Source organism: Mixophyes fleayi, chromosome 9, assembly GCF_038048845.1.
Source record: "Mixophyes fleayi isolate aMixFle1 chromosome 9, aMixFle1.hap1, whole genome shotgun sequence".
Taxonomy (NCBI): Eukaryota; Metazoa; Chordata; class Amphibia; order Anura; family Limnodynastidae; genus Mixophyes; species Mixophyes fleayi.
This window is the reverse complement of record NC_134410.1, coordinates 104510352-104571299: the sequence shown is the minus strand read 5'-3', so window position 1 is coordinate 104571299 and position 60948 is coordinate 104510352. Positions and strand designations below refer to the sequence as shown.

The following is a 60948-nucleotide window of genomic DNA, read 5'->3' as shown; positions in this document are numbered from 1 at the left end:
TTGTTAATTAGTCACTTATTTTAATTTAAGTTACTTAAAAATTAGGTAAACAGAGTCAAACAAAATGAAAAAACTTGTCCACCTCAAATGATCAATAGTTTTATTATAAAGACACTGACGGATAAACCCATTGGTGCATTCTATAATTGGATATGGCTAAGGTTATTAAAGAATAGTATATAAAAAAACAATGTATAAAATTATATTAAATTAAATCACAAAAATTTAAGTAGGGTGCTATGTAATAGAAATAGTCTAATATAAATTTGAAATGAGTAAGAGCATTGGCTGCCTCAACGGGCTCTGTAATCACCTAGAATAATTCCTTATACAAGGAGAAAATTTAGAGGCGCTCACTGACTGCTGATGAGTCAGTGAGATCCTCTAAATCTCCTCCTTGTATTAAATAATAGAAAAATAAAAATAAAATTAATTAAGGAGAATGTAAATGAAAAAAAAAAAAGGAAAAATAACCTAAAAAGGTGTAAAATGCATTCACAGAATGAGAATTAACGTCTAGAGAGGTGAAGAGTTCATTAAAACACTGAGTGCCAACATGTTTAATTGTATATAGTAAGAATAAGTTTACATGAATATGAGATGGTAAATAGCAGGATACTCCATTCATTCAGACAAGTGAGTGGCAATCACAGCAAGAAACATGTATATTTGAGAAACCATCATCTCATACTTCAACGTTATGTGACCTTTAGAAAATTGTTGCAATAAAAAGTCAATTATAGAAATAGATTGTATCATGTTTCAAATGTAATTAATTTCCATGTACAGTTCCAGGTTTTAAAGACATATTCCTGCTAATGAAAGAATACACACAAAGTTTCCGCACTAAACTCACACAAACCGCAGCTGCAAGAACAAGGGGTGATTGCTATAATAAACACAAGGAAAATAGAGCAGCGCTGAAATGTGGTTACTGTGGAGTTTAAAAATCAATTAAACGATGGCCGGATACATGAAAAGCCAAACCAGGAGCAGCTACAATAAACAACCATTTATTTAGGTAAAATAGCAAAAAAAAACAACTTAAAACAAAATTGCCTTAATTACAATCAATAAAATGCAGATATAATAATATTATTTAGACCATCAACACCACATAATCAAATGATGTAGAATGAAACCATGATCAAGTTCTTGCAGATTTGAGATAAAACATACTCATTCCGGTCTCAATAGGGAAAAGAACAGTCCACACACTTAGGAGTAGTAGTATAATTCTCCTTAGAATGTTCAGTCAAACTTAATTAAAGTCAGATCTTCCTGATAATGTCCCTGTTGTTTCATTCTGAGCAACTGCTCAGTATAGCTATTTTTATTCTATATGTTAATTTCTTACTATCTGTCCTTATTGTCTGGGATTTGTACGTTAATGTTTGTTGAAGATGAATGTTTAAAATGTAGAAAATGGCATTTTATCCGTCTAGGAAACCTGCTATGCTGGAAGGGCGGCGGTCAGTACAGTATGTGTAGACACCACAACCAAATCATACCACAACCACACCATCATAGGTCATCCCACCTCACAGCACACTCATGATCGCTGATTGGCCGCTTCCAGTGCCAGATTTCACCTGTAAGCCCCAATGGGGCAGGAACTGATGTGAGTGAGTTCTCTGTAGAGCGCTGCGGAATCAGTGGCACTATATAAATAAACGGTGATGGGAAATTATGCTGGGCCAGTTATAGGTGACCATCCCGGCGGAGGGTCCTATACATCCACTGCTGAAACGTTGTATAGACGTGTCCCTATTGTTTAATTCTGACTAACTGCTCAGTATAGGTATTTTTATTCTATATATTAAATTCTTACTATCTGTCTGGGATTTATACGTTAATGCAGGGTTTCCCAAACCCAGTCCTCAGGGCTCCCTAACAGTGTAGGTTTTCCGGATCACATGTGACATAATTAGGACCACCTGTGAATCTGTTACAATGTATCAGTCAGTAATGAATACACCTGTGCTCCAGCAAGGAGATATGGAAAACCTGCACTGTTGGGGAGCCCTGAGGACTGGGTTTGGGAAACCCTGCGTTAATGTTTGTTGAAAGTGAATATTTAAAGTACAGAAAGTGACATTTTCTCCTGTCTAGATCCCTTGCTGTGCAGGTGGTTGTAGAGCATGAACTCCCCCGGGGAAGTTTCTTCAGTGTTTGCAGGTTTTTATTAAACAGAACCTGAGTTGTGTTTGCTGACAGTAATGACAGATGTCCCGGTTTATATCTCCTACTGCGATTGTCGTTATATATTGCACAAATTGTCTTATCACACGAGAGGTGTTGGTCGCTGATTAGTCGCAGCCAGATGTGTTACCTGGGACAGTAGGGCGGGGCTGGCTGCTGGCAGGTGCTATGTACGCTGACATCCAGCTCCATACACTACAGGCGGCTGTGTGGACATTGGTTGTATCGGCATCATGTACCGTCTGGTCTTGTGCGTCTGTGTCCTAGGCATGGGGCGAGCAGGTAATGTGTGACTGCAGACACCCGCCGGGTGTTACACTGATAGACGCTAGTTTAGGAAGGTGCCCAAGTAGTTGGCTGAGGGGTGATATCAGTCCCCGGTGTCCTGTACTCATAATCTGTATCTGATGGGTCCTAAGTCCCCTCCACTACTTCCTGCCTATGGCTCTGCAGCTGCAGCTTTAGCCCAGCAAAGCATGCTGGGACTTGTAGTACCACCACAAGTTACTAAAGCTTGGGGTAATGACATCTTTTTTGTCTAGAAAAGGAGTAATATAATTTATTTATTTTTGTTCAGCTGGTGCTCCGCCGCCTGTCACACAGAAGACCTACCCTGTATCTCCACGTACAGCTCTATGTATGGACCTGACTCCCGGAGACCTTGATGTTAACTGTACTGTTATCAACCAAAGCAGCCGATTTTACTGTAGATTAAAGAACGGTAATCTTACAAAATTGTATGAAAAAGAGGCTGAGATCAGTGGGAACTGTGTGATCCCGAACAATGTTCTGTTATCCGGATCTTGCAAGGTGACCAGAATCAATGACGAGGGGAACAGAACTAAAATGAATTACACCATAGAAGGTCAGAGTCATCTATTCTAAGGAATTTCATAAACTGTGCGCAGTATTCTGTTATCCTGGGAAACTTTTTTGACTCTATATTTATTTATATATATAATGGATATATGTGTGTGTGCTTAAAGGATTTATTTTTATCAACAGTATTACTTATAGCGTGTACATATTGGACCTCATTTAGAGTCGGACGCAAAGTCCGTTTAAGAAGTGTAGGAGTGGGAGTGTGCCGCAGCTTGGTAGGGTATTACGAGTGGCAAGAAACCCCATTTGCGTCCCACTCTTAATACCCTATCGAGCTGCGAGCAGTTCCTGCAGCTAGCTAACTGCTTACGCCACCTAATTCCTGCCGCACAGCTTTAGCCCTGTTTTGACGTGTGTTGCGTCTGCGCCTCACTGCGACTAGGATGTATTTACATGGTCACGCCTTCGCAAATCCGTGTTGCTCCCATTCTCTGGTAGTGAGTCGTAAGCTGTCGCAAGTGTTAATTGCGTCCAAGATGCAGGCGGATTTGGGGCTTTCTGCACAAGCGTGGTAGTGGTTTTTGGTTAGATGCGCCTAAAACGGACTTTGCGTCCGACTCTAAATGAGGTCCAATATGCATATTTAATCATTCACATCCCTCCCTGCTCCACAACTACAGCACCATTCCCTACAAGTTTATTTGTGTATAAATATATATATTTATATCACCGTTTCCAAGTGGGCATTTGAGAACAAAGAAAAAATGAAATAATATTTATATATATATATATATATATATATATATATATATTAGAATATTATTTACAATTTTTTCAACCAAAGGTCACAAAGTAAGTAACATCACAAAGTATATTTGAGACAAAAGAACAATACTTACAATTTCCACTTCCTAATTGCATGACAACATACAGACATGTGATCTAACTCGAAAGGGAAAGCATGGAGGGGGGGCAGGAAGACTGAGCATAAACAGGGAAGGTGGGATCGGGAACGGAGTAGGTGGGCCAGGTAAAGGATATAGGGTCAGAAAGTTGGGGGAGGGAACAGTATGAGCCTGGAGACAATATGGTAACTTGTAGCTCAGTCTGGAGAAGTTGTTTAGTGTTTCCGAGGAACTAATATCCATTCGTTATCCATCTCTAAGGGGGTCAGGAATGAGGTAGAAAGTAAGATTTATAGGTGGGAGTATCTGTGAACCAAAAGGCGGAGAATTTGGGAAATTTCTCTACCTCCGTAAGGTGACGTTATCCATGGACAGTAATAATCTATACTGCCAAACTGTTCCTTAATAGCAGGCGGTGAGGGGGATTTTCAGTGCACCCATCGGAATGAGTGCCATAGCGGTATTATTTAAATTTGAGGAGGGATTTCTTGTAATTAGAGAGGGTGAAGTAGGAAGAGAAAGAAGCCAAAATTGTGGATCTACTGCCACCTCTGTCCCTGTTATCTCCCTTGAAATACAAAAAACTTTTTGCCTATATGAAGTGAGTTTGGGACAATTTCACCACATACGGAAAACAGTCCCCGTAGCCGAATTGCATCTCCAGCGGGTGAGAATTCCTATAGTCATAGAAAAACTCCAATATACAGCACATGGCTAAATGTATTCTGAGTGCAAAACAATAACAAGTGGTGAAACTATGGCTACGTGCTCCCCTTATTTTTTTCTCATTATCCCTATAATATCCAAATTAAAAAAAAAAACATGAATCCTACCGATATGCTACCAAACAGAAAATAATATTCTGAATTTCAGTTGGCTAGGCTCAGTTAATTCTGTTGAAAGTGACTTGTAGAGAAAATATGAAAACATGTCGGAGAAACATGGTCCTGTGGGGGTTAATGAGTGTAAGTGTTTGTCTTCAAGGTAATCGAGGGGCGTCCAATTGGCCCCTCGGACTGTAGCAGCTTCATTACTTGGGACTACTTTAGCCTAGGAATACATTGTGTGTGTAATTGTATTTATTTTCCATGTACTGTGTTGGAGCATTGTCTGTATCATTGTGAGCTGAGCTGTGTGTAGGGAGTGTGGACAAACAATGTCCTGTGTCTTTTACATATTGCCCCAATACAATACATTTTAATAATGGGAAAGTTTGTTATTTTTCCTTGAAAAACCTATTTACTTTTTTGCTTCAGCTCATTAATACCAAACCCAACAAGTAGCTTCTGTGCAGCCGCTGAGTGATGTTACAGGACTGAGCTTCTGACACTGATCCCAGGACGTGTCTCTACCTTCTGACTGTTATGTGACAGATGACAGGGGGGACTATATGATTGTATGGAGGATCCTACATAGTGCAATCAGATGGTGACTTAATTCTTGTAAAATGTAATCTGTATTTTTAGTAATGTGTTTTTCTCTCCATCCTTCTGTTCTCTGTGCAGTGATAATGTCAACCCCACCTGTCATCATTACTACACCGTCTACCACAATCCCGGTATCTGCAGAAACCACAGCTCCTGCTCCTACAAGTAAGTACATTAATGGGCTACACACCTGCATTGCATGTAATTGTCAGGTACAATGGGTGTATTTGGATGTTATATTCCTGGTTCCTCTGAGCTATATTACGATGACATCCTCTTTATGGTTATAATTCTTAAAATATCAAAGCTTTCAGATGTCTCAAACTCTACTCCTGATGTAATGTTAATATAACAAGTACTCCAAAAAAACCAAACAAAGGTTTAGATTACTAAAAACTATCTACACACAGATCCCATCATTCAAACCTTTTAGTTGTTATCTAAATGTCTGCATCTTGTTTAGTGTGTGGGTCACACAAGAGCAATTACTATTAAATACAACTGGAAAACTTGTCTACAGTCATCCAAATTTCTGTCAAAGTTTGGAAAAAAAAGAAATATAAAACGCCATCTGGTAAAACTTGCAGGAAGGTATAAGTAAAGAAGTGAATCCTCAGATGGTGACCAACCCCCTTATTTTACATTTTGTTGACCGTTCAGCCTAGAATAGTGGAATCAGTGCGGTACTGTGTAGATAATGAGATGTAATTGATGGTAGATTATATGAAATCTGACCGACGGTTCTCCATGGCCGGGGTACAGACCTCTGCTTATATCCCATCTCTCTGCACCGTCCCCTATATACATCTAATACTAACGTATGACATATATGATGTGATTTATCCCACCTGCTCCCACTACATCAGATCTATACTAGTAACCTATTTTTCTGTATTAAGATCTTTGTGCTGAACTTATTGTTCTTAGGGAGCAGCAGGACGGGTATAATTGTTGCTGGTTGCTTGTTCCTGGGCCTGGTCCAGATTCTGGTCATGTTCCAGATGTACCATTCCTGTTACTTCAGAAGACTGCTCACAAAGGTGGGTATGGGTAATCACCTAGGACTAAGTAGGACTAGGTTCAGGGGGGTTATTTATGTAAATAGAGGAGATCATGTATGTAAATAGCATGTGGTGGCTGATTATGACTGGGGATAGATCCTCTAGCTGAGCATATAGATAACCACATCGCACAATAAATCTTCTAGGGCGCACATCTGCTTTACAGAACCACACAATAATAAATATATAACACATACATGAACGTATGTTCCATCTGCCTTTATAGCGGTATTGTTTCTTCTATATTCATCTTTTTACATGTCTACATGAAGCTGGGCAACTTCTGGGCAGGTATTTAATGCATGTAAACATCCCATGTAAATGGCAGGAGCACTGTGCTCAGGGCTGCCAACTCTGTAATGAAAAACAAGCCCAAACCAATACTAAAAAGCCCCAAAAAAAGCCCAACTTACAGGGGACCATCCTTTTCTATAACACTAATTTCTACACTGAATCTCCATTTACAGAATCTTTATAAACACAAGAGGACACATTTATACACTGATAGGGCAAATGAAAACGCAAATGCTGTAATTTAGGACACTGGTATGTCTATACCACATAGCCCCATGATATAACAGTATAAGCAGTCTTCTGACATGAGCAGCTTGCTGAATGGGAGGGGAGGGTGTTATATAGTGGGAGACGTATGTGGGGTTAGACGTGTGTGATTTCTACACTAAGTGGGATTTTCTCACAAAGTGGACGAAAATGCACAGTTAGACAACACAGTTGGACAAACATTGGACTACATTTGACTTGATTTAACTCCCAGCAATAAGCAGCATCTGCCACAGCCTATTTCTGCACTACTTGTCTATTTATATGGAAGACTGCTAAGAGGTAATTCTTAAAATACCCTTGCTTTTTGCTTTTACCCCCTTTTTTCACAATGTTTCACAAATTGCTTTTCGTAGTCTCATTTCATGGCATGATCTTTAGGACTGTGTCATCTTTCACCCCTCCACCAACACACAAATTTGTTCATATTGCACCTGCATTACTCCACTCACCTCTATTTAACACCCATGAACTGTTGTCCTATTTATTATCTCTAACAAGTACAGCCTCCACCTGTCGCCAGAAAATAAAAGGCCACACATCTTACAATCCCCTTGCCTATCTTTCGCTCACTCTGCTTCTATTAGCTGGTGATATATCACCTAATCCAGGTCCCCCACACTCCTCACACACACATACATCAGAACACTACCGTTCTATAGCAAACCTCAAACACATCACCTGTCTACCCTCTCTTCCAAAGTCCTTTAAATGTGCCCTTTGGAATGCACGATCTGTTTGTAACAAACTTACCTCCGTTCATGATCTCTTCCTCTCAAAAAACCTCAACCTTCTGGCAATAACAGAAACATGGCTCATGCAATCAGACACTGCCTCACCTGCAGCACTTTCACATGGTGGCCTCCATCTCACCCACACCTCCAGACCTGAAGGCAGACAAGGAGGTGGGGTTGGACTACTTCTCTCCCCACAGTGCACATACACAGTTCTACCAAATGTCCCATCACTCACGTTCACATCTTTTGAAGTACATGCTATTCGCATTTTTAATCCATTCTCCCTACGTGTTGCGGTGATCTATCGTCCCCCTGGAGCACACCAACAATTTATTGAGGATTTCTCTGCATGGCTCCCTCACTTCTTATCTTCAGACATCCCCACCATCATCATGGGTGACTTCAACATCCCCATTGATAACCCACCTTCCAAAGCTGCTTCCAAACTACTCTCTCTAACATCCTCACTTGACCTCTCCCAGTGGATTGAATCATCTACTCATAAGGATGGCCACTGCCTTGATCTTGTTTTCTCTAGACTATGCTCAGTTTCTAACTTTATTAATACACCCTTCCCCCTCTCGGATCATCACCTTATCAGCTACACTCTCACCCCCACTGCTCTAACCTCTCTACTGTCTAACTCAACCAAGCCTCCTCATACTCGTAGAAATCTGAATTCTATTAATCTTCAACAATTTTCCACCTCTCTCCAACACCTTCTCTCCCCTATCTCTACATTCTCATCCCCTGAGATGGCAGTACCTCATTTTCACCTAACCTTAGCAACGGCCCTTGATCAAGTGGCTCCAGCGACACTTCATACTACACGTCGACTTCGATGTCAACCGTGGCACACCAAAGCAACACGAAATCTTCAAAAACTGTCCCGTAAAGCAGAACGTCACTGGCGTAAATCTCGAAGCTCTAATGACTTCTTCACATATACTTCTGTCTACCACTCCTATCGAAATGCTCTGGACACTGCAAAACAAACATACTTTCAATCTCTTATCTATGCTCAGGCTTCTAACCCCAAACGCCTTTTCAATACATTTAATCATCTTCTCAATCCTCCCACCCCGAACCCTCCATCTACTATCAGTGCTCAGGATCTTGCTACCTACTTCAAGGACAAGATTGATAAGATCAGACTAGAAATGGTATCCTCTTCCTCAACAAGCCATCAGCTCATTTCCTTCCCACTACCCTCTGACACCCTCTCTTCATTTGACCCCACAAATGAAGAGGAAATTTCTACGCTCTTCTTATCTTCCTACTCTACCTCCTGTCCTCTTGATCCTATTCCCTCGCAAATTGGTAGATCCCTGTCTTCTGTGCTCATTTCACCTCTAACTCAAATCTGTAATCTCTCACTCTCTACTGGCATCTTTCCATCACTATACAAGCATGCAGTGATTACTCCTATTCTAAAAAAACAAAACTCCGACCCAAACTCTCTCTCAAATTACCGTCCCATCTCTCAGCTCCCTTGCCCCTCCAAGCTTCTAGAGAGACTTGCCTACACTCGCCTCACACGCTTTCTTTCCGCAAACAACCTGTTGGATCCTCTTCAGTCAGGCTTTCGTTCTCAACACTCCACAGAGACTGCGCTGACCAAGGTTGTTAATGATCTGATCACTGCTAAGACTGAACGCCATTACTCTCTCCTAATTCTCCTTGATCTCTCGGCTGCATTTGACACAGTTGACCACTCTCTTCTCATACAAACGCTGCAATCCCTAGGTCTTCAAGACACAGTTCTATCCTGGTTCTCATCTTACCTCTCTAATCGCTCTTTCACTGTTAATTTCTCTGGAGCCACATCTGCTCCGCTTCCCCTATCAGTTGGAGTACCACAAGGCTCGGTGCTAGGTCCTCTGCTGTTCTCTATCTATACCGCTTCTCTTGGAAATCTAATAAGTTCCTTTGGCTTTCAGTATCATCTCTATGCGGATGATACCCAAATCTATCTATCCTCTCCTGATATCTCGACATCTGTGTTGTCCCGTGTAACTGACTGTCTTTCTGCCATTTCATCTTGGATGTCCTCTCGTCAACTCAAACTTAATCTTTCTAAAACAGAGTTAATAATATTCCCACCCGCCAACAAGAGCATACCTGACATTTCTATCTCTGTTGATAACATGACCATAAATCCCACCCCACAAGCTCGCTGCCTAGGTGTAATCCTTGATTCACGCCTATCCTTTGTTCCCCACATTGACTCTATATCTAAATCATGTTACATACATCTAAAGAACATTTCCAGAATCCGCACATATCTCACACAAGACACTGCTAAAACCTTAATTCATGCACTAATCATCTCCCGCATTGACTATTGCAATTCCCTCCTTACTGGTCTTCCCAAAAACAGACTCAAACCCCTAAAATCTATTTTGCATGCTTCGGCAAGACTGATTTTCCTTGCAAATAGCTATTCCTCTGTTGAATCACTCTGTATGTCTCTACACTGGCTGCCTGTCTTCTACCGAATCCAATATAAAATACTTTTACTAACCTACAAGGCCATCAACAAAGCTGCACCAACATACATCTCCTCTCTTGTCTCAAAATATCTCCCAACTCGGCAACTCCGTTCTGCAAAAGATCTGCGTCTCTCATCCACCCTCATTACATCCTCCCATTCCCGGTTACAGGACTTTTTTCGGGGTGCACCCACTCTATGGAACTCTCTCCCTCGCACAATAAGACTCTCCTCTGTTCTACAAACTTTCAAGCGTTCTCTGAAAACCTACCTATTCAGACAAGCGTATAATATTCCTCAACCACCATCTTAACCTCACTACCTTTAGCCTGTTACACAATTTCACACAAGACAACTACCCCCGGACCAACATTATTGTGTGACAGGATCATTTAGCTTATGAGTCACCCTACCTTTGCAGTCTGGCTGGGCCAAGATGCAAAATGTATACTTAACCTCATGTGTCAATCTCCCATTGTCCCATAGATTGTAAGCTTGCGAGCAGGGCCTTCTCACCTCTTTGTCTGTTTTACCCAGTTTGTTTATTAGTTTATTACATTTGTCCCCAATTGTAAAGCGCTACGGAATATGTTGGCGCTATATAAATAACTGATGATGATGATGATGATATAGTGTTACCTGCTATAAGTGCAGCGATCGTGTGTCTGTCACAGCACTTATCTCAGTAGGTTGCTGTAGATCCGTCTTCCTGTGATTTATTCCTCGTCCTCTTCTGACTCAGCCCACCCACAAAGCGCCACTTCATTGGAGGAATTCGCTGCACAACCCGCCCACAAAAAAAACCCTGAATGCACCAATCACAAAATGGTAACAGAGGGGAAAAAAAACCCAAAAAACGATTATGCAGCCTGAACGTGGAGAACATGTCCAAGCCCAAAAACAAGCTACCCGAGGCAGTGAAAAAAACACTGCAACTTCACAAAAAAAGAAGCCCAATTCTGCTTGTTATAAGCGGCATGGGCAACTATGGCGCACGCTCACTGTGCTCCTGAGACCATGTGACATCGTCACACTGTAAGGCTGCTGGTTTCAGCTCAGAATGCTGATTGGCTCCAAAAGATCACATGGGATGAGTATCGTGGGGGGAATTCAAGGCATCTGTGAGACATTTCATGGTGGAGATTTGAATAAAAACACTGAGAAGAACAAGTTATAGTATAATCAGGAACGCTGCTACCTGGGATCCGGAGGGTGGAGGTTTCCCTGACGTCTGCATCACTTAAGCCACCAATCCCCTCCCACTACTAATGCCAGCTGCCCACTCCTGGTAACTGCCCATGTGACCGCACCACTGTGTGTATGTAATGGGGTTGACAGATGTCCAAATGTCCCCTCACTTTACTGATTAATTTAAACCATACATTGGGCTGTGTAAGGGATCCTTGAACAGTGGCAGGAAGTTGGACTGTGCTTCCATTATTTTTGTAGTGACTGGATGTCAGTGATTGTTGCAGTCTTGCACTGAATGTCATTGCATGATAGAAATATTTATTTTATTTACTTTTTCTGTTTTACTGCAAAACACAGACGAGCCAAGACAGAAACCGTGACCCTGGAGACCCCTCCCCATTCATCACAACATCTGTGTATTTCCGGTTTCTATTCAGTGGGGATCTGGAATACATACTTCTGTGGCCTTATCAGTGAACAATGTGAGATAAGATGTTACTGGACTGAAGTGTTGCGCTTTTTAAAAACCTAAAAAAAAGTCCCTTTTTTATTGGCATTAAGGAAAGGTTGCTTAAGCTATATTTATGTACACATAAAGAGACATTTTAAGGGATGTATGATCCCTTAAAATGATGTATGTGTAAATATTTTAATGGAGGAACATTATCTGTGAACCTGATCAGTACTGGAATACTGCAGACGACATGCTAGCAGCAGCCCTGTATGTCTGTCATGTATCATGTATGTATGTCACATATGTATGTCATGTATCAGGTATTTATTTGTTGCTGCCAAACATAATTTGTTTCAATAAATAATGTGGATACCAGCAGAAAAATGACTTGTTGGTTTTGTAGTTGGTTTTGTACGAGTAATGATGCCCCTTCCCAGGCAGCCAATTGATACCATCGGCATAGGTGGTGTGCGCCCCCAAGTGGTACAGTCCGTTCAGGTTGGCATGGTGGCAGCTGGTATACCACCAGCCACCCTTGTACAGGAGTTTGCATAGGTGTCATTGTCTTGGTCCTTTGTAGAGAACTTCGTATTGTTCAAGTCTGACATGGAATCCCCTATAAAACAACACAAACCATAGGAGATATGGGATACTTTTCTCAAACCACCAGCAAAGGGTTAAAGGAGGCATTGCACCCTCAGATGACTTTAATTATTGACTCGCATGCACCCCCTTGCGACTTTTACTAACTTTTACTTTATTGTTCTGACTTCCTTGTGTTTATCAGCAGTGTCTTTATTTTTATGACCCTTGACATGACACCCTGGATACAGTTGCACACAGCGAGCCCACGTTACGTTCTTGCGGTCAGTGACAGAAAGAATATAGTGTCTGAATATAGGCATGATGGCACAAACGAAGGAGAAATGGTTTAGCCTCTATATTTTGTGGCTTTTTTACAGTTGGCGTATTTGCGCTCCTAACAAGCATAGGAAAAGACGCACATAAAATGCAATTAAATTCAGACGCCTCCACATCTGTTATTTTTCCATTTCAAAGTCTGATGGGAATCGTAGTTTCTTGCAGTAGTCCTAATGGAAGTGTCAAACAATGCAAACAGATGGCCGCAACTTGATATAATATGTCTGCAACGCTAATGATTTAAATACTATCAGCTGGAGGGGTCAATACACGATCAGCCAATCAGAAACCGCTAGATATCACTGTAATGGTTGGCTTCAGGTATAGTTGTATTATTACAACTTTCTTTATGTCACATAATGCAGATATTCTCCTATAGCAGTTTATAGAAATTCGCCAAACCGTATCTCACCTGCGTCGCCCTCCTTGTATTCTCCAAGTAATAACTGGTATTTCTCGGTCTCATCCATGATTTTGAAGTGCGCGTACTTGGCAAACGTCTTTTTGTTTTCAAAGTCTTGTAGATCAATGCGCAGTTCCCACGTGCCTTTATGGGCAAGAAAAAGCTAGATTAAAAAATAGCGTGAGAGCTCCCCACGTACTTTAGAGATCCTATCAAGAATATGAAACCTTGGCTTCATTTTTAGTAGCAATCCCTACCCTGGCGGGCCATGGATGTGACTGAAAGGACCCAGATATTCTTTTAACGTTGTGAGAATTGAGACGTTGAGGTGTCAGTGAGATTGTTACATGGAGCAGAACCCATTGATAAGGAGAGTTTGTTTTAGTATGTAGACCTATCTCTTATTACCTGATGAAGTTATTTTATGGATATTATCGTTCCCCAGCCAAAATTCATTCATACGGCTTTCAAACCCTCTCTTGTAAGAGTCCCAGTCACGGAAGAAATCCACCGACCCGTCCCAGCGCCTCTGGAAGACCTACAGGAAGGAGAGAAGAGATATTTATAGACCACCTGCTCAGTGTGCTAGTTATTGGTGTAGTGATCTGATTACGTGAAGGCACACTCTACAACAATTTTGTATCCCCACATAAGAAATAAGTACCGTTTAATTAATGTCTAAAGGAACATGGCCTGTTGTTTAGGTAGGCCGAGGTGCTTGTTCCCTGTCTGTATTTGCACAGTGCAAACACTAGAAGGTGCAAAAATGGTCTTGGGGCTCCGGTCTTCCGGTCCTCTCCAAAAGAGGAAGGGTTCCTTTATACCATGATCCCAGGAGAGCAAGGCCGTACCTCCCAGCATTTAGGATCACAAAATCGTGACAAAATAGACCAGCCCCCATTTTACCTAAACTACACCCACAAATGCGCATATTTGGATAAAGCTCCACCTACTTTTGGTTACGCCCCATCCCTTTTGCAGCTCACGAATCGGGATGTACCACCAATATCGGGACTGTTGGGAGGTATACGTTTACCCAGGGGTTGGCTGAAAATTTTCCCCTCCTGGAAACCTATTGGCCACACCGATCCAGCTAGACTTAGGGAGAAGAACTCATTAGGTACAGACCCGCAGCCCAATGATTTCTTGAAGAATAGCATGAAAAATAGGAAATGTACACACTTAAAGTTAATATTAAATAAACAAGTACATCCACAGAGAGTCTGCAGCTGGAATAGAGGGGGGTAAATGTATCAAGCTGCGAGTTTCCAGCGGGTTTGAAAAGTGGAGATGTTGCCTATATCAACCAATCAGATCTTGGCTGTCTTCTTGTAGAATGTACTAAATAAATGATGACTAGAATCTGATTGTTTGCAATAGGCAACATCTCCACTTAGCAAAACTCGCAGTTTGGTAAGTGTGTTAGGGAATTTAGACTGTAAGCTCCAATGGGACAGGGACTGATGTGAGTGAGTTCTCTGTACAGGGTTGCGGAATTAGTGGCGCTATATAAATAACTGATGATGATACAAAGACTTGATGAATCAAACCCTATGTTCTTGCCCTTCCAAAAGGCCAGGGCACCTGTTACTCCCGTTCTGATGATAACATTCTATGAAAAGTAAATGTCATCTGTAAATTCTGTCTGTCCAAATTCCCAGGACTTACAATCCATCCTCCATCGTCAGTGTCCATATCACACAGGACCTTCATGGACTGGCTGCCATCCGGGTATATGGTGTACCAGTCACTCAGCGCTGTCCCTTGGTTCTGCAGCTCCTTACAGCTCCTTGCAGCTGACAGATAAAGACCAATAAAATAATTTCAACTCCAAGAGAAACATCTAACACACGTGACCGCTGAGAGTTTATAATTATTTTGGTATTGATTAGTTGCATTGACTATTTTAGTGAGTTTAGACAATGATTACTGGGGAAATTGTGTCTGGAAAGGGTGTGTGGTTTACAGGACAGCATAATAGCACCATCACTCCCGCCCATCCCTAACAGTCCCAGTTTTTGGTGCCCAAATTACATTTTGCAACGTTTCACGAGGTCAGCAGTCATTCATTGTTTATGTGAATAATCTGCTGCGTATATTCAGCACAGCTGTTATGTATTTATTTGAAGATACAGTTTAAGTAAACTATAGCTCATCACCCTCTCCCAACATGTCTGATTGATATTTTAGGACATGCCCCTAACACAATGCACCCTAAATAGCAGTATCGGGGATAAATGTATCAAGCTGCGAGTTATCTGTGGGTTTGAAAAAGTGATGTAGCATCAGATTCAAATTATAGCTAGAATCTGGTTGCTATAGGCAACATCTCCACTTTTTAAACCCGCTCGCAGGTCGGTGCATTTACCCTCCGGCCGCAGACTCTCTGTGGATATACTGTATATATTATTGATAAGATTCACCTCACTCACCATATAATGACTCTGTCCTGCCACTTTCTCCTTTCTCTCCTATGGGATAGAAACACAAATCTATTAGATTGAATTCCAAATAACACAATGTCCGTGATACAATATGTAGGTACAGTATTAGTATTTACCATTGGTTTTTACGTGGTTTAAATTTGTTGCATCTAGTATACGTATCCTTAAGTGTCATAAGGTACGTCTGCTCAATATAACTGAGAATAAGGTAAAAATAATCTACAAAACTAGTCTGACGGGGGATTTTTAAAACATTTAAATGCATAAGAAGTGGCTTAGCATAAACCTATTGTTAATGCATAAATAAATACTCTAGGGGGTATTTAGTAAATATGAACACAGGGGGTAATTGATAAACACTTCCCATCACCTGGGGTACATGTTAGTGTTTTATCTCAGTGGTGGAAATAAGTGTCAGTGGTTGCTGATTGATGTGAAGTTTAACTTTCTCACATTCACAGTGGAGGCCGCCATTTTTGTGGGCAAAATCAATGTTCAACCTATCAGTTCACTGGGAACGAGTCAGGTAGTTGAGGTCTGTGGCACAAAGTTTCCACCAGAGTATTGCTTTGCCAGCCAGCCCAGGAAGCCTCTGCACGGGCGTGACGCAGCATTGCTGGCTCACACATGCACAGTGGAACTGGAACTTGTCTTCCAGTTCAGCTTTCTTAAAAAAAAAAAAAAGTAAGTTAACTTATAAATAATTCTCTTGGACTCCAGTGGGTGGGGGATGTATTTAAATAATTAAAGCACCTTTTTCCCACAATTTCCCCTGCTGAGATGGCAATATCAATAAGAGGACGGTGGTGTTAGTTGTGCCAGTGCTGTCCATAGTAAATAGGTTTCCTAATGCTTTTGCGCCATCAGAAATTCATCAAAATTCTTTGCAGTGTGGTCTACTATTGACATTATTGGGAGAACTTTAGACTTTCCATTGATGAAGAATACAAGTCTCTTTGTGGCTGTCTGATAATTACAGCCTACACAAGCTGAAAGATCTTTGTAAAGGGCTTTAATGTTTTGTACCCAGAAGTAGGGGTTGGCTGGCAGACTATAGCCTGGGGGACAAGCACAGCACTGTCCCATAAGTTTGAGGACCATCCTTAAAGGGTGGTTTTCGGTACAATATTTATTTATCAATACAAAAAGAGTGTTTTTAGTGTTGCTTAACGCAGCAATACTTTATTATTATAAATAATAAATTTTGAATAATAAAAATAAATTATGCAACAAAAAACAAACCTCACTTCATATTGCATTTTATTTTATATGTTCTTTCTCCCTACAGCACTTTTTTTTTTAACATACCTGGCTGATTATAATGGGATTTATTAAAATGCAAAAAGCCAGTTTACTTTAAAACCGAATGTTTTTGTCAGCAAAATGGCTTGTTTTTGTTTTGCCCTGTATACTATTAGAGGTATTCATTGTTTTATCGTTAACCTAGACCAAATAATATTAGGGGTGGTACTGGGAGGAGGAGCAGAGCACTAGGGGGTATCGGCAACTTTGCAGGAGAAATTTAAAGCAGCTATGGCTTGCAAAGGTAAGTTTGTCTTTACAAGTAGTCATTGCCGTTTTAAATTTCCCCTGCAAAGACGCCGATTTCCGTTGACTTGTAGAAATCGGAGCTTCATACATTTACCCCCATGTGTCAATCTGACATCCTGGCCCAGAGCTGGATTAAGGCTCTGGTGGGTCCGGAGCACTTTAGATAGGAGGTCCCTATGATGAAACATGGCTATCATTTTAGACAAATACACAAGCAATACTGTGTGCACGCAGTTCTGCCTTCATGAACAGTACACTGTGAAGCGGGACATACCTCCCAACTGTCCTTGTAGTCAAATCAAATCCTGACTAAGCGACAGTCACCCAAATCTGGGACTGTCCCACCAGATTCAGGACAGTTGGCAGATTATCCTGCTCTCTCCTACCTGTTCTTGTCACTTTCACCACTTCTGGATGCTGATTTCTTTAGCTCATTTGCTGATTTTCTGGATCCTGGAATGTTGGATGCCTTATTTGGGAAAAAAATGGGTATGCAAAATTAAGAAAATTCCAACCAGTCCTGGGGGTAAATGTATCAAGCTGAGAGTTTCTCGGCGGGTTTAAAAAACCTGTCACGGCCTCAAGCGATAGCAGGTCTTTACAAAGCGAATCCTAGGGTCTGCACAGTTTAGCGCTACACCAACAGGGCGCGGAGTCTAACGAGCAGACGGTGTTCGCCAGGAACTGCCGCAAGGCAGTATGGTCTTAGCTGCGCCTTGCTCGCAGGTCGCGGCCCCTGCTAGAGTACTGCGCGAGGCCCTCTTGGGAAGTTTGGAACCCAGCAGGTATTAGATTAGAATGTCAGCCTTGCAGACGAGTAGTAGCAGGTACGTGAGTAGAGTGTCAGCTTTGCAGACTAGTAGAATAGATGGTTGGTACCTGAATGGAGTGTCAGCTTTGCAGATGAGTAGCAGGTACGTGAGTAGAGTGTCAGCTTTGCAGACTAGTAGAATAGATGGTTGGTATCTGAACGGAGTGTCAGCTTTGCAGACGAGTATAGTAGCAGGTACGTGAGTAGAGTGTCAGCTTTGCAGACTAGTAGAATAGATGGTTGGTACCTGAACGGAGTGTCAGCTTTGCAGATGAGTAGCAGGTACGTGAATAGAGTGTCAGTTTTGCAGACTAGTAGAATAGATGGTTGGTATCTGAACGGAGTGTCAGCTTTGCAGACGAGTATAGTAGCAGGTACGTGAGTAGAGTGTCAGCTTTGCAGACTAGTAGAATAGATGGTTGGTACCTGAACGGAGTGTCAGCTTTGCAGACGAGTAGCAGGTACGTGAGTAGAGTGTCAGCTTTGCAGACTAGTGGAATAGATGGTTGGTACCTGAACGGAGTGTCAGCTTTGCAGACGAGTATAGTAGCAGGTACGTGAGTAGAGTGTCAGCTTTGCAGACTATTAGAATAGATGGTTGGTACCTGAACGGAGTGTCAGCTTTACAGACGAGTAGCAAGTACGTGAGTAGAGTGTCAGCTTTGCAGACTAGTGGAATAGATGGTTGGTACCTGAACGGAGTGTCAGCTTTGCAGACGAGTATAGTAGCCAGGTCTAAGGTACCCAAAAGCCAACTGAGGAACAGGCACTGAGGGTTTGGAGGAAGTGCCTTTTGTATTTGGCGCCAGGATTGCCTGGCCAATAGGAGGACAGGCATAGATTCCAAGATGGCGGCGCCCGGGACGGAGCGGACCGCCGGAGGCAGGTAAGTTTGCCGGGGGTCGGGTGAGCTGCCGGATACCCCAGCGGGTGACAGTACCCCCCCCTTTAAAGACGGGCACCGCACGTCTACTGCAGGGTTGAGTAGGAAACTTTTTATGAAATTTGTCCACCGAGCGAGGAGCGTGAACATCGGAGGCACGAACCCAGGAGCGTTCCTCAGGACCAAAGCCCTTCCAGTCCACCAGGTATTTTAGACCGCCTTTACAATACTTGGAGTCTAGAATTTGTTTAAGTTCGAACTCCTCCTCCTGATGTGCAGTAGGGATGATTGAAGAGGACATTGAAGAGAATCGATTGATCTTCAGTGGTTTCAACAGAGAGACATGAAAAGAATTACACAATACGGAGAGAAGTTGAAAGGCGTAATCTGAAGCAAACTGGATTAATGACTTGAGAAATGGTATATGGACCAATAAACCGCGGAGCCAGCTTCATACAAGGAACTCTGAGGCGTATATTTTTGGTGGAGAGCCACACCCGATCTCCAACTTTGAAGACAGGGAGTACCCGACGTCTCTTATCAGCAGCCAATTTGTATCGTGTAGAGGACTTTTTGAGACAAGATCTTACTTGAGTCCAAATAGAGAGAAAGTTGCGGTAAAGTAGGTCTGCAGCAGGCACCTGGGTGGGTGGGAGAGGTGTGAATTTAGGGAGAGAAGGGTGATGCCCATAAACCACCAGAAAGGGAGACTTGGAGGTGGACTCATGGAAGGCATTGTTGTGAGAGAATTCAGCCCATGGTAAGAGATCTACCCAGTTGTCCTGGTTAGCAGAGGAGAACATTCTGAGATAAGTCTCTAAATCCTGGTTCACTCGTTCAGTCTGCCCGTTAGATTATGGGTGGCAAGCTGACGATAGATTCAACTTGATTCCAAATAGTTTGCAGAGAGACCTCCAGAATCTGGAAACAAACTGAACGCCTCGGTCTGATACTATTTCGAGAGGACAGCCGTGCAGACGGAATATCTCCTTGACAAAGTGATAAGCTAGGATGGGTGAGGAGGGCAGACCAGGAAGTGGGATGAAGTGGGCCATTTTGGAGAAGCGATCGACCACGAACCAAATGACTGTACAATTCTTGCTAGATGGAAGATCGGTTATGAAGTCCTTACTGATATGGGTCCAGGGTACCTGAGGAAGTGGCAGAGGTAAAAGTTGACCGGTAGGACGTTGATGAGAAGATTTACTTCGTGTACAGGAACTACAGGAAGAGACAAAGTCCTTGATATCAGAGTTTAGACTGGGCCACCATTAATTCTTGGACACTAATTCTGTGGTCTTGCGGATGCCTGAGTGACCAGAGAAAATGGTAGAATGGAAGTGTTTCAAGAACTTATGGCGGAGTCTAGGAGGTACAAAGGTTTTCCCAGCAGAAGGAACAGAGGATTTGAGCTGCGTAGAAGACACCAGACATTTAGGGTCCAGGATAGGATAAGATGGGTCATCTTCAGAAAGTACATGCGCAGGAAACGCACGGGAGAGAGCGTCAGCCCTTTTATTCCTACTCCCAGGCTTGAAGGTAATCCGGAGCTCAAAGCGGGAAAAGAACAAGGACCAGTGTGCCTGTCTGGGGTTTAAGCATTGTGCAGTTTGGAGGTATAGAAGATTTTTATGGTCGGTGAAGATTGTAACCAGGTGTCTTGTCCCTTCAAGAAGATTCCGCCATTCCGTCAGGGCCACTTTGATTGCCAACAACTCCTTATCCCCTATGGCGTAATTCTTCTCCGCTGGAAGGAATTTTCTTGAATAGAAGACACAAGGGTGGAATTGACCTTGGGGAGATTTTTGCGAGAGTACTGCTCCAATGCCCACGTTAGATGCATCGACCTCTAGAAAAAATGGAAAAAAGGAGTTGGGTTGCCTGAGAATAGGTGCTGAAGCAAAAGCCCTTTTAAGGAAGTCGAAAGCTTCTACCGTGGTCGATGGCCAGGATTTAGGGTTGGAACCCTTCCGGGTAAGAGCCACAATGGGTGCTACAATGGTGGAATAGCCAAGGATGAAACGCCTGTAATAATTGGTGAAGTCAAGGAATCGCTGGATAGGTTTCAAGCCCAATGGAAGGGGCCACTCCAAGATTGCCTTCACCTTGTCCGGGTCCATTTGTAGTTTAGAACCGGATACGATGTAACCCAAGAATGGTATCTGGTCGAGTTCGAAGGAGCACTTCTCCAGTTTACAGAACAAATGGTTTTGACGTAGTCTGGAAAGGACTTCTGCCACGTGGAGACGATGAGATGTGAGGTTAGAAGAGAATATTAGAATATCGTCTAAGTATACAACGACACAAACATAGAGCAGATCTCTGAATATTTCATTAACAAAACTTTGGAATACAGCAGGTGCGTTGCAAAGACCAAATGGCATTACTAGATATTCGTAATGACCATCACGTGTATTAAATATTGATCCGATCGAAGAGCTCAGTGATGAGTGGGATGGGATAATGGTTCTTTAGCAGGTAAGCAGGAGGCAGGTAAGTTTGCCGGGGGTCGGGTGAGCTGCCCGATACCCCGGCGGGTGACAAAACCATTCAGATTCCAGCTATCATTCATTTAGTACATTCTACAAAATGACAGCTAGAATCTAATTGGTTGCTATAGGCAACATCTCCACTTTTAACCCGCTCGGTTTGATACATTTACCCCCGGTGTTAAATCGATTTACATGTCACACACACACATTGTATTAACATGCCACACACACACATTGTATTAACATGCCACAAACACATTGTATTAACATGTCACACACACACATTGTATTAACATGCCAGAAACACATTGTATTAACGTGTCACACACACACTCACACACATTGTATTAACATGTCACACACACACACACACACACACATTGTATTAACATGTCACACACACTATGTTGACATACCTCTCACTCACCTAAAATAGCCTTTTTTTCTGTCTGGCCCAGTGAGCATATCTGATCTTCTTCTGCTCTTGAATTGAGCTCTGTGGACTGTGTCAGTTCTCTGATGGGAGAACTGACTGCCTGAGCTGTCTTCAGCAATGCCTGCAAGAGACACTTACCTGAGGCAGTAACTCACTAAGACTTAAGACTGTATCTTGCAGGCATTGCTGTAGTCAGCTCAGGCAGTGATGGGCAGGAGGCAGTCCTAAAGGAGGAAGCGCCTCTGACTACCAATGACAACATGTAAGTCATGTAAGCGCAAGTAAGTCATGAACTGGGGACACAAGTCCTGCAGCACAGTGACAAATTACATTGGAACGGTATTGTGGCTCCACCCCTTGTCAGGTGGGGCGGGGCTATTAGGCATTGGGGCCCACCAGGAATTTCCTTGGTCCCCCGCTGGGCCAGTCTGACTCTGCCCGCAACTGATCAGGAGGCACATCACGGTATATCACAGAGAATTAAATCTGCCCCATACGGACAGGTTTTAGTCAAATAAGTTTTTCATTGATTTGTTTGCTGAATACGAATATAGACATTGAAGAGGGGTCAGCATGCATAATGCCATCAGCACATACTTGAAATTGTAGTGTCACAACAAAGTGCACTACAAGTGGTGCACACATTGATAAATTAATAATGTTGCTATTTCATATTTAATTAGTTGTTGCAAGTGTACCCTGTGCATGCTGGCGCCTGACAGTGGGTCCCGATAAGCACACTGCCCCCCTGGATAGTATCAGAACAGATATTAGTCTCCATCCTGTCACATTATGTTCAATCTGAGAGAGAGAGAATTTAATATCTCTGTGCATAGAGGTTTAGGCCGCAAGAAGATGGCCGACCATCCTACATCACTCAGGACAAAGTAAACTGACAAGTGAGTTTCAGTACTTACCAGTGACTATACCTCTCTTTATTAGTTTAGACCAAAATAAAATAGCCGCTGCTCTACACCTATGTATGTATGATGCACTCCACTGTAGGATAAATAGATGGTATAATCAAAAAGGGAGAGTTAATGCCCCTGTGCTTTGATTGTCAGACCACAAGAAAATGGCCACCGCTCTCCAGCTCTGTTTGAATCCTGCACTCGACTGTATGTGTCTGTTACTGTGTCCGGGAGACTTCATGACTGTTCATAGGGATTGGAGATGCTGCTGGTCAGTACTTGTTTATTTTTATTTATAGATATGTAGTATTACTGTTGGGGTAATATGAGTGGGCAGCCTGTAATTTAGTCATGTATGTGAGGTCTGAACACATTTATATATCATACCCTTGTACCCCTATTATATTCCCCTATACTCCTAATAAATATGTCCTGTACCCCTAATGTATCCCACCCCTTGCTATATTGTCCTGTACCCCATCTAAATATATTCTGTACTCCTAATGTATCCCTTTCTACATACCCCTATACCCCTATATATGTCTCCCGACTGTCCCGATTTTGGCGGGACAACCCGATTTGCAGACTGCAAAAGGGGTGGGGTTTAGCATGAAAGTGAGTGGAACTTTATGGAAATATGTCATTTGCTGCCGGAGATTGGGTGCACCACTTATTACATTGCATATAGGGCAGCACGGGGCCAGGGTGACATGAGCAGTCCCAACCCCATCCACTTCACCAATGAAGCGGGCAGGACTTGGGAGGTTGCCCTGCTCTCCCGGGAGTCTGGGTGAGCTCTCAAAAATTGTGGAGTCTCCCGGACATCCTGGGATAATAGGCAAATATGGATTTCACTTTATTTGTGTATTTAGGGCAGCACAGTGGCCTAGTGGTTAGCACTTCTGCCTCACAGCACTGGGGTCATGAGTTCGATTCCCGACCATGGCCTTATCTATGTGGAGTTTGAATTTTCTCCCTGTGATTCCTTGGGTTTCCTTCGGGTGCTTCGGTTACCTCCCACACTCCAAAAACATACTAGTAGGTTAATTGGCTGCTATCAAATTGACCCTAGTCTGTCTGTGTATGTTAGGGAATTTAGACAGTAAGCTCCAATGGGGCAGGGACTGATGTGAATAAGCAGAGCGCTGTGGAATCAGTGGCGCTATATAAATAAATGGTGATGATGATGATGATGATTGCACGCTGTGTTTACCTTCAGTGTAGTAAAATCGGGATTGCAGTTTTAACCTTGTGGTATAAAAGAATGCACTTTGATGTGCATTTTGCTCTTTAGTAAGTTGCATGGTTTTCAAACTGCATATCATAACCCCAAGAACCATGCGGTTTGCCCTTTAGTGAATCCCACCTGGGTATTAACAAATAGACAAAGTAGTATAAAGACCCTGCACATAATCTTACAATCTTTATTTTAATACTTTAATATTAATTTGTGCCAGTGATTACATGTCCAGCCAAATTGAATAGGAAAAAGTGCCTAATAGGGCTTTATGAATCAGTCACACTGCAATGGTGAATTGGGGGTCAGAAGATTGTCTAAGTATAGAAAGTGAAGTCTACAGAGGGGTAATAAATGGATGGAATAGCACATACTTGCCAACTTTATGTTGGCCACGTCCGGAAGTTCCTGGAGGGCAGGAGGGGTGTATGGGCGGAGGGGACGTGGCTTTACGAATTTCGTCAATTTGTCTTACCCCCAGTGATGTAATGCCTGTTTTGGGACTTTCTACAGTGGTATAAAGACCCAAAACAGGTATTACATCACTGGGGGCGGGGCCAAAATTATGCGAATCGCAAAGCCCTGTCCCCTCCACCAATACATGTCGGCTCTGATCTGGATGCGTGAGAATTCGGGAGTCTCCCGAACATTCCAGGAGAGTTGGCATGTATGGATTAGCGTAGGAAGCTAACAAGATAGTTCAGGAATTTGTTAAGCTTGTCTAAAGAGATGGGAGATAGGGATTTCCACAGAGTGGGTGCAGCATGAAAGCATCCTGTAATCGTGAATGGGTGAAAGCAGTGAGTGTGTATTAGAGGCACAGATCTTTGGCAAAGGGGGTCGAGTTAGGTGATATTTTGAGACAAGGGAAGAGATAGAAGTTGGTACAGTGTTGTTTATGGCATAGTATGTGAGAAGTATTTTATGTTGAATTTGGTCAGTTACAGGCAGCCAAGTATGCAGAGCGGAGCAACAGTATAAGAATGTTTTGCAAGGAAAATTAGTGTAACCACTACATTCATAATAAGAAGATAATTGTTACTGTCAATGTGGGAGATTATGAGTTCGTGAATAAAGGTTTTGCAGTGTCTTGTGTGAAATAAATGAGCTATTCTGGAGATGTTTGTTACTTGTACATGAGAGGGTTAGGATGAAGCAGAGCCGTAACTAGACATTTTAGTTCCCTGGGCAAAGCAGAACACTGGCCCCACCAATGTACCTTTATGGGAGTAGATGCTGCCTCATAGCAGTTTTACATAGCCGGTATCTCCTGCCTGCTGGTGTCTTATGCTCCACTGCTGCTTGGCCAGATCCTGGAATATTGGGGTTCTGTTTGTAGAAGAGAAAGTTATTATGCACCTTCTATAAAGATGAGCAGTAAAAGAGGAATCTAGGTGTCTCTCCCCACAACCAGACAGACATTAAATCAGTAGCCTTTTCTGTTTAAAAACACCCAAACTCCTTCTACCCAATATTTTCCAGAATTTAATTAATAGCATTTACAGTTGATGTCTATTTCCCTCCATATACCTCGACATAAAATGAATAGCACCAACGTTTAATAATTAGGCCTTCTTCCCCCTAACCAGCCCGACGTTAATTTAATAACATTCCCATTTAATCAACAGACATATTCCACCTCAACCAGCCCCAACATTCATTTAGTAACATTTCCATTTAAATAATAGACCCGTTTCACCTCTCACCAACCCCTACCATTAAATTTATAGCATCCCCATTTAATAACCCATATTATTCATCACCAAACCCAAATTAAGTTAATAACCTCCATATTTAACAACCAGACCCTCACCACCCTGAAATTAAATTATTAACATTTCCTTTTAATACAAAGGCCAATTTCCCCCACCAGTCCAACAATCAAATTATGGCTTACAAATTTCCCCTCAATTAATAGTATATATTATTGCATCTTAATGTTTTACTGATTTTTTTTATCTATTACTTATGTTTTCATAGTATATATCACATTTATGTACACCAAAGAAATTTCCCCCTTCCATCCAATCCCTGCTGCCTGAATCTCAGTCTATTCTCTGCAGAATCCCCACCTATTCTCTATGGACTCCCTTCTCTCAAGACAACACACCCCCTCCCCCCCCCATCCCCCCCGTTTACTCCAGACACCCTCTTCTACAGCTGTCCATCCTGTTCTCTCCAGAGCCCTCCCTCTTTCTCTCTAGTCCACCCCCCCTCCTGTTCTCTGCAGACCTCCCTCCTGTTCTCACCAGAGCCCTCACCCCTTGTCTCCAGCCCTCTCATCTCACCAGCCCCTCTAATCATTTCTTTACCGGAGCTTCTCTTCTTCTTTCTATATGTTTTTCCTATTTCCTCTTGATCCTCTTTCTTCTTCCTTCTGTGCCGGCTCCTAGTCTCCTGTGTTCTGACACCGTCCTGGCGCTATTATTTGCATGTTAGAACGTTGCAGGAACAGGAAACTGGCACCCTCCTCTTTGCGCTGGCTCTTTTTAATCACAGTGGAGTCCCGCGTTGCTGCCACTACAGGAATATACTGCTGCTTCATTGGTGGGGATTTGGTATGTAACGGGCAGTCAGGTGTTGCGCCCCCACTTGGCCTTGCACCATAACCTGCACCGTCTGTCTCACTTCATTCAGAAAACACTCTGTTCCATTTCATATCTGTATGCTACCTGTTTCTCATTTCAACATATGGAATTTTCTTTTTGTTTGTTTCAATGTCACAATAAAAATATTTTGGTGGAAAAAAAAATATTTTTTTTTTAATGTTGTTGTGTTTTGTGTAGTTGTTCTTGTTGTTATTTACAATTTATAGTTAATAGGGGAACATTGTGTATGTTTTATTCATGAAATGCAAATGTGTAATAATGAGACATATTTGATACTGAAGAATAAGTTAAAGGGAAAAATCTTAGCATGGTCTAGTGTAGGTTAATGAGGTTAATGCAATGAAAGGGTTAATATTAGTAAATTGTCAGGAGTCTGCAGTGTTTTATGACTAATAAAGGTAATTAAAGAAATGATCACAGTTGCATTCTGATGTGAATTAATAGTAAATACGCATGTAGTAAAAAAAAGTACAATTGCAAAATAAAAATAATAAAATAAATCCCGCGTATGCACAACCGTGCTTACAGCTGAATTACAAACTATAACTTGTTTACTGCTATTTTCATATCAGAACATATCTGTGGAAATGTGGCTTTGAATAGTTACGTGCAAGTTGCTTTCCGATTTGAATCGGGCCTAAAATCTTCATATTTAGTCATTGAACATGAGCAATGTATTGAGGCCATCTTTCCATGTGTGACCAGGTGACATCCTCAGGCTTCCGCCAATGTGGACCAATGTGTGAATGCTTCATAAATAATACTAGAAACGTTCCTGTGTAATTTTGAACAAATTGAGACCAAGCTCGATGTGATTAATATGTTGGAAACATTAATTACTTTCTTTATCACATTATATTTTATATTAACTGAAATAAATATATTAAACTTATTTAATGTTGTTATTTGCCAAGATAAAGACAAAATCTTATGGGATTTTGGACAAAATCTCTTATGGTTTTTGATCGAACTTTCACATCTATAAAGGAGTATATTCAGAAATTGAGACGGCCAATTGATGATCTTATCTTTATTTGGACAGGGAACATGCTGGATTTGGAGAGGGTTTTTTGCCATTAAAAAAATAATAACTTTAATGTAATTTTTACACACTGTTAATAATACTTTTATCATCTTATAATTTCTTTTCATGAAATCCCATGAGTGTCATGTAATCTTTTACACCTTTAGCGACATGGATGCAAATACAAACCTGGATGCACAAAGTAGCCACAGGAATGGTTTATATCAATCCCAAAGTGTCAGCTTTTCAGGATTATAAAGAATTGTACGCTTGATAGGGATTATTATAAGGAATTCCTTGTCCTTATAGAGAGAGTCAGGGAAAAGAGAAGGATATGATTTATAGTGGCTCTTTATACAGATTAAGAAATGTTAGTACTCACATACATTGAGTTTCATCTCTGTTTATAATACTATTAGAACTATCTATGAATAGTTTTATGAACCCGAAAGGTACATTAAGATTATGTGATTTCCATTAATGGACGGCTTTGCTTACAAAGAGAATGTCTTTTTAATAATTACTCTAAGTGAATTTTCTGTTACATTTCTTCCTCTTTTCATTGAAAAATATGGTATTGTTTTGTAGCATATTGTAATAAATATAGTTTTATAATTTATAGAATAGTTAGAGCAAAAGGCACAGACAAAATGCAAATTGCTCATATTTTATTTTCATTCACCTAGTGCTGCCCACAAACACAGCCCTACATCTATTCAGCAATGTCTAACATATACATTATGATAACTTAATGATAGTGAAAATTTTTACTTTATTAGGCAATTATTCCGTATCTATAAGCAAAAATAAAGATTGCAGCTAACCTGTAATTTTCTCTACGTACATTAATTAGGAATTATCTTTTATATGTGGACAAGAATAAAGTTTATAGTTTACTTGTAATGTTCTTTGTATGTCTGTGTGTTCAGCAGTTTTCTATTTTCAATAACTAGGGTGTAAACTATTTTTTCTTTGCTTCTCTAATATTGTAACAGTGTGGGTTCACATGGCATAAAACAGGCTTAAATGTGCTGGGCATATGGTAGAGTAAGTAAACATATGTTCTTGAACTAGAGGCACTAGGTCTATTGCTGGAAATGCCAAATGATACCTATTTTTCTTACAATAAGGTCCCAGCTACTAGTTAGGTGACATGAGTTGGGTTTCCGGGCTGATGAGCTGACAGTTAAACCATGGCTGGTGGCAGTGAGTTCCATGTTACTTTGACATCACTTGTATCCTAGCAACGCTGATGTTTATTTTCAACAGTCCATGTGGCAGTTGGAAGTCAGTCAGGCAAGTTGTATGATCTGGTGAAATGTCTTCAAAATCGGAGAAAAATATTTGTTTTGAGGAAGAGGAGTTTGAGATTTATAAGAGGAGAAAGAGAAGGAAGGTTTTAAGGAAGAGAAGGATTTCTGATAGCTCAGAAGAATATGGGTCCATCAAGAAGAAGGGTAGAAAGAGGTCTTCAGCAGAGTCACATACTAAAGGTTTCGGAAAGAGTCTACATGTTGTAGAGGAATGTATAATTATCGAAAGTTCAGACGATGGTGGTTCCATGGTTATGGCAAACCGAAAGAGAAGGATATCTGCAGGGTCCAAAGGGAAGATTCCTAAGAGTCTACATGCTGAAGAAGGATGTATAATTATCGAAAGTTCAGACGATGGTGGTTCCATGGTTATGGCAAACCGAAAGAGAAGGATGTTTGCAGGGTCCGAAGAGAAGATTCATAAGAGTCTACATGCTGAAGAAGGATGTATAATTATCGAAAGTTCAGACGATGGTGGTTCCATGGTTATGGCAAACCGAAAGAGAAGGATGTTTGCAGGGTCCGAAGAGAAGATTCATAAGAAAGAAGAAGAGATGCATAAGGGGAGAAAGAAACAGATTTCTGAGGAGGAAGAAAGTGTCAGCTTAGAGGGTTACTTTTATCAAATTGATTCCATCAAGACTGGAGATAGAAAGAGACAGAAAACAGCTGGGGAGGCCATTGGTGTGGAGTGGAGATATAGTAGACAGAAAGGCGAGTGTAGTAAAGACCAGGAAATAGCAGGTATGGTAGCATTGATATATAAGACACGAAAAGCAGTAGAATTGTAATGTAAACCTATTACAACGAAAAGAAAAAGCGGTAGTTAATCTCATGCGAAACACTAGGGATTTTTATAAAATATCATTAATCTTTATTGTTATGTATTAAAAACAATTAATTGTAAGAATATTGGATGTTAAAATAATAGTAAGAAAAATGTGAAGAATAAAAAGAAGACACTAAAATACAGTATAACAAATGCAATATATAATCTGTTACTGTGTATCATTTAATCAATTAATCTCTATTATTTTCGCATTCTACTTATTATTCAATTGTCCAGAGCTTTTGAGATTGTCTATCAGATCTACAATAATGTCAGTATAGGAAAAATGTTACAGATCAACAGATTTGCAACGTGATGGTTTTCAGATTTTAATGATAAATTAACTTTAAGAAAATGCTATCCAATTATTTCACGGTTACACTAAAACATTGAGAATATCTTAGCCAGCAATGCAATAGGTTATTTCTAAACTTGGATATATTGTATAGTGTTATAGCAGTTGTGTAGAAAAGTTATTATATCTGTATAGCAAGCAGCATCTATTATATCTAGTTTGCAATTAATTAATATCAGTACAGCGTCATGTTGTAACTTATACTGGCTGCAACTTAATATGTTTATTCCCTCACTTATAGTCATTTGTCAGTCACCTGTATAGCCTTACTATAAAACTCTTAGGGGCATATTCAATTCCGATCCGATCCGCGGTAACGCGCGTTACCGTGGAAAATGCGCAGTACTGCCGGTAATACGGTACCGCAATAACGCGGATTTTCGTATCGGAATTGAATATGCCCCTTAGTGCTTATTAGCAGTATTGGTCCTTCAAATGGGGTTTTTAGATGTTAGTTCATACAGTATCCAAATTCATATGTTGCCTATATTTTACTGCAACCAGAATAAGTTACCTTATAAGGCAATAAGTAGTTCAGGAAATGCTGCCTAGTTGTACCTCAGGTTTGCTGGAGAAATGTTAATCAGCGACATAGTTTCTATTTAAGGAGTCAAGTATGTTCCATAATATTGTAACAATCATATTACAAAGTAATTGTATAGATATAATAAACAACAGAATTTTCTCAATCATGTTTTTTTTTTATGAATTAACCCCAGTTTGAATCCCAGTTTGAGTCGTATTGGTATCCCCTTTATCTGCTTGTTTCTTCATGTATGTTGAATTAGTAATCTTTTTTCCTAGCAGACCCAGAAATTTAGATATGGGTAAGTGTAATAACGATCAAATCAGTTTGTTTGTGATCTTCTTGCTGATGGATATTTAGCTAGTGTTAATTATATCGAACAAGTCGGTAAGCGGCTTACATTTTATAGCATTTTAGATTTGATAGTTTTCTGTGTCTGTATACTTAGTTTAATATTTACTATAGTGTTGACACTTTACATTATTGGTCAAATAGCACTAAGAGGTATTAGATTATATTGTTCATTAGTTCATTCATTTAGGGGCTTAATTTTTAAAACAGTAAGCAGAGATAGAAACGCAGACATGCATTTTGCCTAGGTGCTTTTTCAAGGTTTTTCAAGTTTGTTTATTATATCCATTATCCTAAAATTATTTTGTAATATGAATATTGCAATATTATACAACATACTCAAGTCTTTAAATAGTAACTATATAAATGAATAACATTCTTCCAGCAAACCTGAGTTACAACTAGCATAACCGGGAAATAATTGGATAGCATTTTCTTAAAGTTAATTTATCATTATAATCTAACTATTATCACAGTGCTAATCTGTTGATCTGTAACATTTTTCTTATACTGATATTATTATAGATTTGGGTATTTAGTTACACTTACGAGTTTAGTTAATTGAATGATACACAGAGAGCACAGAAAAGAGTGATTACTCTAATAAATTATATGCAGTAACAGATGATGTATTACAGTTGTTATACTGCAATTTAGTCCCTTATTCTACAGATTTTTCTTACTATTAACTTAATATCCAATATACTCAAAATTAATTGTTTTTAATGCATAACAATGAAGGATATTGAGATTTTATAACCTTCCCTAGTGCATGGAATCAGAATAACCATCACTTTTTCTTCTCTTTGTAACAGATATTAACCTAGTGGTTATCAGCGGTAGCTGATAACCACTAGGTAAATATTTGGTATAATAATGTAATTATACCAAATAAGTGGGAAGGGTTATGTATCATATAAAAAAATAACCAGTGCGGCAGGAACCCCCTCCCCCTTTGTATAATAATCAAAACCTCACAACAGCACCAGCGAAAAATCAGGACAACTATGCAATTTTTGCCCTATGAAATTGGTAACTAGTCCCGGAACTGGTGGGAAATATGATAATAGGTAATAATGTTTTTTAACTTGTACCTTTATGAAAACATTTTTCTAACTTATCTGAATTAATCAATTGTGAGTAGTCACATACAAAATGTACATCATGTGTAACATTAGCTAATCAAGAATATAATCACAAATATGTGTTTAAATGGTCTTTTGCAGGATTTTCACCCTTCTTGGTGTTTCCCCTTCTTTTCAGGGTAATTTTATCAAACTGCTATTTTCTGGCTAGTTTGAAAAGTGGACATGTTGCCTATAGCAACCACTCAGATTCTAGTTATCATTTATTTAGTACATTCTACAAATGATAGCTAGAATCTGATTGGTTGCTATAGTCAACATCTCCCCTTTCCAAGCTATCCAGAAAATCACAACTGGATAAATATAAATATAAATATACCCTTTGGATTCCATCCCTTTGACCCAGAAGTCTCAATTACTGGGGGTCACTGGATGTCATTCTCCTATTATTATGACTGGGACCCACCATGTGTCTTTGGTAGGTAATTATTTATACCAAATCACTACACTATATGTTTTTTTTTAAAAAATTCAACTCTTTTTGCCTGCCATTCAATATGCTGACAATTACCCTGCTGCATTATGACAGCTAATGCTTCTGCTATAAGTGTCAGGAAAGCCTTGTAATTCAGTGTTTTCTACACATAGAAGCTTTTCACGTGCCAAGAGCCCCATAAGTGCAATGGGAAAGTTCAAAAAATATGTGTAAGTGATCACCAGGTTTTATTATGTACCGTGAGAGTTGGTTTCTGCCTAGATTGAGCCTAGACAGATATAAAGGATGGGGCCTCCATTCTGTGAACACTGTTGCAATATGAAGAAACCCTGAGTGGACAGGCAGACACAAACAGTACAAGGAGACAACTGAGAGGAAAACATACACATTGGACTGGGAGACACACTGGCTAAACAGGGAGACGCAGTGAGACAGGGAGACACAATGAAAGGACAGGGAGACAGATAGACCAGGAATACTCAGCACAGGGTAAATCACTGACAGGACAGGCACACACTGACAAGACTGGGAGAGAAACTGACATGACAGGGAGTTACACTGACAAGACTGGGAGACTCTAGCAGGTAGAGGAGAGATGCTGGCAGGAGAGAGAAGACACTAATGTTACTTACAAAGACAGGGAAGCATTATTATGATACACACATCTCAGAGGTGAAATCTCCATTCCTGACCCAAAAATGGCAATCAGATAAATCACCTTGGTCAACCACCCCTGCAATGTGTTCTAGTAATTACATATTATATATATAATTACTTGTAAGAAAGGGATCAAATACATTTTTAATTCCTGTTAGTGACGTCATCATCACCGCCAGATGTGGCAAGGAATCCCGCACTTTAACCGCTCTTACAGTAAAGAAACCCTCTCTATGCTGATGGCAAAACTGTCTTTCTTCCATGTACAATTGATTGTCCCTTGTTACCTGTATGGCTGTGTTTATGTTGATCTCTCTGTTGTACAAATTACAGTATGCTGATTCCACTACTGTTACAGAAATGTTTAACACTATAGAATACATGCATTTTACGTGTACAGTTATCTCTGAATGGTAAATGTTACATTGTTCAAATCATTTTCTCCCCATAAGGAGGAAGTGGTGTTCAGAAAGCTGGTCCTGGAGGTACAGCGTCTAAATACATCAAGAGGCTTTCCTTTTACCATCAGCTCGGCCAGGGCAGCTATGGGAAGGTAGGTCTTGTGACAGAGGTTGGACAACTCAAGTCAGATGACAACTGTGTGACTCACAGCTTGTAGTAGAAGAAGAATCATGAACAATTATGTCGTTACAACTGTGCTGACTGAAAGCATATTTCTGTTATTACTTCAAAAATGTCAATTAAATTCCATCTTGTTAAAGATTTGAATGATTTCTAAAAGTCTTTTCTTCTATATTATAACATGTTACTGAAACCAGTAAGACAATATAACTTAACTCTCAATAACATTGACATACACATAGGAATGTAAATATATTGAGCTACCTGGGTGCTTTTACAGGTAATAAAATAAATATCACTTGTGCATGTCTCTATCTCTAGGTCCTGCTTGCTAAGGACCCTCTAACTGGTCAGCAACTGGCAGTTAAGATCATCCAGAAGAGGAATCTGCTGTCGGAGGAAAGGGAGCTGATGTTGGTGGAGCGCAGGGTGCTGGAAGTTGCGTCTGGTAGCGCCTTCCTGGTCCATCCATATCTTGCCTTCCAGACAACGGTATTGGTGTATTTCTTGTTGAAACAAAATCATTAGTTAGGATTTTCTCTATATCTTTCCACATCTTTCACATATATAAGTTTCATCTTTTCTTGGTTAATGACGTTGATATAAGCAAGTATGCTCACCTAACTTAGCTAAAAAAGTGTTGCTATGTTTTCCTATGTAAATATATTCTTATCTATTGTCTGTGTCCAATCAAACAGAACCATCTATTCCTGGGGCTGGAATATGCAAGTGGCGGGGACTTCCACACGTTCCTGCAGAGGACAGGCTGCTTGGACATCACCAGCGCAGCGTAAGTACCCCAAATACAAAGGAGGGGTGCTCTGAGATGGATTATAACAGTCTGAGCCGGGGTAGGAACAGTCCACCTTTGGAAAATCCCCATTTATATGTAGTGTATATCTGAATCCAATCTTTATTTGAAGCTGGGACAAAGGATGATGCCAATGATCCAATCCTGATCAATAGACTCCATTTGAGATTGTAATACTGAGCTGTGATCTCTAGTGGTGCTGCAGTGAAAATGAGGCAAAAGTAAATTTGATTGTGCTAGTCTTCAGGTAACAGCAATGGGTACCCAGGAGGATGCCCCAAATTTGGTGGGTAGGTGGACAATTTATATTAAGATGAAGTTGTCCAAACGTTGACAACTCTTTAATAACAATAAAATAGGGATCTTGCATGATGCAGTGTAGTTACACAAGGACTGGAGCATGTTCAGGATAATCTCTTTATTAAAGTGTGTTTGTCGCACCATAATTATTTGATCTTCATCTCCAGCACATCTGTAATTTCCTCAGTTTTATAGTGGGTGAGAATCAACCAATCGGTAGCCAATCACATAATACAAATGCTCACAGCATCACAGAATATCAGTGAGTGCGCTTGTTTGCTAATTTGTTAGTGATATCAAAGGGTCATGTGAAAGGGGTAGTGCTATGATGTTAGTAGGGGAATAGGGGCAAGCAGTAAGATAAAAGACTGAGGGGTATATTTACTAAACTGCGGGTTTGGAAAAGTGGTGATGTTTCCTAGAACAACCAATCAGATTCTAGCTGTCATTTTGTATAATGCACTAAATAAATGAAAGCTAGAATCTGATTGGTTGCTGTAGACAACATCACCACTTTTTCAAACCGTTTGTTAACAGAAGGAGCAGGATCCCCCAACAACAGTGTAGTGACATCATACTTTCTTCCATTTCTATTATTCTACTATTCTTTCTATTATTAACATGTTACATTAATTTTTTCTCTTTAAGGTTCTATGCAGCGGAGATCACATGTGGGGTGCAATACCTGCACTCTAAGGGTATCATCCATCGGTAATTATATTATTATTATCAATTTCATACACAATCAGGTCGAGGTCTTTTACTTACAGTGATGTCTATTTTTTAATTATCCTTCAATTTAGTATTTAAAACACTGTCATCACTAATGGGCCTATTTATTAAACTGAGAAAACCCAATCTCCGGCGAACACTTCCTATCCCTAGCAGTGCTATCGCCCTAGTTACAGAAAAGATTCTCCAGGTCTTGAGTCTATTTACCAAGGATTGAGACAGTAACAGAAAAATTTAATGAAAACATATTTTATTACTTCAGTAAAGCATGTTTCCACAATAAAAATGTTTGTATAACTATTTTTTTTTAATATGTTTGTAATATTTTTTAAAACTTTTTTTCAACAAGTGGAGCTGAAAGCCCAAGTCTGCGCTTTCAGTTCTACAGGGCATGTGTGAATCAGATAGCTGGGCACACATGGGCATAACCCTGGCCCGACTCTTTCCACTCTGGCCAGTATCACCGGGCAGGTGAATTATATGTTATTAATAAATCATGTGATAGGAGGTTTTCTATTGCTGTGAGGAGCAGAGATAAAAAAAAAAAAACGTTCATATTGCCTGCATTTAATAAATAGGCCCATAAGTGGCGCTGTCCTAGCGGGGCAGTTGTCTATAACATTTGACTTCTGTAATACTACTGATAAGTAAAGTATATATTTGTCATTAGGTAAAACAGTTATTTACAATTATTTCTCTTCAGAGACCTAAAGCCTGAAAACATCTTGGTGGCAGAGTCCGGTCATCTAAGAATTGCCGACTTTGGTCTTTCAATAGACAATATGTTTGGGGAGAGGACAGCCACAGAGCGCGTTGGAACTCCTGGATTTATTGCTCCAGAGGTTAGTAGTAAAGTATATTTCTACTGTTTTGTGAGGACTTAATATATCATGTAAATGTATTATTAGATCTGAGAAAAACTTTAAGGAGCTGTTAATTTTATTTAACATTTAATAGATACAAATATTAACACATATCTTTACTAAACTTCATGTCAAAATGTACTATATATTTATTTCTAAGTGATATTTCAGTAATGTTATCAGTTTTTATCAGTTCTACCAGCTCAGCCTGTGCTGACCTTACAGCTGCCATGAAGATCTAAGTCAAAGTGAATGGCACTGTGAATATATACTGATTTATAATGTAATATGTCATTTACTAAATAGACGTGGGGAATGTGGCACATACTATGGTAAATAAGCACCCACTTCCCTAACAATAACTGTTCACTCAAGTTATTGCTAGCGGAAATTAATTATTGTAGCTGCATAAATACATGAATTAAAACTTTCTATGTAATATACATTGATGACAGTAATTTATTTAATCAGTAATATTGGATGGACTTTTCACGAGGCAGCGTTGGGTCAGAAACTCCTAATCCTATTTGCTGAATAACCAGCTGTTCTGACATTCACATTATCTTCATTTTTCTAAAACACAAAGAGTGACAAAGAGTAACCGAGTGAAAGAGAGGAGATGATAATAACAATGAATCAGTGCCATAGAGACACAGAGACATTGGATAAAGTAGACTATCTAATGATAGATTAACGTTTGGTATAATATCTCTCTCTTATGGTAGATGCTGGCAGGAGAGGAGTATAACGCCGGGGTGGATTGGTTTTCATTTGGAGTCATCATTAAGGAAATGATTACGGGAACATCTGGCTACAATCGCAGACAGCCCAAAATACCAGGGGATGTGGCTAAAGACATCATTAACAAGGTAAATAAGATTGTCTAACCCCCATGTTACAGTTTTCTGCTCTACATTACTCAAAGCTTAATTGACTTATTACAAAATGAACAGTAGAATCTTACATTAATATATGATATTTATGTGGATATTTCACACCCCATATGTTGTTCTTTACCGTACAGTATTGGTAGTGTAGACCTGGATTACTTACACTGGCTCCACAGGAACACTTTCTTGTCAGGGTATCACACCTATTTACCATCAGTTCTGGCCTCTGGGACAAGTAGTAACCCCATGCAGCTTCATATTTAGGATGTCTGTCATCACAAACTGTATAACCCACATACACACCTCAATGCTACAATGATGACAGAAACTCTTTCTTTTTCAGCTCCTGTGTAATAATCCATCCCAGCGTTTAGGAGTCAATGGAAACATCCGCCAGCATCAGTTTTTCGTGCATATAGATTGGGTCTCGCTGGAAGCCCTTAGAGTTGCTCCTCCACATGTTCCTGGCCCAGTAAGTATATGGAAAAACCTGTTTTGCTCAAAATTAATGTGTGAAAAGACAATAAGTGGTATATTTACTAAGCTGCAGGTTTGAAAAAGTGGAGACGTTGTCTATATCAACCAATCAGATTCTAGCTATCATTTATTTAGTACATTCTACAAAATGACAGCTAGAATCTGATTGATTGCTATAGGCAACATCTCCACTTTTTCAAACCCGCAGTTTAGTAAATCTAGCCCTAAGTGTTATTTACAAATCTGGATAGATCCAGGTCTCCAAAACAAATGTCATTTTGTCATGACAAGACCTTATACCTACCCGTGTACAGAAAAGGACATGGCTTAGCATATGAGGCAACTGTGCCTCATATTTCACTATAATGCAAAAAGAGATTTCAGGAATATTAAGAGTTTAAATGAGCTTCAAGTGATTGAGACTGTATATTTAGGGGCAATCTTAGTGCTGGTGTTTGTCGCTCAGTACCCTAATGTACTATTGTAAATCAGTTTTAATTTACTCACGTTCAAAATCGGTTGAGATCAGCCGTTGCTCTTACCTTCAAGGAGATGCCTTCTGCTCCAACTAGGTGCACTTTATATGGTATATTGCCCTTATTCTACAATGGAAATTGGGAAAAAAAAATAGAAAAGAAAAACACCCACATTAGATAGAAGTACAAATGTGATACATTAGAAGAAGACAGGTCAGATGTTCTCTAATTGAATATACACGTGAGGCCTACTGAGCAGTTTTTCAGGAAAAAAGGGAAATGTTTAATGTTTATTTTAGAAGAGAAGAAAAGGTGACAATATGTACGAGTTTGAAATTTATTTTTTGACATTTGTACTGCCATGTAACATTATTATGTAGTATTATTTTATAAGAAATACTTTATATTCTATTGCCTGGTCCATGTGCACATGTGGAAGCTCACTTATAAAAACTATATATATAATATCTAAAGAGTATTTTAAAAGATATAATTTATTTGTTGCACCCCTCCCTCTCTCCCCCCAAAAAAACAAATTACAATTTTACTTTTATACAGTATTACTTTATTGTACTGTGATACTTGATAAGAAGGCTCTCCCATTCATGTGTGCTTGTGGTTGATTTTAGCCATTAATCGCATCTTGTTCATCTCATGGCAAATTGTACTGCAAAAGCTCAAACAATTTAATTATTAAAGTAAAGCAGAACCAAACTTTGCCTTTTCATAACTCTATTTAGCTTTCATGAAGTTCTCATCATGGTTTCAATACATAAACATTTATTTCTTTTTTCCTGTAGCCAACCATTAGAACGAGCTCCGGAGTCTTTAATATTGACCACATTGAGAGTGCAGAGGCTCGAAGAACACCAATAAGAGCAGAGGACCAGGAGCTTTTTGGAGGGTTTTCCTATATCAGCCCCAAGTGGAGGACCTTCCCATGAACACCACTTTGATGCGAGTGACATGGCCTCCCCAGCTACTGTAGCAGAGTGCCCCCGGAATAGTGATAGTAAGGTGCTGCCAATCGGAACTGCAAAACAGTGAGGAATCCCTACAAGGACAATTGGTACAAGACTTCAAGGATAATTGATACACTCCCATGTGGAGCCCTTTTGCTGATGCTCCAGTGGATACATCGCGATCAAGTAAGATCTGTCCAACACTTCACACGCGCCTGTCCAGAGGAATAAGAAGACTTTAAAGAGATTTTGGAAAAGAAGGATTGTCCGCCGGATACTGGACCCGTTACATTTTGTCGTAGTCAGCAGAATTATGATGGCCAATCTGGAGCATTGCAGTGGGAAGAAAAGTAGAAGAAGGACAGATGTGCACTGCTGCAGAAGCCAGAAGAACTGTAATGTTTAAAGTGTCAGCAGCAAGGATACTTCACACACAACTGTCGAGAGGAAGAAGAAGAAGACTTTGAAGAGAGGTCTCCCGTTGCACTGGATTTTGGAGGAAAGGATCACTAGAGACTGCTGGATACTGGATTGCAGGTGATATTCTCATCTGCACCAGATTCCTAGCATGGATACCCGTATCTGCAGGAAGCAAATTTTAAAATGTACTGGCCGATGGCAGTGGAGGAATTGGTCCCTGGAGAAGGAAGTAGACCTTAGAAGACCCTACACTGGGGATTGCTGAATCATTGGGCATGTGATGGTTACAGTAAGGTGTTGCAGATTGGCATTTTCAATTGGTGGGACTGAGTGCAGCTAGAAAGTGAGGAATCCCTACAAGGACAAATGGCACAAGAATTCAAGGATAATTGATACATCCCCACGTAGAGCCCTTTTGTGGCTGACCCAGTTGCTGCATCCTGATAAGGTATGATCTGTGCATGTAGTGTTTTATTCCCCCAGACCCGTTACATTATGACGTAGTGGGCAAGTACACAATGACCAACCTAGGAAACATCCTGAAATACAAGAATGAGAACGTGTGCATGCAGAGAACATTGCAACGGCAAAAAAGGCTATGAGGACAGATGAGCCCAGCTGTAGAAGCCAGAAGAACTATGACCGAAGAACTGCATCTGCAGGTGGCAGAGACCGGGAAATAGGATACATCGCATATAGTGCAGGACTAGCCCATGCCCATGGAGGAGATGGTCTCTGAAGAAGAAGATAGACTGAGAGAACCCTTCACTAGGAATTGCTGTATGCTTGGGCATGTGAAGGTGATAGTAAGGCGTTGCAGATTGGCGTTATGGAGAGGTGGAGCTGAGCAGGTTGAAACAAGGAGGAATCCCTTCAAGGACAATAGGTTCAAGACTTCAAGGATAATTGATACACCCCAACATGGAGCCCTTTTGCGGATACTCCAGAGGCTGCATCGTGATCTATGCGCATTGTTTTCTCTTCTTCCAGACCTGTGAACTATTTTGGCAGAGTTCACACAACCATGATGGACAACCTGGGTATATCCTGCGGTACAAGGGACCCAGCAAGGTGCTTACAATGCAGGAGGTGACCGTGGGCTCATAAAGAGCATTGCAGCGGCAAGTATGGGGGGATAAGAACAGTTGTGCCTGGTTGTAGAAGCCAGAAAAGCTAAGGTGTTGTAAGTGTTAGCAACCAGGACACATCACATATGACTGGAGGAAGAAGAAGACTTTGAAGAGACGTCTCTCGTTATTGGAATATGGAGGGAAGGATCGCCAGTCCTGCTGAATACTGGATTGTAGCTGATCATCCAATCTGGACAAGATTCTTTGCAAGGTTACCCATGTCTGCAGGAACCAGAGATCAGAGATGGGAGGCAACAGATACAGTGGACAACTGGTTGGTGCCCTTGGAGGAGGGGGTCCCTAAAGAAGTAGGTAAATCTCCGAAAACCCCCCACTGGGGCATACTTTATCTGTGGGCATGTGAAAGTGACAATAAAGCATTGCTGAGCAACATTTACGGATAGGTGGAACTGAGTATGGCGAGACAGTGAGGAATCCCTACAAGGACAATTGGTACAAGACTTCAAGGATAATTGATACACCCCCAGGTGAAACCATTTTGTGGATGTCCCAGTGGCTGCACAATGATCACATAAGATCTATGCGTGTTGTTTTCTTTACCAGCAGGTTCGCTACATTTTGTCATGTTCGGAAAGTTCACCACGTCCAACCTGTGGATCATCCCGGAGTACAAGTGACCCAGCATGGTGATATCAATGGAGGAGCTGACTGCGTGTCTGCAGAGAGCATTGCTGAGACAAAAGAGAGGACAGACATGACTGGCTGCCAAAGCCAGAAGAAATGCTCTGTTATTTGTATCAGTAGCAAGTACAATTCACACATGAGGAAGAAGAAGAAGACTTTGAAGAGTGGACTCACACTGTGCTGGAATTTATCAGAAAGGATGAGAAGAGCCTGCTGGTTGCTGGATTGCAGCTGATCTACCCATCTGGACAAGATTACTGAAAAGGACACCCAAGTCTGCAGAAGGCAGAGACCAGGGGATGAGAGATACCGGATACAGTGGACGAATGGCTGATGCCTGTGGAGGAGGTGTATCCTGAAGAAGAAGGTACAACTGAGCAAATATCTGTCAGCCTATCGATGGCCAGGATGGCGATCAAATTGCGGCTCATCGTCCGCCATTTCAATTTGACGCCTTAGCGACCGTTGTCACTATCGAATTAGTTAAATTTGTCTAAAGAGATGTGAGATGGGAGAGAGTGATTTCCACAGAGTGTGTGTCTCCTTACTCAGTACTTCCAGTCGGCCGCGGCGCACATGCACAGTAAGGTTCTCATACCGTTACTAGGCAACGGGACGCATCTTTTTTCATTTTTGCCAGCCGTCAGGTGTTCCTGACCGCCTCTGCGTCCTCCTCCTATGAGGGGCTTGGCTACGGTACCTAAAGCACTTCCTCCCACACACCTGTGCCAGATTATTGGTTTCATCTCTTCAGTGTGCCTTTTACTTTTCCATGTTTCCATTATTTGTCCTTTGGTTCCTGACTCCTGGCTTCTTCCTGACCACTCTATTTGTCCTGGGATTTGGCTCCATTGACTATCTGGTTACCGATCCCTGTCGAGCTCCTGACCTTCCTTTTGGATCATCCTTGTGTACTGCACTATCGATTGGTCCTTGACCCGGTTCGTACAACCCTTCTTGATCTCTCCCACTACACTGTTAACTAGCTGGGAGAACCGTGACCTGTGCACCTCACACAGCCAAGCCCAAACCTCTTTGCAGGGGTCCCTGTGAATACCGGGGGTGCGTTAGACTAGGTGCCTCCCTGTCTAATAGCACCAATATTAGTCAGCGGCATCCTTAAAGTCATTATCGTATTTCTTTTATCTTTGAAAGCCATCCCTTCCCCCAAGAAGAGGTAGAGGGTTTTGGGAGGGTGGAACCTCTTCTTGGGGGCAGTGGGGACCTTCAAAGTGACTTTGTGCTGGAAAGGTTGATTAGCCAATCTATTTATTAGTATGTATTCTACAGTAGCGTGGTCTTTGTGTTATATTAGGGTTAGTAGAATGCTGTTTTTGTTTATTAATTGCTTTAAAACATTGTATGTTAACATCGAAAAGGACACCCAATCTGCAGGAGTCAGAGACCGGGGGATCAGAGATACCGGATACAGTGGACGAATGGCTGATGCCTGTGGACGAGGTGTATCCTGAAGAAGAAGGTACAACTGAGCAAATATCTGCTGAAGAAAAGTTACTTTGGAGAGCACAGCTGGTGTGGTGTTCTGGTATATGCCACAGAAGAGACTCTCTAAGTACTGACTCTTGGTGGTGAAGGCAACTGTCTGAATTGGGTTCTGTACGGAAGGATACTACCAAAGAGATTCTGGCAGGTAGATTTCCGGATATACCAGTAAGCGAACCTTGGACGCAGCTGTTGGGAAGGATAAATTAGGTGTGGGGACCACAACAGAAAAAGGAGGGGGAAATGTACACTAGGCCCGGTGAGCAGTTAGTTGGGCACAAGGCCTGTGGCTAATAGAGTACTTAGGCCTAATTAATTTTTTTTTGTCGTCCACAGTTATTCAGGCTTTGAAGCCTGTGCAGCATTTTACTAGGCTTAGATTCAGGTGGGGACACATAGTTTATTCTTAGAGCCCATGGCCACATTTTACAGGCACTAGTGGGGACAAGTTAGGTAGTAAGCCTGCTACCCTATCATCATTAGACACCAGAGATTGTGCCTCCGACTGTTAAGTCCCATTTGGAGATACATGCCCATCAACTTAGACCCCATTGTTACTACAATATTCCCGTCAAACTGGCCACTTCTAAGTAAAAGGGACATGCACCTTGTGGTCCAATTGTACTGTGTTGGACTGTTCTGTATGTATTTCCAGTTTATTGCTGTGTGCTGCTGTTTTCCCCATCCACTCCATGGTGTATTACAGCGAGTAGGGTCTGGTCAGGGATAGTGCACTACACCAAGTCTTCTACTGTGTTACACATAGACCCAATGCAGTTGAAAGAGCCTTATTGTAACTAGTTTATAGTGGGTATGATACACTAACAGCAGATTATGGGCAGAACGGAGGCTAAGTGGTTAGCACTTCGGCCTCACAGCGCTGGGGTCATGAGTTCAATTCCCGACCATGGCCTTATCTGTGTGGAGTTTGTATGTTCTCCCCGTGTTTGCGTGGGTTTCCTCCGGGTGCTCCGGTTTCCTCCCACACTCCAAAAACATACTAGTAGGTTAATTGGCTGCTATCAGAATTGACCCTAGTCTCTCTCTCTCTCTCTCTCTGTCTGTGTGTGTGTATGTTAGGGAATTTAGACTGTAAGCTCCAATGGGGCAGTGACTGATGTCAACGAGTTCTCTGTACAGCGCTGCGGAATCAGTGGCGCTATATAAATAAATGTTGATGATGATGATGATTAGGACCAGTCAGTCAAGTGGGGAGAGTTTGTTCTGTTAGCCTCCACAGCCACTGAGAAGATGAATACACAGCAGTCAAGGAAACAGGATGTTAAAGGTGAGTGGTCCTTGTCTTTACTATTTGTCCTTGTGTATTTTGTGCTCTTTTCCAGTTGGGCGATGCTGATCAGCATTTACTTATAGGAGGACCCTAGTACGGCGAGATAATGAGGAATCCCTACAAGGACAATTGGTACAAGATTTCAAGGATAATTTATACATCCCTATGTGAAGCCTCTTTGAGGAAGTCCCAGTTGCTGCATCTTAATCAGGTAAGATCTGTGTGTGTTGTTTTCACTTTCCCCAGAACCATTATACTAACAGTTTAGGATTGAAATAGAACTGAATAGGTATGGAATGGGTGCAGAGTTTGTACATAAATAAATACAATGTATATTTCCCTATATATGTATGTTTGTGTCTTCATATATTTATGTTTTGCATTGCATTCTGTATATATGTTTATATCCTAGTGTATTTATATTTTATTTTTATACCTTTTTATACATTTATCAGATACAAGTATTAACAGGAAAAATAGCCATAATGTTTGCAATCAAACAGGATTTGAAAGTTGACAAAATAGAGTAAATTAAATTATAACAAATTAAGAATTTGGAAAGTGGGTGTTGGGGGGAGAGTTTAAGGAGTTGTCCTCTTTCTGATATCTCAACTTGCAAGGTAAGCTAGCTACACACTACAGAAAATGTCTCCCAATGTGATATCTTTAACGATTTTACCAACGACCCAAAGTCCTGATCAGGATGCCAAATCATGCGTACACACATACACAATTTTACAATATTTATCTTCAGATCTGTGCTCTTCATCTGTGATAACCATCTGCTGAAAAGATTGTACTCTGTAAACTCTAAGAAGATCTGCCTACACTGCTGATGGTGAGTGCATACACACTGCAGAATTTGCTCGACATTGTTCCATGTGATTTTTAGTCCGGTTATAAAATAAAATTAAATGATACTATGTGCTTTGGTGCAATAAAACATGATTGTGGGAGCGTACACACTAATGCGATATCAGAGCTAACAGGCGTTTATCGTGGGATTTGGCACGATAATCAGGAGAACAACCTATAGTGTGTACCTAGCTTTAGCTGTATTTACGTAGTATAATCAGAGTACAATAGTAGGAAAGCTTACTGTGTTTTGATAATAACTGGCATTATCAGGGGAGGACTGGCACATTTTAGCCCTGGGGGCAAGACTTGACTTGGCAGCCTATTAGGGACATTTTAATGGTAAAAAAAAAGCAGATGGCCCAGTGACCCAGCCCAAGATAGCACATTATGGGACCGGGGGGCACATGTCCCCATGCACCCCAGCCCAGCCTGCCCCTTGGCATTATATGTGATATATAAGTTAAGGAAGGAGTCTTGGGGATAAGGTTTTAGATTATGGTCAAGAGGGTGTTTGTGAGCATTGACTTTGGTGGAACAACCACGGGACCCATACCTGGTTAAAGGTATTTTCTTTATCGTGTAGATGGCAAGTGGCATTTCTATGCTGGCTGTCAGGGATAAGCCCCCTCTAGCTACTACTTGCTTTAATATCTAATCATATATCCCATCAATCATACAATATAACACTTCTATTTTGTCAAGTAACCGCTCCTGATCCCCTTTATCTGACACAAACCGCCCTCTGCGCACTAGTGACTTGGAAGCCTACTGTAAGGGAACGCAAAAGATTCCAGCCCAAATCTCACACTCACCTCTTTCTCTAAGGGTACAGATTTACTGGTCCTTTTCACAACACAGACACCCGCTTTCACACCTCTCCACAAACTGCCACAGCTACCTATAAGGCCCATAGCAAACCTATGACTTAATTATCCAATTGCACACACTCGGTGCTCTGGTAGCTAAACAGTTAACCCTTCACACGCTGGTTTCTAAAGAGTTAACCCAGCCAAGCAATCTCTCTCTTCTAAACAGGAAATGAATTTGTTTAGAGCAATAAGTTCATGAACTATTACATTTTTAAATGTAATATACAAATTATACAATGCTTACAGGTTACTAAATACAACTAAGATGACATGACATACATAACAAGCAAAACAGTTAAAAATAAAGGGATTAAATTCAGAGTATAATTTACAGATAAGTGGTATATTCTGGCTAAGGGAAATTGGTGTAAAGATGGACACCTTATCAATAATTATTTTTTCCCAAAATATTGACAATGTCTTGTAACTGGTCTCAGCTTTTAAAAGACACCTTTACACCTTACCCCCACTCCAAGGGGCTTGTGGTCTGTGACACTTTTTACAATCACTATTTGCATATTGCCTGATTTACTACCCAATTCTACTATGTGACCTAACTTTTCTGTGGAGTGTTACACAGACCAAATTTTATTAATAGATCCCCTATAAATCTACCCATGTATTGATACCAAACAGGCCTAAGTACAGGGTATCAGTTGAGCTTATACTCATTTCCTCAACCTCTCTGTGTGGCAGAAATCTTAATTTGACATATGAACTGCCCTTCAACATGCTATTGAGGAATATATCACTACTTTTATTGATTTTAAGTGGCATATTTGAAAACTTAATTATTTTTCTCTATATAAAATATCAGCACATGATCTCCTTGAGCCAGACACAATGCTGAACAGTTCCTAAAAGTCTCTTCTGGTGTCAATACTCCATCCTAGGCCAGGATATAGCTCACCACAGGGGCGTTTGGAGCTGCCACAGGTGACACTGCTATCTTCTAACACCGGGATGTGCAGAGCCACCGCAGACTCTCTGGCTTCCCATTTTACATTTTATTTAGTAGCTCAATTTATCAATCGATTCATTTGATATACTATATTTACACTGCAGTTATGATTTATGCCTTATTCCCCACAATTATGTGATAGGTTAATCCGTATAACTGTAATTCCTCTATGATCACTACACTGGTGATAAACCAAATATAAGATTTAAGAGAAGATATTTGGGTTGAATGTGGTGCCTACATGATTTGGTGATAAGACATTTAGCCACTGTCAAGATGAAGAAGGTTAATTCTGAGAGGGTGATATATGAATTTAAGCAGGTTTTGTCTATTGCTCAATAAATCAGTTGATTGATACTGATAATGACATTGTGTTTAAGCTTATTTATTATTATGCACCTGCTATTATTATTATTGTAATAAGCCCATGTTATCAGTTTTACTTTGAGTTCTTTACTGTCTGATTCTCAATGAAGCAAAAAACCCACTTGTTGCAATAGTTGTAAAAATTAAAAAGTACAGTGTATATAAATGTAATAACGTATGTTAAATATACAACATGAGGCACCATTTTGTTGAAGCCAAATTTCATTAAAACATAGGCAGATCTTTTTAATTTTTAATGCAGACAGGAGAAGGAGTTTCCTAGAAGTCAGTTCCTATTTCTATACCAAAAAATTATTGTGATTCAAGTTTAGGGGGGGTTTCTGGACATCTAGAACCCTCCACCCCATCATACCTCCCAACATTTAGAATCCCAAAAGCAGGGACAAAATAAGCCCTGTCACTGTTCTGCCCAATCCCCACCCACAAATGGGAAAATTTGGATAAAACACCACCCATTTTTCTATTTAGCCCTTTCCCTTTTGTGGTTTACACTTCTGGATGTCTGTCCAAAATCGGGACCATTGGGAGGTATGCCCTAGTGGTGGAACTACCATTAGTGCAGAAGGAGTGGTGCACACGGCCCATAGAAATTATGGGTCCCGCTGTACTTGGAACTAGAGAGCTGTGGGCCCAGGTTCCTTCCTCCCTGATTCCCTGCACTGGGGCCCACAGCACACTAGTTCTGCCTCTGGTATGCCCTATGTATGCCCCTGAATATGGTGTAGAAATAGGGTGCAGAGCAATATCCTGTGTTACAGTGCATTTAAACATATGTTCACAATAAGGCGTTGGTTCTAGCTATAGAGGTGATGCATGTTAGTACGGGTTTGGAAAAGCAGGTTGTTATGTACCCACAGCAACAACAATCATAATAAGATGTTATACAATGTTGCCTACTTAGGAAGCTGTTTATTTTACATTGTAAAAACATGTGAGAGCCTTAATGTTTCTTTTTTTTTGTAATTTCACAGCACTTCAAACAGCATTAAGAAGAAAAGAAGAAGATTATGTTATGTTTATGTTTTTGATTTGAATTTTCTTAACCATCTATTTTCTGTTTCTAAAATATTTATTTAAAAAAAAATGATAATAATAAAAAGGAGCGTGACTGGACGGCTGTTAAGGGGTGGTGGAGGCCGAGATTTTAATAAAACATAATATTGTAATCCAAAGTCTATGTTTCAGTTATTTTAATCCAATTGACAGGATGTGTCTGTGTCACTAACTAATGTGCACTCACAAGGATTCTGCATTATGAAAGTCATACAGAATGGCAATCTATAAAAGGTTTGGTTTGCCATTGCCTGTTACATTATTTGGTGAGTTATTAGTCCTGGAGTTGAGAAGAAAATTATATATTCTGACTGCTGAAAATACTGCTTTCCCTTAAATCAAGTATTTTATATTAAGGCATTTTATAAGTTTTTAAGAACATACAAACGAATCAAGCATAAAGACAAAAAAAAAATAAATAACCATTGAGACGTACAATGTGGTATAAAGAGATTTAGCACTATATTTAAAGTGCAGTTGCAACAATGACTAATTAATGGAAGATTAAAATTGAAGTTCATCCGCTAGGGAGCCCGTTATCACCTTAAAAATGCTATCATCGTAGTAAATACCATTTCTGGAGGCTCCACCATCAGGGGCGGGCTTGCTCGGGGGGCAGGGCTGCATCGGTCAGTCTGTTTTTTTTCATATTCCCTGTGGCCGTATCCCAAAGCAAGCGATGCGGCCCGTCAGCGCACAGGCTGCCGCGTCATCAATGATGCGCCCGCATTGCCTGTCATGTGATGCGGCCGCCTGTGTTTATCTTAGTTTATATAGTATTTATCTTAACAGGAAGCAGAGAGCTTAGAGCACTTAAAATAAGTGTATTTGTCAAATTTACTGGGTTATATAAACTCAATCTTTAAAAGAGTGAATGGATTGACATAACAAATGGTAAGTGCTAGATTTGAGTTCAAGACCAGAGTGTCACTAAACACATATGTAAACCCCGTAGCTAGCAGGAGCTGGCTCAGCATTGAAGGGCCTTCAAAATGGTGCCACTGGAGCTGTGAAAACTACAACTCCCAGCAGCCCTTCCTGCTGGGGAAAGGGGCAAACAAAGGAACACTGTGTCCCCAATACTATAACAGGGGGAGGAGTCTCATCATCATCATCATCAAAATTTGTGTAGTGCCAGTAAATTCTGTAGCGCTTTACAATAGGGAACAAACAGAAATAAAATAATACTGGGTAATATATACAGACAGAGAGGTAAGAGGGCCCTGCTCTTACAATCATAGCTTATAATCTATGGCTCCACTGGAGAGCGAGAGAATGGGGATAAAGAATGTTTGAGGTCTGAGAGACACACAGAATCAGTCATTATTGGCCCTGTAGAAGTGAGTCCACATGCAGGGAGAGAATGAGTTCCCACAGCACCAGAGATGCCAGAGGCAGTGAGAATCTCACAGAAAGAGATTACAATTCAGCCCTGAATGTGGGGAAAGTTTTAACTGTGACCAGCACCAGAGAACCTTCGGTTGATCAATGGGATTTCTTGCTGCAGTGAGCATTCAAAGCAAGTCCCTAGTCAGAGAGGGGGTCTCCTAACTATGGTGAAATGCAGGAGAGTGGAGAGAATTAATAGTGAGAGGAAGTCTAAATGGTGTATCTGCACTAAGATATCCACTATACTTAAAGGCTATGCGTGATTGGTTAGTGTAGTGTGAGTTGTAGAATAATATTTTCATAGTATTTCATAGACAGAGGAGGTTTCTATCCCAGAATTTACTGACTGAGCTGTGGTGCTGCCTAACAATATACGCTACCTGAGTGGGAAACTTGTGGACCTGATTCATCTTCAGATGTAAGTCCCTATTTGTGCCGTATCTTGTGTGAAATAACTCTGTGCATGCTCAGGAACGGACCTTGCACCAATGATTGCAATTACATGCAATTCATGTCCGAAATAACCCCTCTGACTGCCTACGACTTGAAGGGTGGAGAGTGGGTGGGATGGGGTGGATGAACATAGGAATGTACAGAAAGGGCTTTCCAAAACAGATGTGGTCTATTCAAGTCCTGGGTTTCTCTAAAGTGCAGGTTTTTTTAGCCGTATTATTTGCACCAGCTACAGGGCAGATGTAGGTGAAAACTGTTACTGATGACAGTCACAGCATCGTCTTGTATGCCTACAAGATAAGTGATAGCTACAAAATAATTTGTTGCTTTTTTCAAGACCTCTACTTTTACTTTTTAGAAATTTTGATAAACCTACCCCAAAGTGTTTTTATGAGGGCAGTTCCAAAATCTAGAATTATTATTATAATTATCATTTATTTGTTAGGCGCCACAAGGTTTCCGCAGCGTCGTACATAGTACAAACAGTAAACCATACAGGGTTAAACAGTACAGGACAGTAAACACAAAGTACCAGTGCTTCAGAAACTCCGGGACAGACAAATGGAGTAAGGACGGAGCAGAAGAACAGGTGTGGAGACATGAAGGAAGAAGTGCCCTGCTCAAACGAGCTTACATCCTAAGGGAGGGTGGACGAAACAGACACGAGAGGGAGCGGTGATGCCAGTGGAGAGAGGGAAGAGCGAGCAGAGTAGGTGAGGGGTTAGGTGGATGACTGGTAGGCTTTAAGGAACAGGTGAGTTTTAAGTGCTCGTTTGAAGGAGCACAGCTTGGGAGCGAGACGGATGGAGAGAGGGAGGTCATTCCAGTGTAGGGGGGCAGCTCGGGAGAAGTCTTGGATTCTGGAGTGGGAAGTGGTAATGAGAGTGGAAAAGAGGCGACGGTCAGTGGCAGAGCGCAGGGATCGGGCAGGAGTGTGAATGGTGAGGAGGTCGGAGATGTAGGCGGCAGTAGACTGGGAGAGAGCTTTGTAAGTGGTGGTAAGGAGTTTGAAGAGGATTCTGTAGGGAATGCCGAGCCAGTGTAGGGCAAGGCAGAGAGGGGAAGCAGAGAAGGAGCGGCGTGAGAGAAAGATGAGTCGAGCAGCCGCATTGAGTACAGAGCGGAGGGGGGCGAGATGAGAGAGGGGGGGAGGCCAGTGAGGAGAAGGTTGCAGTAGTCGAGGCGGGAGATGATGAGTGCATGGATGATGGTTTTGGTGGCGTCTTGTGAGAGGAAGGGTCGGATGCGGGCTATGTTGCGAAGTTGGAATCTACAGGCTTGGGCAAGGGATTGGACATGGAGGCAAAAGAGAGAGAGGAGTCAAGGGTGACACCCAGGCAACGGAGCTGGGTAACAGAGGAGATGGTGGTGTTGTTAACAACGATAGAGAGGTTGTGGTGGGAGGGGAGTTTAGGGGGAGGAAAGACAATGAATTCAGTTTTGGAGATGTTAATTTTGAGAAAGCGGGAGGACATCCAGGAGGAGATGGCAGAGAGGCAGTCAGATACGCGAGAGATAAGGGAGGGAGAGAGATCAGGAGAAGAGATGTAGAGTTGAATGTCGTCAGCATAAAGGTGATACTGAAGACCAAAGGAGGAGATGAGCGCACCGAGGGAGGAAGTGTATAGCGAAAAGAGTAAAGGGCCGAGGACAGAGCCCTGGAGGACACCTACTGGGAGTGGGGAGGGGGTGGAGGAAGAGCCAGACATGGAGACAGAGAAGGTGCGGTTAGCGAGGTAGGAGCAGAACCAGGCATGGACGGAATCGGAGAGGCCGAGAGAGAGAGAAGAGTTTGCAGAAGGAGGGGGTGGTCCACAGTGTCAAAGGCCGTGGAGAGGTCAAGGAGGATGAGTAAGGAGGGAGAAGTGACCCTTAGATTTGGCTGAAAGGAGGTCGTTGGTAACTTTGGCCAGGGCAGTTTCAGTGGAGTGGAGGGAACAGTATCCAGATTGGAGAGGGTCAAGGAGGGAATTGTCTGAGAGATATCTGGTGAGGCGACAGCAGACTATCTGCTCAAGAAGTTTGGAGGCGTAGGGGAGAAGTGAGATAGGGCAGTAGTTGGCGACAGAGGTGGGGTCAAGATTGGGTTTTTTGAGGATCGGAGAGATAAGAGCGTGTTTAAATGAGAAGGGTACTACACCGGAGGAGAGTGATAGGTTAAAAAGGTGTGCCAGGTAGGAGCAGGCAGTGGGAGAGAGAGAGCGAAGGAGGTTGGAGGGGATGGGGTCGAGAGGACAGGTGGAGGGTGGAGAGGAAAGAATAAGGGAGCGGACTTCTAGAATGAAGTTGTGCTCTTTGTTGTGTATGAGTCAAAATGTTAAGAACATTTGCGCAAATAGACATGTGTTGTATGCCCACATATTTGGTGGTTCATGCATGACATTTAGTATCCCTCATTTATCAGTGTACCCTTAACAGAATATGCCACATAGTTTAAAGAAATCCAGAATAAATAAAGCAAATCCAGCTAAAAGGTGCTGCTGTGAAGCAAGGGGTGCAAATGCAATTTTATTTTGCATGCAGGGAACATACTGGATGCTTTTGCATGTAGCACACAAATACTGGCCAACTTTATTTTCACACTGCAAATTAGGGTTGTGCTAAATTTATCTCCCTGAAATGCATCATGGTTTACAAAGGTGCAAAATTGCATCTTCTAGATGGATTTACCCCTCACACTAAATAAGGCCCAAAATTAGTCACGGAAATTTTTTTTTTAAAACACACTTTTACATTTTTTAATTATCACTTGAGCTCAAGAAACCCCTCTTGGGATATCCCTTTAAATAAAATTAATATACATTAGAATCAGGGCCTGATTAGCCAACAGACTGACCAGACTGCAGCCTGAGACGCTGGGTCGGGAGGGGCGCAGCGCTGGTTAAAAAAAAAAAAAACGATTTAACTCGCCAGCCCCCCCGTAAATCCTACCTTAATCCTCCAATAAGCAGGTGGCAGCTAACAGCTAATCAGAAGCTGTCAGCTGCCGTCAGTGCGGGCGCGGTGCGCTGTTTAGTGTGGTCACATGAGATGTTAACATCTCACGTGACAACACTAAGCAGACAGATCGCGCCCGCACTGCTAGAAGGAAGAAGCACCGGAGCGTCGCACAGGACAGAAAGGACCAGTCCGCCAGTCCACAAGGTAAGTTAATATAAATAAATATAAATAAATAAATTAAGATGATGATAAGTTAAAGTCAAAAGCAGGCTGCCGGGGCATCATTATTATTAATTCTACAAGGGGGGGGGGGATAGGCTGTAGGGACATCGTTATTATTAATAATGTGGGGGGGATAAGGGGGGGGTTAATTAGCTGACTGACAGGGGTTGGTAGATGTCAGTATATAACTATAAATCATTTTCATATATTTTATTGCATATATGTGCCTGTACTAGGGGTAGTTTTATTTCGTCATAATGGAGTGTTGTGTTTGAATCATTCAGGGTTAGTTCAAATTTTGCATTATAATACATTTTTTGCACAATTTCAATACGGGACCCCAAGGTTCCAGAAGCCAACTGACAACAACACTTCAAGAACAAACAAGAGAGAACATCAGGTAGTCTACGCTGCAAGACCAGGTAAGAGAGAATGACACCATTTGTCTATCTTTGAATGTGTCATTTTACTGTAGTGACATTTTAATGTGTTTGCAGAGATTCATTAAGGAAAGTAAGTAAAAAAAATTAGTAAGTTTTCTACTGGACAAAACCATGTTACAATGCAAGGGATGCATATTAGTTTATTATTTTGCACATAAGTTAAATACTGGCTATTCTTTCATGTAGCACACTAATGCTTGTTAGCATTATGTTTACACAGCAATTTAAAGTTGATCTAGGACATGCCCTACCCCAACTATAAACCTGTCCCTACATTTTAATTTACATCCCCCTCCAATACAACATGGTTCTGCCCATGTGCAACCTTACAATTTTTCATGTTTTGGGGGATTTTCGTTCCTGAATCAGGTCCTTGTGTTTCTATGTATTAATTAATATTTTACAATTTTGTGCATATATATATATATATATATATATATTTATATACACACGCACACATATATATACACACACATGTATATACACACACACACATATATATACACACACATGTATATACACACACACACATATATATACACACACATATATATATACACACGCACACATATATATACACACACACATATATATACACACACATATATATACACACACATGTATATACACACACACACAGTGGTGAAGTGGGCTGATAGGTTGTGGTATTCCCTATCTCCACTATCTCCATATCTCCACTTCTACTGCCTTAATTGTAAAACTGTTCTAAGTTTCCACTTTGAACACATAAATATAGTAATAAAGGTATTGGTTGGGGCGGGAGGCGCGCGTTCGCTGCGGGCGGGGGGGGGGAGGGTTGGGGGGGGGCGGCAATCGGTGTGTTAGCCTGGGGCGGCTGGAACCTTTAATCAGGCCCTGATTAGAATGCATTTCAAAGACAAATTACATCTCCTCACTATAAATTTTCTGTCACTAACTAACCAAAACCTGATGCAAGAGATTTATTGTAGGAAGTACTAAGCTTTAAGTAATGCAAAGTACGTACTAAAGGTAGTTATGATTTCATAGGTAGTTCTAACACTGCTGGAATTTTAGATGCTATAACAGCCTTAATTAAGAGACCAAAATCGTAATTTCTGAAAATGCAAAAATGTGGATCCACAGCACAACTGATGTGTTGTGTCATCACGCTTCTTGTGTGCAACTACATCTCCTCGTTATGGGAAGTGAGTAGATTTGCACATCGACATAGCAGGGCTTACGACGTGATCATTTCCATCTTCTCATGGAAGGAGCTGGGTGAATTGTGTATTTTTTTGCTAAATGCAGACTTGGTGCAGTCATACTCTTGCATTGCACACATATGCAATAGCCAGAATACTAGTTGTGAGACAAGATCATTAAATGAGCTTGTAGGAGCGGAGACGTGCTTTTTAACGGATGCTCTGGAGGTGCTAGTTATAGGTTCTCTACAGGGGCTGGCAAATTTACCCCAGGCAGCTAGACTCAGCTTAGCAGTCTATTAGGAACATTTTAAAGATAAAAAAAACAAGTAACCCAGTCCAAGATAGCCCATTATTGGACCAAGCTGGGGGGGCAGATGTCTCCCCTGCCCCCCAGCCCAGTCAGCCCTTTGGTCGTATACCTAATATGGATCTTTCTGCACCAACCATCCATACAGTGTGTAGGAAATCAAATTGTTGATGTCCACGCTTACTGATTTTCTAATCCCATTCAAATCATCATCATCATCATTTATTTATATAGCGCCACTAATTCTGCAGCACTGTACAAAGAACTGAACTCACATTAGTCCCTGCCCCATTGGAGCTTACAGTCTAAATTCTCTAACACACACACACACACACACACACACACACACAGAGAGGGAGAGACTAGGGTCAATTTTTATAGCAGCCAATTAATCTACCAGTATGTTTTTGAAGTGTGGGAGGAAACCGGAGCACCCGGAGGAAACACACGCAAACACAGGGAGGACAAACAAACTTCACACAGATAAGGCCATGGTGGGGAATCAAACTCATAACCCCAATGCTGTGCGGCAGAAGTGCTAACCACTAGGCCACTGTGCTGCCATAAATACACAAATTAAGTAAAATCCTTAGTTGCCTATTATCCCAGGATGTCCGGGAGACTCCCCAATTTTTGAGAGCTCACCCGTACTCCCGGGAGAGCAGGGCAACCTCCTGAATCCTGCCTGCTTCGTTGGTGAAGTGGGTGGGGTTGGGGCTACCCATGTCACCCTGGCCCCGCACCCTGCTCTCATTGGCCTAAATTGATATTGTATAGTAGGGACGTGGCCTAATGACGTGATAAGCTTGGCAACGTCCAACCTGTGGATCATGCCGGAATACAAGTGACCCAGCATGGTGATAACGATGGAGGAGCTGACTGAGTGTCTGCAGAGAGCATTGCTAAAGCAAAAAGGAGAGCAGGCATGCCTGGCAGCAGAAATCAGAAGAAATGCACTGTTGTGAGTACCAGCAGCAAGTACACTTCACACACGACTCTCGGGAGGAGGAAGAAGAAGGCTTTGAAGAGTAGTCTCACATTATGCTGGAATTTAGTGGGAAGGATTAGAAGAACCTGCTGGTCACTGGATTTCAGGTGATCAACGCACTTGAAAAGATTACAGACAAGGATACCCTAGTCTGCAGGAGCCAGAGATCGGGGGATGGGAGACACTGGATACAGTGGATGAATGGCTGAGGCCTGTAGAGGAGATGATCCCTGAAGAAGAAGGTACAACTGAGAAGACCCTCGCCTGCAACATGCTTCAAACATGAGCATGTGAATAAGCCAGCCCGGTGGTACCTGAGAATATAGGCCCGAGTGGAAATATCTGCTGAAGAGGTACTTAAAAGAGAAAAGTTTATCTGGTGAGTGCAGCTGGTGTGTGCTGGATGTGGACACCCTCCAAAGAGGAGACAAGAGCTACAGGATAGGTGCCCGACTACTGTGAGGTTTTGGCATGTGCCACGGAAAAGACTCTCTGAGTACCTACTATTGGTGGGAAAGGTGACGGTCTGAATTGGGATCTGTATGGGACGGCACTACCAAAGAGGTTCGGGCAGGTACCTTTTGGGATATATCTTTAAGCGAACCTTGGACTCAGCAGTCGGGAAGGATAAGTTAATTGTGGGGACCCCAACGGAAAAAGGAGGTGGAAATATAATGCAGTATCCCCAGAGCAGTCACAGCGAATCTGAACAGATAAACTGTCAGCCAATCAATGGCCAGGATGATGAGCGAATTGAGGCTCATCACCAGCCCTGTGATGGTCTGAGTAGATCAGGTGGAGACACAAGAAGCAGAAAGGCGCCAGACGGCGAGAAGGTGGGATCTTCTTCAATTATGAGAAGCAGACTGATGGTGCAGACTGAAAAAGGCAGAGCCTCTTCCATCAAGTGAAGCGTTGAAGAGGAGAAGAGGCCCCGTCAGCTGGAAGCACTGGAAGAATTGGAAGTAGTAGGGTTAAGATCTGTTTCCTGCACGGAGCAGGTAAGTATGATTTCTATTTTTTTTTTTTATGACACCACTTTTGACCTCAAGGCCTGTAGAGATATTTTCGGACACTAGGCCCGGGGAGCAATTAGTTGGGCACAAGGCCTGTGGCTATTAGGGTACTTAGACCTAATTCATACTTTTTCCTTGTACGCAGTTATTCAGGCTTTGAAGCCTGTGCAGCATATTACTAGGCTTAGATTCAGGTGGGGACAGTTATACTTAGAGCCCATGCCCACCTTTTACAGAAACTAATGGGGACAACTTAGGTAGTAAGCCTGCTACCTTATCATCATTAGACACCAGGGATTGTGCCTCCTACTGTTAAGTCCTATTTGGAGATACGTGCATATCAACTTAGACCCCATTGTTACTGCAATATTCCTGTCAAATTGGCCACATCTAAGAAAAAGGGACATGCACCCTGTAGTCCAATTGTACTGTGTTGGACTGTTCTGTATGTATTGTCAGTTTATTGCTGTGTGCTGCTGTTTTCCCCATCCACTCCATGGTATATTACCGCAAGTAGGGTCTGGGCAGGGATATTGCTGTACACCTAGTCTGCTGCCGTGTTACACATAGACCCAGTGCAGTTGCTAGAGCCATGTTGTAACTAGACTATAGTGGGTTTGATACATTAATAGGAGATTAGGACCAGTCAGCCAAGTGGGGAGAATTTGTTCTGTTTGCCTCCACAGACACTGAGAAGATGAATACACAACAGTCAAAGAAACAGGATGTTTCAGGTGAGTGGTCCCTGTCTTTGCTGTTTGTTTGTCCTTGTGTACTTCTTCCTTGTTTCCAGTCGAGCGATGCTGATCAGTGGTTCTGTATAGGGAGACCCGAGTATGGTGGGGAATCCCTACAAGGACAATTGATACAAGATTTCAAGGAAAATTGATACATCCCTATGTGGAGCCTCTTTGCAGAAGTCCCAGTGGCTGCAGGAAGGATCTGTGCATGTTGATTTCTCTTCCCCAGACCCGTTGCCCTACCAGTGTAGGATGGAAAAATAACTGAATAGGTTTGAAATGGGTGCAGAGTTTTTTTTCACACACGCCAATACAGCATTTATATAGTAGATATATATATATATATATATATACACATACAGTATCAATAGTGAATGTGTTATTACATTCGTGGCTGGAAAATACAGATAAATATTTCTGAAAAGGATTAAAACTCCGGAGGTAACATAACTAAGACTGTGAACATAGACATCCATGGGAGATTTCCATTCCTGTCTGGAATCCGTTGCTGGAACGGTATAGTTAGATATCTAATCCTAAATCTAATCATGTGTTCAACTAATACAAATTTAGGTAAAGAAGAATATAGATTAGATGAATATGAGGAAGGCGGATGTGTTGTTAGTTTTTTGGAGGATACAGTCTCCTAGTACAGCTGCGTTAATTGATTGGCAATTTATATTAAATCATTTGATCTAACAATGATCCCAGCGCCAAAGTCTTTCAGCTCATTTTCAGTTTAATATACAAATCGAAATTCTGCATTATTACCTCTAACTATGATATTAAAAATCTATCTAAATGTTAAGATTTTAGATTAAGGTGCTCATCAATTAGTTTGAATAGAAAATGATTATTCATACAGAAATATTAGTTGTACAATTTGAATAGATCGAGTCCTGCTCATAATCAGGGTGAATTAATCCGATTCCTTGAAAGTAACATAAAGTTCTGCTGTGTGAAATTATTTGCCTATAGAGAATAATTGTTGAGGTTCACGAATAGGTTGGATCGCGGTCACTAAGCACTTGATGATATCAATTTACAAAAGGTAACTCCTTATTTAGTAACAACTTATTTTTAAATAATTTAAAACATTCTTAAAATAACAGAGTCCAGTAATATAACAAAATGAAACAACTGGTCGGCTTCAAACGATCAATCGTTTTATTGTAAACCCATTGCTGCATATTATAATTGGATGTGGCTTAAGTTTATTAAAGAATAGCAAAACTAAATAAAATAAATTAAGAAAAATGTTAAATAAACAACATTCTAGTTAGAATATATTAACCCGATGAGGATTAATGTCTAGGGAATTGAAGCGCAAACCTGTTTTAATTTAAAATCGTAGTAAGATAAACACAGGAGTTGAGGGAATAATGGGTAATTGGGAAAACAGGAATAAAATATATTTTCCCCATATTTAAGTAACGGAAAGGACACAACAGCTTCAATACAATTCTAGTGACATCACGGCACTGCCACTGCACATCCTCGTGGGTGGGGCGTGGGCGGGGCATGGGCGGGTCATGGGCGGGGCGGTGTTTCTACACCATAATAATAGGGCATTGTGACGTAGGCGGTGACAGGAGGCCTCCCTTACCTATAAAAGACACAGCCACTGAGACTGCCACTCATTGGTCCTCTCACGGACAGGCGATAGACTTGAGCTAGAGTATTACAGCAGTCCTCCCCTAGGGACTGTGTGACCCTCCAGTTTACACCCTTATCGGGTACCAGAGACTTGCGCGTGTATACAATGTCGGACAGAGATGAAGGACTCCGGTCACTGTTTAGACATGCTCCCTTCTTTGAAACCATCGAAGTGGTCATTGAACCACTTATGGGGGGGAGCTTTTACATCTATGTCTCCCCATTTGAGACAGTGGCCGGAGTGAAAGCCAGAATCGAGACCATGGAAGGCATCCCCAGATATAATCAACATCTAATCTGGAGCGATGTGGAGCTGAGGGACCTCTGTTGCCTCAATGAATACAGGATCACCAATGGTTCCATCCTGAAGCTGGTGGTGGCCATGAGGGGTGGTCCACTGAGGCAACGGAGAGTTAACATCCAAGTGCCACGTAAGACATCCGAAGTGGCCCCCTCAGCTAAGATGGTGGTGCCCAGAGAGAGGGAGACTTCCTCATCAGAGTCTCTGAGTGGTGGTTACGCCCATGAGGCTTCAACATCTGACCACCGTCTCAGAGATGACTCCATCTCTCTGGATACCAACAAGAAGACACCACCACCACCCATGGTTTCACGGCCACCCTTAGCTCCACGGCCGCCCACGGTTCCCACGGCCGCACACGATCCCACGGCCGCCCACTGCAGCTCCATCGTGTTACCGTGGGAGGAGTTACAGAGTGCTTCCTGACATTGTGCAGACCATCAAGCCTCCCGGTAATCTGCATGGCACAGAGCCTTCCCACAGTCCACTCCCGGTACTCCCCCCGATTAATGGCCAACAGAGAGACCAGTGTAAGACCAATCATGGTCTCGGGGAGAGAATGAGTGGCTGTGGGAAGAGCAGAGTGTGCGCTGCTCCCTTATTCCCCCCCATAACATCTGTGGGGAATGAGAAGAGACCACCTAAGCGGTGCCACTTGTGCGGCAGAAAGACCGGGTTGGCCAGCAGCTTCCAGTGCAGATGTGGGGATAATTTCTGCACCAAACATCGCCTACCAGAATCCCACAGCTGTCCATATGATTTTAAAGTGGCTGGAAGAACATCTCAGCCCAAGCTGCCAAAAATCTAATTGGACAGACTGCACTGGACAGACTGCACTGGGCACACCACCGCCCTGCAATGATCTAGGAAGCATTCTGTATCAGTGGTGGCTTCTACATCTGGCCAACATC

General features: G+C 41.4%; 1 protein-coding gene, 2 long non-coding RNA genes and 1 pseudogene across 3 annotated transcripts; 3 read left to right on the top strand and 1 right to left on the bottom strand.

Moving 5' to 3' along the window:
- Positions 1 to 12158: 12158 nt before the first annotated feature.
- On the bottom strand, positions 12159 to 22638 carry LOC142100882 (ficolin-2-like; annotated as a pseudogene).
- Positions 22639 to 22897: 259 nt separating this feature from the next.
- LOC142100901 (uncharacterized) lies at positions 22898 to 34194 on the top strand. The gene is made up of 3 exons (XR_012678940.1): positions 22898 to 22974; positions 33638 to 33738; positions 34089 to 34194. It is a non-coding gene; the product is annotated as an uncharacterized LOC142100901 (long non-coding RNA).
- Positions 34195 to 34236: 42 nt separating this feature from the next.
- Positions 34237 to 39260, top strand: LOC142101856 (protein kinase C delta type-like). The gene is made up of 7 exons (XM_075186290.1): positions 34237 to 34259; positions 34466 to 34557; positions 35527 to 35589; positions 36314 to 36452; positions 37199 to 37342; positions 37707 to 37835; positions 39117 to 39260. Exons 4-7 carry the CDS (start codon positions 36393 to 36395, stop codon positions 39258 to 39260), a joined length of 477 nt encoding a protein of 158 aa, XP_075042391.1. The 5' UTR covers positions 34237 to 34259; positions 34466 to 34557; positions 35527 to 35589; positions 36314 to 36392.
- Positions 39261 to 43235: 3975 nt separating this feature from the next.
- Positions 43236 to 48471, top strand: LOC142100898 (uncharacterized). The gene is made up of 3 exons (XR_012678937.1): positions 43236 to 44478; positions 45022 to 45105; positions 48314 to 48471. It is a non-coding gene; the product is annotated as an uncharacterized LOC142100898 (long non-coding RNA).
- Positions 48472 to 60948: the final 12477 nt, after the last annotated feature.

Excerpts from the sequence above, each read along its gene's own strand:
- LOC142101856 (XM_075186290.1), top strand. The coding sequence starts at position 36,393 with ATGTTTGGGGAGAGGACAGCCACAGAGCGCGTTGGAACTCCTGGATTT. Across the intron at positions 37,343-37,706 it reads CTAAAGACATCATTAACAAG|CTCCTGTGTAATAATCCATC; the intron begins GTAAATAAGATT and ends TTTCTTTTTCAG. Across the intron at positions 37,836-39,116 it reads CTCCACATGTTCCTGGCCCA|CCAACCATTAGAACGAGCTC; the intron begins GTAAGTATATGG and ends TTTTTCCTGTAG.